Source organism: Gouania willdenowi, chromosome 16 (genome assembly GCF_900634775.1).
Source record: "Gouania willdenowi chromosome 16, fGouWil2.1, whole genome shotgun sequence".
NCBI classification, from domain to species: Eukaryota; Metazoa; Chordata; class Actinopteri; order Blenniiformes; family Gobiesocidae; genus Gouania; species Gouania willdenowi.
Window position 1 is genome coordinate 35,358,149 of NC_041059.1, and position 60,948 is coordinate 35,419,096.

The window sequence follows — 60,948 nt, forward strand, 5'->3', positions numbered from 1 at the left end:
CCTGATCTAATGTGATGGAGCTCATTTTTGTGGTGGCATGAAGCTTATAAAACCCGGAAAAATCCACAATTTAGCCGCATCATTGTTTAAGCCGCAGGGTTCAAAGTGTGAGAAAAAAGTAGCGGCTTATAGTCCGGAAATAACGTATTGCATTTATCCATTAATATTTTTTCTTTTCTAAACTCCGAAAAATCTGCGCACCAACCAGGATCTTCCAACAATGGGTAGGTCATTTTCCAAGAGAACTGATTAGTTACCATGGTGATTTAGCCCGGTAAGAAGTTAGCCAGCGTTGTATTAAGGAACACACTGAATAAATCCCCAAAGTTAGCGTGATAAGAGGAAAACCAGCTTCGTAGTACAGGCTCTAGCAACAGAAAATAACAGCAATAAAGAGAGCAACAACAGTCTGAGCAGGAATGAAACACACTGCATTGTGTAGTAACGTCCACTTAATGCAAAGCACATTATTAGCACTTAATGATTTACATTAACACATGGAGGAGAGGCCCAGTGCTCTGAAATCAGTTTTCATTCTGCCAGATTATTGATGCTGGGAATACTGGGATTATCTGATCTTTTATATACAATGCATGCCTCTACAGTGGAGTTTCTACTTTTCACAAATGTACCTTTAACCACTGTGTAAAAATACTCATGGTTTCATGGCAGATGATTGTGTTGTTGTAAAAGTGTATTTGAATGCTTTGTTTTGCTCGTTCTTTGCTCTCTGCTGTAGAGCTGGGCTCAGTTCACTTTTTTTTAAAGCCAACTCATTACAATAGATTCTGGATGTTTCAATGGTTGAAGTGACCCAGCTCTCCTTTTTTGTTTCTTCTCTCATGTTTTGTGTATCATGTTTTTTTGTGATTCCCATGTGAATCTCTGGCAAAAGATTGTTTCAATCTCCGATCTTTTTGCAGTTGCGTGTAAAAAGTAGAGGCCAGAGAGCTTTGAAAGTGACCCTTGTACGAGGCTATAACCTGGAGTCACTCTGGCTCTGTCTCTTACAGAACAAAGTGGAGGAGCTAAACCAGCGACTGAAACAAGCTATTGATGGTCAGTGTTACACCTGTGCTACATTATTAGCTCCTGTTACTAGTATGCTATCATGAACAGACAATGGTTTCTAAATGTTTGTGCTCACACTCTCAGACAGCAGGAACCTACCACATGGTCGACCTGCTGTCCTCTTTCGTACAAAATACTCCATCCTTCACCACAGTGACTACATCAGTGGCTACAGCGAGAGTCTGTCCATGCCCCTGTGGACGTCATACACTGTTAGCAGACAGGTACCCAATCTCATACTATTCACATCATAGGGCACTGATTAGCATCGCTGCCTTTAACACAAGCCACTCCCTAGCTAGAGTCTGCAGGAGCTTTGTGCTTATAGCGTCCTTTTCAGTGTGCATTATACGCAGGGTTGTGGTCAGTCATAATTGTTATCGCATAATTCAGTGGTTTTTAAACTTTTTTGGCCCGAGTACCCCCTTTCTCTTATTTCTGAATCCAAGTACCCCCTTTGTCTGACAACATTTTGCTCAGAAGACTATGAAAAAACAACTATAGAGCATAATGATGGAATAAATGAGTGATAACACACATTTTCAAGTATCCCATTGTAAATAAGTGGAATGAAACAGTATTTAGTGCCTCCTAAATTGATTTATTTCTATAGTCTTTATCGTTTCCTGCTCATCTCCTGCCTATTTTCAGTTCATGTTCTGATCAAAAGATCAGTTTCATCATCAAAATCATTTCTAGCTAAAAAAATAAATATTTTTAATGCTTTTGTTTGTTTATTTTCCAATTTCTCTCTCTCAAGTCCCCCCTGTAGTGCCATCACGTAGCCCTAGGGTCACATGTACCCCCATTAGAGAAACACTGGCTTAATTAACAATTAATTACAGACTTACTGAAAAAAATGCTGTTGTTATTGTCATCGGAATTCTATAAAAATGGTCAATTACAATTAAATTCAACACAAAACTGGGGAACCATGTTGCAGTTCTATGGCTTACACATATGTATTTAACTATTATTATAATCTGTTTTATATCAAGTTTTCCCGTTCCCTGCCAGTTCTCTTCAGGATTATTTTACCATTTTTGGTTCAGACGCCCACACCAAAAATATCAATACCTATATTTTCATTGATTGAAGGAAGCCCAGCAAGGTAATCAAGAGATGAGAATCAAATTAGATGATAGATAATATTTGTAGTGTATTTCACAGCTGATTTAAGAAAAAACTGACCCATTATCTTAAGAGATGCTAACAGAAAGCTAGCACAAGAGGAAAGATATGTTTTATGGGCTTGTTTATTTAAGGCTTGATAATTGTGAGTAATGGAATTTGACCTTGAGTAATTGAGAATAAAATTGTAATTGACTTTCAATGGAAAAATAATAATTGTACTGTTAATTGTAATTCGACAATATGCCGGTCACCGTAATCATAATTGAGTTGTAATTGAACATGGATAATTTAAGATGTAACTGTAGTTGAAAAATGTAATTGACCCCAACCCTGATTGTACGTGTCATGCAATTTTCAACATAGGTGTAAGGTCAATGTGCCGGATCAAGACAAAGAGCCACTACATATGAATCTGTGTAGATTCCTGCAGCCTCACACCTTGTTCTCCTTACTTTCAGGTAGAAGTGTCTGCTCTGCCTGAAGTTCTTTCAAACTGTGTGAGACCTGATTCCAGAGTCCCTCCTGCCTACAGCCAGTCCTGCACCAACTACAGAGCGGATAAACACATCACATACTCCTTCATGTACCCACCACGTGAGTGTAGCAATGACACTTTGTTCATTTAATATTCAAAGAGTGTGCAGTTCATTGTCTTTCAGTGCTTTGTTTAATGAACAGCAGAGAAGCAGCAGAAACTTATGAAGTCAGCACGTAAAAATATCCACATGTACCAAATAATAGTGCCACAGCTATTTTAGAAGCCATGATTGTGTTATGATTTGTTTTTTTTCCCCATTGTTCTTATTATATTTTTATGACGAAACACAAGAGCTGAAAATCAGCACAGTATACATAACAAACATGTGATACCATATCAGCCCATCCCTCCCTCTGGGTCAGACCATTGTTACTGGGTATGTACCTTTTCCATTAGGAAATGAAAGACAGACAAAAACTAATAAATAAAAAGACAAATTAATAGTATTGTAATACTGCATAGGGTAATTTAAATGAGACGAGGTTGTTAGATGCCATCCTTGTTTGTTTTCTTTCAAAGTTGCAGTTTACTAAAGCAGAAACAGGATGACTAACATCTATTACTGGTACATCTTTACGACTCCCTAACCGTCTTACAGTTCGATATCTAGGAGGAGTGCTACTTGTGACATCTGTCTTTAGGAATATCAGAAGTCCCCCTAAATCTCATGGAACTTTCCAGGTTTGCCCTTCAATTTATACATGATCTTTTCGTTTGGGAGACAGGCTACTAGTCTCTGCACCATCTGGCCATTCACGGTGGTTACTCATCCTGCCACTGCATAGCTACTGTATACATTTATTTGCTGTGATTAGTGCAATCCTAATAAATGTAATAGTTTTATTAAAACATTTTTACCTAGATGTGTTGCCCAGTAAGGTTAACTTAAGTACTGTGAATATTGAGGTCCAAAAACAGTTAAGACGTGAACAAGATCAAAACATGTGCATCAACGTCCCTTTTTCAGTGTTAAATTTTTGGACAGAATTGGGAGTACTGAGGCATGATTTTATACAGTTTATCAGGGGTGTAACACATTATGTGGTTTGGGTTGGCACCGAGAACCGGTTCCTAACGTCCGGTTCCAGAACCGTTACGAAGAAGTTTGCATTTTGATTCTTTTTTTTGATTCCTAGATGCCCGCACTAGTTTGTTTCCGCGGCTTGCTCTGTTTGTTTCCGCGGGGTTTGTATAAGGTGCATTCAGAATGCGACTGTAGCAACTGCAGTCTGTGTGCGTGTGTGTGCGCGTGTGCGTGTGTATCTGGCTACGGCTTCAGTTTGTACCGCAGAGTGGAAGGGAGATAGGAACTAATCACCGGTAAATAAAGCCCAGTAAAACTCTGGAAAACAATCACCAGGAATAAATATTTGCTCCCTGGTAAAGATAGTAGTTCTAACAACTGGTAAAATGATAAACTGGTGATATTACAGCCTGTAAATGCAGTACGGGGACGCATTTACTACGGGTCCTAGTGCCAGCCGTCCAGTGAAGCCCATTCTGTTTACCGAGGTCAATGTGTGTTTAATAAGTACGTGTGTGTCTGTGTGAAAGTCCATATGTTTATGCTTTCATCCATCCACTCTTTTCATTATATCCATGTCTTTTAAGGCTCTTATTAAATAGTCTCGACTGGCCGCCACCATCTTGGATTATGTCGTCACCAGCGCGTCATCGCCGGAAGTTGTGCAATCACAAAACAAGCTGAATTAACTGTAAATAGGTCTTATATTAGTCTATTTTCTTTTTATGCTGCAATTTTTGTGGCTTTAGACTCCAATTACATGTATGTATATATTATCTTCCCTACAATACAAACAGGTTCACAATACAACTATTTTTTCTGTTTCCACTGTATCCAGAATAATAATAATCTTTCTCCACAAGAACTATTGATTGATTTGTCACATGACTGTTCCAGGGTTTGAGTTTGTTTTATTTTGTTTCACATCTATCTGGGCTGCAACTTTTATTTTTCCACTCTCTTTCTCAAGTACCCCTGTACCCCTCACGTACCCATACGGTACTCCCCACTTCAAAAATTAAATTAAACTGATCACCTGCATAAAAAAGTGCAGTAGTCAAAAATACAGGAAATAATGAAACATTGTTTGCAATCTGTGACAAAAAGCTTAAAGGGGACATATTTACATATCATGCTGAATCCACTTTTTTAGCCCTTAAATGCATTTTGATGTATATTTAGATTGTTTAGAAGCACAGAAAAGTTCAAATTAATCTCTTCAGGTGCTCCATAGATATCTTTATATTCTGTTTTGCTCATATTTTTCAATCTCTTTCGATTTTTCGATTCTCTATTACGTTTTTTGAACAATAACGTCACAGTATTTGCAGCGGAACTGCCAAATTAGTACATCAACTCTAGGCCCAACACTTCGAGCAATCCGCCATTTTTATTTCTCGCTTTTATTTTGTAGTCCAAGCTCAAGGATGCAGAAGTTACGAGAGGATAAGTCAAAATGTTTGGTTGTTGGATGTAGTAACCCACACGCTCCATTACACCGTCTCCCAGCATCAGAACCTTTTCAAAGTGCCTGGTTGAGTTTTATTTTTCACGGAAATGTACCCACATCTGTGGGTAAGGTCATTTTTGTGTGCGCGAAGCGCTTCAAGGATGACTGCTTCAGCAACCTCCACCAGTATAAAGAAGGATTTGCTGAAAGACTTGTCTGATTGAGGGTTCAATTCCTTCTATCTTTGGAGACGACGAACAGAGCACTTCGGTAAGCTGTAAATAACGCTAAAAAGTGTGATAATAAGACGTCCCTGTCATTGTTTTGTTAGCATTAGCAGTTGCACCGTCTTCATATGTTAGCGCTGTGTGCTCGTTTTAGATCCTTGATGATATGGCCTACGTGATTTAATTTAAGTCTAAAGTTTTCATTAGTCATTTCATTTTGCCGTTTTTGTCTCCGAAAAGACTGTATTAAAATGCATTTCGTGACGTTAGCTTGGCGCTAGCGTTAGCTCGGTGCTTGTGTTAGCTCACTTGTTAGGGTTCTGCAGGTTAATCATCTTCATTTTCATCTCGCTCCGCCGGGTCCGACTCTGGCTCGAACATGTAAAGCTGGATGGACAAGTCTTCTGTTGTTGACATTGTGTAAATAACCTCTGAATAAAAAGTATCTCTTCTATCAAACTACAAAAATGGCCGAGCAGGGTGGAGTTGAACCTGGAGAGGGGGCGGGGTATGAAGTGTCTCATTTGCATTTAAAGAGACCGCACCAAAACTAGTTGCTCTTAGAAGCACCTCATAAAAGGGGTAGAAAAGGGGTCTGGGGAGCTATAATAATGAGGAATTCAGACCCAAGCAGTGCAGTTCTGCTTTATATAGACCACAACTGTATGATTTATATGTAAAAAGGAAGGATTTAAAACCATAATATGTCCCCTTTAAGAAAACAAAACGAGAAATTCACGTATTTCATACACGTATGAAATGAACAAACAAGGAACAGAAAACATCATGTTTCATAATGCAAGTAACATATTTCATGAATAAGTCAAAACTCGAAATTTAACTAAATACCTGCATAAAAAAACAAATGTAAGAGTGCAGTAGTCAATACAGGAAGTAAAGGAACATTGCAATCTGTGACAACAAGCTTCAGAAAACAAAAAAGGAAATACATTTTTTAAGTCAGCTATTGAAAGTTTATTTTTCGTTCCCCTCCATGTGAAGTACATGGTGACGTAAATCATTATTTTTCAGATTCAGAAAAAGTTGTTAGTGCAAGTAATAAACAGTAGGGTAATAATAATAATAATAATAATAATAATAATAATAATATAAAGAATTACTATGAATATGGACATATATACATGTAGTGCAGTGATATATTTGCACTTTCGTTCCACGTTACATTTTTTCTCCCGGTGGCATATCTATGCAGTCTAATAATTTAATGCTCTTTTGATTTCTATTACATTTTAGGCTTCCTATTATTTTTATTTTTTTTGTGTATAGGCAGTTTGTAGTGTTAATGATCTTTATTGTCAATGAAGAAAGGCATTTAAGAAGATTGGCATGAAACTGAAAATTTCCTCCTATTTGTCACGCCCCACCTGTCATACCTCCTTCCCACTAGGGGGCCAGACACTTTGGAAAGCACTGCCCTAAGGGTATACTTTTCCCCATTTGAGAAACACTGTTTTTTTTCAGGCTCTTTAGTAGCTTTAGTAAATCCTGAATCATTTTGTTAATTTCCAGAACTGCCTTCAAACATAGACAGAAAATATGACGCTGTCCTCATCACCAACACTGTGCCCATGTATCCTGCCTTCAAACGTGAGTCTTTACAATCATCTGCTGTGTTTGCCTTTACATTCTCACTTTCACAAGTCCTTCCCTCTTTCAGGAATATGGACTTATTTCCAGAGAGTGCTGGTGAAAAGATTTGCCACTGAGAGAAACGGAGTGAATGTTATGATTGGACCCATCTTTGATTACAACTACGATGGTGTCAGAGATTCAATGGAGCTCATCAGAGAGTAAGAGCATCCGTCATCCTTTGGTACATTGTGTGAAAAGTCATAGCATTGAGGTCCCTTATGTTGGTTGCAGGTCTTCAGGAGGGATGATTCCCATCCCAACACACTACTTTCTGGTTTTAACTAGCTGCTTAGACTTTATGCAGGCTGCAGACTCATGTAGCGGACCGCTGAGCAGCGCTGCATTCATTTTACCGCACAGGTCGAGCAACGACGAGACCTGCAATGTAAGAACCCATCTCTGCTTTAAAGGGTGCATGTTGTGAAAATGTACAACAAAAAATGTGTTAAATATATTACAAATAAATAAAATATATGCACCTTTTTTTTTAAAAAAAAACAAAAAAAAAAATTAAGAGGATGTTTAGAACAGTTTTATAGCATAGGGCATAAACTATGAGGAGCTGCCATTTTGGTCAGGAAGCTATGCACGTTTGTTGGTTCCTGTAACCTGTTGCAAGGAAAAAGTGTTCCATTGGTCTACAGTTTCTGAACAATGGTGGAGTGTAAAGCCAATGGTTGCGATAACAACAAGAGAAAAAAGTGTTCTCAAACGGTGTGCCGCTTGGGAACCACTGGGCTAAGCTAATGGACACAAGGCACAAGGAATACAAGAAGCAGGTCATTGCTGAGAATTGTTATATGTAATTCTAAATGAGAGGTTAAACACTGCTGCTTAGTGCCAAAAGCTAACAGAAAAACTACACTTCCCACAAAGTAAACAGACCTATTATGCCTCTCCCTCCCACAATGCACCATTTCTTTAAAAAGCGACAGGCCATGCCGATTAATGAACGTGCAACATATTCTTACCAAAATAACGGCTCTCCATAGTTTATGCCTCAATGTATAAAATTATTCTACAAAGTCGTTTTAATCATTTTTTTTAAAGAAAGGTGCACATATTTTGTGTATTGGAAATACAATAAACACATTTTTTGTTCTATACTTTGTCACTACAGGTACCCTGTAAGGATTTCTTTACTTGTTTAAATACTAAAAGCCTTGTCCTCTGTTCCCTCACACCACAGAGTTCAGAGGAGGATTCCCGCTGGGTGGAGGACCTGATGAAGATGCACACGGCCCGAGTGAGGGACGTGGAGATGCTAACAGGCCTAGACTTCTACCGCAGAACCACTCGCAGCTACGCTGAAATCCTCTCACTCAAGACTTACATGCACACCTATGAGAGTGAGATCTGACCCCACTGATAGCTGCTCCTTAGCCGTGGTGTACTTACAGTATGTGGTACCAGGATCACTGATCCCTGAAGTGGATCCTTAACATGTGACTCCAAGTCAACAATACTGACTGTGTTTATCTTTATCGGGACTTAAATACCACTGAGCTCCCAGTTGTGGTACTGGACTCTGAAAACTGACATTATTAATTATCAACAGTGGTCTTCATCATTATCTTCATCATTTCTGTTCAGGATTCCAGCTGAGTCTATCACTGTGTCACTATCAGACTGTAGCTGTGTTGGAAATGTCACACTAACGTACTCCACACTAAAAACTCAATGAGTATATACTGTCTACAATACACCTTTTCGCGTGACGTTAGCACTTGACTTAGCAACGCGCGCCGCCATGTTAAGCATGGTAATCATTTGCGTGACAACCGCTATTTACCGCTGATTTTGCAGTTTGGCTGATTTTTTTCGTATAATGCCCAAATCCTGCATAGTATTTGGCTGTCATAACCACGTCTGGCTGAAGGAAAATATATCCTTTTACAGAATACCGACAGAAAAAGGCCATGAACGGAAATTATAGATCCAAGCACTGAGGCGAACAAACGTAGATGGAACTACATGGAGCCCAAAATCAAAGTGGTCGTATGTTTGCAGTAGACATTTCGTTAATGGGAGGTTGTGTATTTTGGGGATATAATTTCTTCCTGACTGATTTAATGACATTGATTATGAATTAGCCTACATTTAAATTGTAATTTATTCAGTAATGACTGAAATGTTTATGACTAGTAAGTCTAACTTGAAGTCAAGCAACATGAAATTAACAGTAAATATGCAATGTGTTGACTTTTATATGAACTGTAAGTAAATAACCAAATGTGCTTCATATACCCATTTGTTTTAATTTAGGCCGTATTATTATTATTATTAGCGGTGCTAGCCTCGCATAGTCATGTAACGAGCCAATTATCATGATGACACTGGCCTATATAGACACAAAAACACGTACATAAGCCTACCTTAAAGAAAATATATGCATCCAAGCTTTTGTAAGTCCTCATCTTCTCCATTGTGTAGACGCCAGGGCTGTTAATGAGCGTACTCGCAAATATCGGACCATTGGAGATCTGGCCATGTTGTCGGGTCGTTTTTTCATGAACCTTGAGGTGCTTGGTATGGACACAATACCAAACCAACCAGATGTAACTTCCCTTCATATCGGTGCTTGGCCTTTGGCTCTAATCTGCTGAAATATCCATTTAACATTGAGTAAAACCTTTGTATTGTCTGCAATAAATAGTGTAAATAGCGGTTGTCAGGCAAATGTAAACCCCTCTTAAAATGGAAAAGGGCGTTGCTAAGGCAAATGGCCCGGATGATGATGTCACTGCGAAAAGGTGTATATACGATGAGTATGATTAGGATGATGAGCGTTCCCACTGAAGTATTCTTCCAAGTTTCCTAAGATGCATTTCGAACCAACGACAAAAACCTGAAGCACACTGAGGCTAAATATCTCCATTGATTGTCCACCTTTGAAAGTTCTGAAAACATTTTAAGCGAGAAAGTGACCAAGTAGAATGTCAACATGTGCTCATTTGATTCATAAAACTAGCGTATGCGCATTTAATTTGTGCAACTGACTAAACTTCTGGTTAACTTCAAAACAAGAGCCTTATTTAAAAAAAGGGTTTAAAGAAAAAACTAATGGAAGACAAGAAGAGATGGTTTTGTTTTGAAAGGGGATGTATGATGTTTAGCTTGACATTCCGCTCATGCATCATGGGGCGGTTGAGTATGAAAATTGTGCTCACCATGCATACTTAATAAATGTCCCCATATAGTATACATGCAAGTATTTCTCACCTACTCAATCTTTTTATACAGCCTGTGTAAAAGCATTGATTCAAAGAACAACATCTCAGCCGTGGTAGAAGCAGCCGCACACTGATCTAGTCTACAGATGCCGGTGCAAGTAATGAAGATCATTTGGTGTCCGTGTCCTCACATATGCCTGTGAGATTCTTATCTATCTTGTATGTTTTGATCTTTTTTTTAATCGGCCCTCACAATTTTTGTCTTCTGAATGATGAAATGCTGTACATTTCGTTCTACTTTAAAGGCTCAAACATACTCAAACGGACTGTCTAAACTCCTCAGAGCTTACATGCTTGAGCGCACCGCCACTTTGTAGTTTCTAATAAAATCCTACATTTCCCACAATCCTTAGCACTTCTCTGTAGTCCTGGGATGTGTTTGAAAGGTTTCGTTGCTTTTGTTGCTTGTCTGCCAGTCTCTCCTCTAAGCTCATCTTCATCTCTCCTGCTCTGTTTCACCAGGCAGTGAAATGCAGGATGGTGTTACATTTAATGCGGGTTGATACAATGCCGAGCAGTGCTTTGTGTGACACCAACTGTGCAGAGAAGTCCGTGAAATCTGAGATTTGCACTGAATTACACTTAATTGGCCTGGCAGACACTGACAGAGTTTGCTCGAATATGTTTGAATGACTTCATTATTCTTTAAAGAGTATCTAATTCCAGAGCTTTTGGCTGGAAATTCAAATACATTCTTTATTTATGGGCAGGGCCTCTGGAGCAGTTAAGACGTGCTCGTATAAAAAGAACAATCTATGCTATGCTAACAAGCTGGCTACTCATTAGGCAAGGCAAATTTATTTGTACAGCGCATTTCATAACACAAGGCAACTCAATGTGCTTTACATGAATTCAGCTGCTGAACAGTTTCCTCTATTGTTTTTGGGTTCAACTGTAATAAACTCTAACATTGTAGCTGACTCATCCCTCAGTGGTTGAAGCTGTTCAAGCTTTCTGTGATTTTGCTGGTTTGTTCTGATGTTTGACCTTATTGATTGTATTTTTTCATTGAAATATACAGCAAATGCATTGCATTTTCCAGCTGACAGTAATTCAGGGGCTATCTGATCTGGGGGGGTTGTGAGCTTTTCGATTACAGAAAACAAAGTGCGAGAGTTGTTGACATTTTTGGCAATAATTTCAGAAAAGTATTGCTGCCTTGCTTTGAACAAGCCATCATTGAATTTTCGCAGACTTATTTTGTATAGTTTTAGATGAATTTAGAGTTTTGTTGATCTCCATTTACTCTCAGCTCTTCTACAGTCAGATTTCAAATTCTGCATTATCTCAGTCCTCCTCCAAGGTGCTTTCTGTGTGTTTGGTTTTCTTTTAGTTTTGATTGGAGCCACCACATCTATGACATTACAGACTTTTGTATTAAACTCATCCAAAAGATCATCAACTGTCTCACAACTCAATGTTGGTGTCATTGCTATGGCTTCAGAAAACTGTGCACTTGTGTTTGTATTTACGTACCATTTCTTTAAACACACAGAAATAGGGGGAACAGATGTTACAGTCTCTAGGTCAAAAAAGACACAGAAATGATCAGATAGAGCTAAGTCTCTTACATCAACAGCAGAGATATCAACACCTTTAGAGATAACCAGATCCAAAGTGTGACCTTGAGTGTGTGTCGGACCAGTCACATGTTGTATAAGACCAAAAGTGTCCATTAAAGCATACAGTTCTTTGGCAGTATTGTCCATGTTATTGTCTACATAAATATTTAAGTCACCTGTTATTATTAAAAAGTTGTAGTCAGTGCATACAACTGACAGCAGTTCAGCAAACTCATCCATGAATTCTCCAGATTGGATAAAGTAGGATTTTATTAATTTGAGTGTGTTACCGCAATAACAAATAGAAATCACTAGACTGGTATGCTGCCTTGTTATGTAGCAAGTGATGCTAATGCTATTGCTACACCACTTTAGTGAAACAAAGTAAAAAGACTGTGTGACTTTAAGAACTTGTCAGCCTTTTTGTTTGATGTTAATTGTACTTAGAACCAGTTTGACAAATTTCTTACATACATTTAAAACAAATATTTGAAAATTACCTTGTCTTAAATGATCTTTTATTCCTTTTTTCCATTTAGGGCAATGATTTTAAGTAATATGATTTTTTTTCCCCCCCATATCACCCACTCCTACATTTGTGTGTCTGTGTTAGACATTAACTTAAATTAATTAAAACTAACTCTTATTCAGCTACTACCAGTGTTGTGAACACTGCTAGTAGCTGAATTGCACTTGTATGCACAATCAGGTTATATCAGCATAAATACATCGTAAATGAAACAAATGCCTTGTTTAATATAATGTTCATTTGAACTGTTCTTATTTGATTATTTTTGTATGTAATAGTGTATTTCTATGGACATTAAGTCTGCTGCTAAGACATTCATTCAATCAAAATCACTTGATGTTTTAATGTTTTTTACATTATTATCTTTTTAATGACCTCCTTTCTGTTGCAGACAAGGAGAGCTGAGGTAAAGGTAGCACTGCTTTGGGCCACAGTGTTTTAAGTGGCATCAAAATCTGTGACAAACATGAGACATGTCCCCAGCTAAATGATGGAGAGTTGGTTGAAATGAAATATTGACCAACGTATTGTGTCAAAATTCTTGTTAATTTTCATTTCTAATTTCTGGTTAATTAAAACTAGCATTAGGAGGCCACAGTGCAAGGAGAGCCACTGGCATGGAGGTGAGGACATCAGTCTTAAGGTAGAAATCAAAGCCATGTTAAAAAAGGCCACATTTTTTTTCACCGGAACGCATCATGTCACTAAAGTCTCACTCTTGTCATTTTCTGAAACCTGGTAGCTCTGCGTCACATATGTAAACAACATGGTTTCTGCACTGAGTATGCGCCTGCACGTCAGTCACGTGTCTCATGCTTGTCCACATTGAAATGGGTCTATTGAGAGGAGTAGTGAGTAATGAGTTGTTTTTAGTCATTTATAGACCCCCAAAATATTCTGGAGCAGTGGTCCCCAACCCCCGGGCCGCGGACCGGTACCGGTCCGTGGATCAATTGGTACCGGGCCGCACAAGAAATAATTAATAATTTCCGTTTTATTTATTATCAGAGTATGAACGATCTTTTATTTTGAAAAATCTTTTATTTTGAAAAATGACCGGATTCGCTCGTTTGCATCCCGGTCACTTGTGCGCCGAATTTTAACCCACAAGCTAGCAAAATGAGTAAGAAACAGACGTCTTTGGATATTTTTTTTGCGAAAGGGAAAAGGCCAAGTGAAGAGACAGAAGAAGAGCCTACGAGTTCAAAGAAAAAGAAAACTTTTACCAGACAATACCAGGAGACCTACTTAAAATATGGGTTGATCGCGGCAGGTGATTCCCATATTCCAAGCCCGCTCTGCATAATATGCGGCGACCGGCTTGCTAATGAGGCAATGAAGCCTTCAAAACTGCTTTGCCACTTGGAGACCAGGCACCATGGATTAAAAGACAAGCCCCTGGAGTATTTTGAAAGAAAAAAACAGGAACACGAAGGACAGAAGAAATTACTGAGGGCCACCACATCAGTAAATGCGAATGCACTTAGAGCGTCATACTTAGTGGCTAACCGTATTGCTAAGGCTAAAAAGCCATTCACTATTGGTGAAGAATTGATCTTGCCCTCCACTAAAGACATTTGCCGTGAACTTCTAGGGGAGGCCGCTGTTAAAAAGATAGCACAGGTGCCTCTGTCGGCTAGTACCGTGACACGGCGCATTGAGGAAATAGCCGAAGACATTCAATCAATCAATCAATCTTTATTTGTATAGCGCCAAATCATAACCAACGGTATCTCAAGGCACTTTACAGTAGAGCAGTCTTAAGGACGGACTCTTCATTTTATGGATACACACATATGCATATATATGTATATACACATACATATGTATCCCACACCCAACATGAATTCATCATGGCGGCAAGGAAAACCTTCTGTTAAGCAGCAGGAACCTTGTGTGGATCCCATTCCTATGATGAACAGCCATCCATGTTATGCTGTGTTGGGTGTGTGCAGAGGAGAGGGTGGAGACAGAGCCGCTGAGACTCTGTAACTCCACACTAAGGATCCCACGGACCTGCAAGACAAAAGCCAGAAGGAGTACAGGAGCAAACACACAAGGGAAGAAGCAGACATAGAGGGAGTGTTTGAGAGAGGAATGGGACTCTCTCCGGTCCCTCTCTAGCCTAAATGACCTCTCTCTTAATGCCCTCTCCAACCTCTCTCCAACCGAGCATGCCAGACCCCCCCCCCCCCCCCCCCGCGGCAGTCTATGCCTATTGCATCTTAATTATGAGCTATGAGCTGGTTCCTAACTAAAAGCTTTACCAAAGAAGAATGTTTTGAGCCTAACCTTAAAGGTAGAGAGGGTGTCTGCCCCCCGAACCGTGGTTGGTAGATGGTTCCAGAGAAGTGGGGCCCGATAACTGAAAGCTCTTCCTCCTATACTACTTTTAGAGACAAATGGAACAACGAGTAGTCCAGCATTTTGAGAGCGTAGTGTTCTGGGGGGATTGTATGGCACTACAAGCTCCTTGAGATAGACTGGTGCCTGTCCATTTAGGGCTTTATAAGTGAGAAGAAGAATCTTGAATTCTATTCTATATTTTATGGGAAGCCAATGCAGAGAGGCTAATACAGGAGTAATGTGATCTCTTCTCCTAGTTTTAGTCAGTACACGTGCTGCAGCATTTTGAACCAGCCGAAGTGTCTTAAGCGACTTGCTCGGGCAGCCTGCTAAAAGAGAATTACAATAATCCAGTCTAGAGGTAACAAAAGCATGGACTAGTTTTTCGGCGTCGCCCTGAGACAGGATAGATCTGATTTTAGCAATGTTACGGAGATGAAAGAAGGCAGTTCTTGAAGTTTGTTTTATGTGAGAGTTGAAGGATAAATCCTGATCAAATAGAACCCCAAGGTTTCTAACAGTTGTGCTTCGTGCCAGAGTAATGCCATCTAGGGCAGTTAGGCTAGCATAGGTTTCTCTAAGGTGTCGTGGGCCCAGTACAATGACCTCAGTCTTGTCTGAGTTGAGAAGAAGAAAATTTTGGTCCATCCAGGCCCTAATGTCCTTCAGACAGACCTCAAGTTTAGATAGCTGATTTGTCTCACCTGGCTTCATTGATACATACAGTTGGGTATCATCAGCATAGCAGTGAAAGTTAACAGAGTATTTTCTCATAACATTACCAAGGGGGAGCATATAGATACAGAAGAGGATTGGGCCTAGCACAGAGCCCTGAGGAACCCCGTAGCTTACGTTAGTGTACACAGAAGACCTATTATTCACGTGTACAAACTGGTACCTATCAGATAGGTAGGACTTAAACCAGTTTAGGGCAGTCCCTGTGATTCAAAGTAATTTCTCTAATCTCTCTAGTAGAATATAGTGATCCATAGTGTCAAAAGCTGCACTAAGATCTAATAAAACCAGCACTGAGAGTCGTCCTTCATCTGAAGCCCAGAGTAGATCATTGGTTACTTTAACTAAAGCAGTCTCTGTGCTGTGTTGAGCTCTAAAACCTGACTGGAAGTCCTCGAACAGGCTGTTGTTTTGAAGGAAGTCACAGAGCTGAGCCGCCACAACTTTCTCAAGAATCTTTGAAATAAAAGGAAGATTAGATATAGGCCTGTTGTTTGCTAAAGTGCTGGAATCAAGAGTAGGTTTTTTGAGAAGGGGTTTGATTACAGCTACTTTAAAGGACTGTGGCACGTAGCCTATTGATAGGGATATATTTATTGTCTCCAACAAAGATGGGCAGACCAGGGGAACAACTTCTTTAAACAGCTTAGTTGGGATCGGATCTGAAAGGCAGGTCGATGGTTTGGAGGATGAAATAATAGAGTTAAGTTCCTGAAGTCCTATATGTGTGAAACAGTTTAGGTTAGGCCTATTTACATTTAATGGTACAGCAGGCCCAGGTGAAGGCAGGGAGTGGCTAATTTTATCTCTAATCTTATGAATTTTATCGTTAAAAAATGTCATAAAGTCCTCACAGCTGAGGGCTAGAGGAATCATGGGCTCAATAGAGCTCTGACTTTGTGTTAGCCTGGCTACAGTGCTGAAAAGGTACCTCGGATTATTTTTATTTTCTTCAATTAGTGAGGAATAGTATGTAGATCGACTATGTCGTAAGGCTGTCATGTATTTACTATGGCTTTCTTGCCAGAGTATTCGTGACTCCTCTGTTTTATTGGAGCGCCACATTCTCTCTAATTCACGGGTTGTTTGTTATGAGATGTCATAACAGTGACTGTGCCATGTTTTCTGATAGTAGAGATGCTCCCTCCAAAGTAGGATGGATTCCATCTCTTCCTATCAGGTTCGGTTTTCCCCAGAAGGATCTCCAATTATCAATGAAGCCCACCTCGTTTTCTGGACACCACCTCGATAGCCAGCGGTTAAATGATGACATGCGGCTATACATGTCATCACTGGTCAGATTTGGTAAGGGACCAGAGAAAATTACGGAGTCCGACATTGTTTTAGCATAAGCACAAACTGATTCAATGTTCACTTTGGTTGCTTTCGACTGACGACGTCGGGAGTCATTAGTGCCGACATGGAGGACTATCCTATCAAACTTACGATTACTCTTTGCCAGCAACTTTAGATTTGATTCTATGTCGCCCGCTCTGGCCCCTGGGATGCACCTCACAATGCCCGCTGACTTCGCTAGCTTCACGTTTCTCACTATGGAGTCGCCAATTATCAGAGTTTGTTCCCCGGTGAGTGTGTTGTCCTCACGGAGGGGGGACAACCTGTTTGAGACGTGAACATGGTGGTGTCCCGAGCGGCTTTTTGACCTTCGACTATGCTTACCACGGACAGTAACCCACTCATTGCTGGCCGGGGGGGAGGCTAAGCTAGAGCTAGCACGGTCCGCACCGGCTAGGTCCTGCTTGCTAGCTTCGGTTTTGGTATCAGGGGTGCGAAACCGCTTCTCCAGATTGTTGATCCTCGCCTCCATATCTAACAGTACGCTACACTTTATGCAACTACCATTGTCCCTAAAGGAGGACGAGGAGTAACTAAACATCTGACACACTGGGCAGGAGAGCGGAGGGGAGGAGAGAGAAGCCATAGGTGCTAAATTTAAGCTAAGCTAAGCTAAGGACAAAAGGAAGTTTAAAGGAGATTACACTGCCTATAAGAGGCGAGATTGCTTTTTACTTAACCTTCGTACGTTTAACTCTACGGTAAAAAATTAAAACAAGTGTTTTCAAGGCTAAAATATCAATGACAACAAGTTTGATTAGAGTTAGCAGAACACAGTAGTAGAGCGCTGCAAGCAGCGGTAGAGTGTAAACAGGAAATGATCGATACGTCACCATGTCACCATGGAGACATGGAGACATGGACGGTTGAGACACAATTGTTGGAGAGGATTAATACATCACCGTGGTACGCCCTCCAGGTTGATGAATCTACAGATGTTGACAACAAGGCAATACTACTTGTTTATGTGCGATATCTTTATCAGGAGGATGTGCATGAGGACATGTTATGTGCACTATCGTTGCCAACCAACACCACAGCCGCAGAACTGTTCAAGTCGCTGGATGGTTATATATCAGGAAAAATGAAATGGTCCTTTTGTATCGGCATATGCACAGACGGAGCTGCTGCCATGACCAGATGGCTGTCTGGTTTAACTGCTCGGATTAAGGAGGTTGCACCTGAGTGTGAATCTACGCATTGTATCATTCACAGGGAAATGCTGGCAAGCCGAAAAATGCCACCGGAATTGAACAGCGTATTGACTGACGTCGTTAAAGTTATTAACCATGTCAAAGCACATGCCCTTAACTCGCGCCTGTTTGAGCAGCTTTGTGAGGAGATGGACGCAGAGCACAGACGCCTTCTCTTATACACAGAAATAAGATGGTTATCCAGAGGGAAATCGCTGGCCAGAGTTTTTGAATTACGAGAGCCGCTGCAAAGATTTCTCTCAGAAAAGAAAACACCGCTAGCAGCACATTTCAGTGACGAGGAATGGGTTGCAAAACTGGCTTACCTGTGCGATATATTCAACCTACTCAATGAACTCAATCTGTCACTTCAAGGAAAAATGACAACTGTCTTCAAGTTGGCAGATAAAGTAGCTGCATTTAAAGCCAAATTGGATTTGTGGGGACGGCGAGTGAACAGAGGCGTATTGGACATGTTTCAAACATTATCTGGGATTTTGGGTGAGACTGAGCCTGAGCCTTCATTCTCCCAGCTGGTGCACGATCACCTGTCTTTGCTTTTAAAGGAGTTCGAGCGCTACTTCCCAACCACAAAGGACCCACGAAGTGGCAAGGAATGGATCCGCAACCCATTTGTCAACAAACCAGGTGAATCTAGCATATCTGTGCAAGAAGATGATCAACTGCTGGAGATCGCAAATGACGGCGGCTTTAAAATTATGTTCGAGACAACAACTCTGCCGGTGTTCTGGATTAAAGTCATGGCAGAATACCCTGATATCGCCACCACCGCACTGAAAACCCTGTTGCCATTTCCGACATCCTATCTGTGTGAAGCGAGGTTTTCTGCAGTGACAGCAACCAAAACAAAACAACGGAGTAGACTGGATATAAGCAACACACTTCGGGTGTCATTGTCTCCCATCACTCCCAGATGGGACCGTCTCTGTGTAGAAAAACAAGTGCAGGGCTCCCATTGATTTGGCATTATGGTGAGTAAAAATTTCCATGCACTTTATATTAGTTTTTGTGGTGTATCTGTATCTGTGCAGGCATGTAAAACGTACGCACGTAACTCCCCCCCCCCCCCCCCCCCACCCGGGCCGCGGTAAAATTTGCCAAGCGTTGACCGGTCTGCGGTGATAAAAAGGTTGGGGACCACTGCTTTACAAGATAAAACGTTACTTGGTTACATTAGGCCTGGGTGATACGGACCAATATTCATATCTCCATATTTTTCCTCAAAATGGTATTAGGCAATATAAACCATTTTTTATTTATCAATAGTTTTACAAGAAAAACAATAATGGCTCAAAGACAATGGAGAAAAATACCACAAAGACCCTTTTATTAATTATTAGCAGCACAATAACAACATTTTGTGTCAATTTTGACTTTTTCCTTCATTAAGGCTGAAATGTGATTACATTATGTAGTGTTGCTTTTTTCAGGGCAGCTCTGAGTTGTTAAAAGTAGTTTTTAAAGTAAATCACATTCAGGACACTGTCTCTTTAAAAGTGTGGAAACAGCCGCATTAGCTTTTGCAGCAGCAGCTAATGGGGCTGTTTCCATATGCTGAGGAGCGACAAAGAGTTAGTTAGAGAAGAGAAACACATGCAGTGTTTCCTCAAACATCTCTGAGTGTTTCAACAGTCAGAACTGATAGAGTTTTACAGAAAGACATCTGCACTGAGCCTCTGACAGACAGTCGATAACAGTGGCGTGCGCAGACATTTTGGGGGGCAGGTGTTCATTGAAAAATAATGGCACTTTATGCGGCATGTAGAACTGACTGCCTTATTATAGCAGTGTGAGATTTAAAAAAATAAATAAACATTACAGGCACATGTTGAATGTAACTGCATATTTATTTATGTCAATATCTTAATAAAATTACTTGACCTTTGAACTGTTACAGTCACACACTATAGCACTCTCTTTCACATGAAGCTGCTACATCATGCCTTTCTTGTTCTTTCTCATTCTGGTCATCAGACAGCACTTCTGATTCTGTAACTGTGCATTGACTTGGTGCTGCTATGGACTCTGCTTTATCTGTAGATGAATCTGGAGTTTTAGTAATAGCCTATTTTTTAAGGTTGAATATTGCCTATCTACCTATAAAAGCAAGGATGGTCTGTGTGTGTGTGTGTGTGTGTGTGTGTGCGTGTGGAGCAAATATCTCCCCGACGCAGTGCGAGTTTGACCTGAAACTCGGTCAACGGGTTCCAAATACCCCGAGTGTGTGTATCTGTTATTTTGGAGTAATTTGGTTGTCATGGCAAATTTGCGGTTGACCTCATTTGGAGACATTATTTTTGCCCTGGTTAAATGATGGAGTCCAGTCATAGCATGATGATTTTATAAAAAAAAAAAGATTTATTATAAAACTAAATGAAAAGGAGTACAAAAAAGGAGAGTGTATATGAAGGGCTAAATGAAAAAGAGTACAGGATGGTCAAAAAAGGTTCTTCCCCGGCTCCGGATATGCAGGACTGACTTGGAAAGTTTCACAGCTTAAGCTTTATACAGATAGGGAAAAAAGTGGCACCCTGGGAGAAAGAAAAGGAGGGAGTCAGATGCTCCCAACAGTTGAGACGTTGGAGCAATGATATCTGTCTTGATAATATGCGTGCGTCAGTTAGTGTGTGTGTGTGTATGTGTGTGTGTGTAATGTGAATGTGAGTGAGTCAGCCTTGAAGATTTCAGGTTGGTGTCTTATCTGTGTGTGCACGGAAAGAATGAGTTTTTGTATGAGGCTTCAGCAGAGACTGTCTGTACTCTTAATCTAACATTACTCAGCTGTTCAAAAGTGTAAAGATTAATGCAGTCATTGTGTATTAAAACATGACAAATTGTACACATGAACACACATTTGACGATATGATGTTGAATATAATAATTGCCATAACATTCTCCACTTTTGGTCACCTACAACGACCAAATCAAGAAACGAAATTATTATATTCCAGTAGAATAACCTTGGATCCACCTTTGCTGTCTGTCAGGGTTAACCATTAGCATCTTTTGTGAGACACAGACATATCTGAGAGATCAAGAAAAATGTGGAAATAAGCCTTAAAAACTTCATCATTATTATCAATGGCATGAATCATCAAAAATCAACCTCTATTACCATCAAGATAAGCAAAAATCATCATTTACATCAAGGACATCACTCATGTTCATTGACTGAGTTCAGTGGTAACTGGGGTCACCAATAGCCAGAAAAATAGTAGAACCATGGTTAGAATCACCGCACTTGATTGGCGGCATCATGAGTGAAGAACCTTGAGTGTTTTTCGCAATCACAGCAGAAGTGCTTGTGACTGTATCATCTTGCAGCTCGGTGTGAGGTTGTCCACCCTCCACCTAGCTATAAGCCTTTCATGGGTGTGGCTTATAAACAAAGTAAAGGAAGAACAAAATCCCACGTCGGTGGGGTCCTCAGGGCTTGATCTAGGCTCTTGTTCTCGAGCGTTTTTTCAACAGTGTGTGTCTCGTGAAAAAGAAAGTCAGCTCCTGTGATCCCACAAGGCAAAGGAACGCTTCTTTGTGCACCACACCTGAGAAGCCAGCTTAGACGGTGTAGTTGTTATTATGCCGCCTCACTCAGTGGCCTTGTCGGTTCCTCCTTCGTTGTTTGGTCCACCTTCGTCTCAGCATCAGCTGGTGTCGGCAATCAGCTGCTTGAATCCATGTCGCCGGCTCCGCGACCTTCACTGCCGTGTGGGTCGTCAGCTGAACGCGGAAAGGGTCGGTCCATCTCCGGTAGGCGTTGTAGATGATCACGAAGTCATCGGGCCGAATATTGTGTAGATGATCGGTTGTTGTCAGAGGAAGGGTAGTCTCCACATACCTGGCAACCTCTCTTGGGATCGGTTGGTACCTGAACAGAAGAAAAGAGGGGAAATCAAAACCTAAAATAAAACATAATAAAACTAGTTTAAAGAGTAGGGGTGTTAGGGTTAGTTAACTAACTAAATGAATAGTTAGTATGGCTTTGGCACTCAGTTATAGTTTCCAGGAAGGCAGAGACAGGTCAGAGGTCAGGATCTGAGAGCCTTTCAGATCCTAAAAGGTGCTGCTGCACAACCACACAATGGTTAGGAGTGGGTTAGTGAGCTTTTAGCCATGCCTAGCTCAAAGTCATCTGAAGCCCATTCACATGTGAGTGGGAAAATATGAGGCTGAAAGAAAAGCAGGAAGTATTAATTCGATTCTCCTTTCCTGGAGCAAGGAGAAGCGTAGCTGGAGTTGCAATGATTCTCAAACTGTGGTACATCTACTACTAGTGGTACACTGATACCTGGTGAGAAGCAACAATTTGAGAATCACTGTTTACAAGGCCATGCAAGTTGGACGGAGAAGGACATGCAAGTCAGACAGAAAAGTGTGGAGTGTGACTACATGACTTCTCAAGATGAATACATACAATTGGGAGACATGGAGATGTGAGAAAGCCAAACAAGTTTTTCTCTTTGCTATTTCTTATTTCTGAAGGAGAAATCTTATTCTATCCTTTTTTATTCTGACTAATGTTAAAACTCCACACCTAATAACATAACCTAATTATTTTTATAGAGCTGAATTTGTCAGTTAATTTATTTCTAAATTGGTGGCAAAAGTGTCTCCTATCCTGTGTCTGAACCAGAGTTAAGCAAGATTATTGGCCCTTTTAAGGTTAGACAGAATTAAAGTTAAGTTGAGTCGAACAATCATATTGTCTTTTGCTCTCTGCATTTATCCAATTCGTAGGAGTGACGAGCCCTAGCACGGTTTGGAGAGCTTCCTTAAATGCTCGGAAGTTACTTAACTTTAAACTATCTCATTTATATCTATCAATTATCAAGAACTTCAGGAGGACCCTCTTTAAATCGCAGGCGACCCAGATTGGGCCACCAACCCAATGTTGAGAACACTTAATTTTACCCTTAAAAATGTCTAAACCCAGTGAAAGCGTTTTATGGTCTTGCACGCTAAGTGCTGGTGGGGGAAGAAAATGGTTGGAGGGTTTTGAGGTATATTATTTTCCTATGATAAAATATAAATCAAAAATCAGAGGGACGTTGGCCCTCTCCCTTCCCTTTTTACATAAGAATACATTTGGATTCTTAAAACCATATAATAAATATCATTGGAAAATCACTTATCTGATCATTTTGGATGTGTCTCCGTTTTCCTCTCTCTTGTGTCCGCCTGCTTTTGTGCCCTCCAGCCTCCTCGACCTCCTCCTCCACAGCGATAAAGGTCAAAGCCAGGGTCCCACCTGTAGCCTCCCTTTGGAAATTTGAAGATTTGTCCCACTTTCGCAGTGGGTTAGAAGTCTCTGTAGTCTCTGGAATAGATATTATGGTTAGAACATCCACAATATGTCACTTACTGTAACATGTCTATTTCAATCTATTTCCCCTTGCTTCCCAGTTATAGCTATGGACAATACTTCCCTTTATTCTCATCCTTCATCATAAGAAGCAGTGACCAGGCAATGACGGCTGAAGGAGGCAGGATCGGAGTCGAAAAGGCGGTGGCATTTTCTTGTTCGGAAACACTCAGAAACAAAAAAGAGAGGAAACATTAAGACTTAAATGAATAATTTTAAATATCTCTTTTCTTTTGTTGGATTTGATTTGTCTCCTTCGAATATACAGCAGCGACCTGTATATTGGAAAAAAAAAAACACAATAACAACAACGAAGACGAAGACATAGACAAGTGCACACAATAACGAGATACACATACAACAACCAAAAACATGGACACTGAACATGAACAGTAAGGTCAGTCAAGGTCAAAGCCAGTCATTCCACTGAAAGTGGTATTGTTTTTAAACACCCAGAAAATTAACCTTTAAAACCTGGTAAACTTTTTAGAAGGCCCAAGGCCTAAAACCATAATTCCATTAACAAGCAGCAGTGAAATCTGAGCACTTCACTACATAATTGGCAAAAACAGGGAGAAGATCTAGTGCATCAAAACCCAGGAGGAAAGGAAGGTGAAACAGAGGAACATGTGTAGTCAAACAGCCATTCATCGGTCAATCACTCAATGACACGTCCACGGCACATTCGCACTCACAACGTGGTTCTCTCAGGCATACGTAACGTGTCATCATTCAGTCATTCATGCACCGCACACATTCATGCCTCAATTTTCACGTCCATGCATTCACAAGGTTTCGCTGTGCAGTGTCTAAGTAGAATACAGGCTTCATCTAAACAGCAGCGATAGCCAGTCCACCCCCTCTCTCAGGGTCAATGAGCTCTTATTGGCCCCCCATGCTTGGCAACCTTTTAGCGTTAATTAATTGCTTTTTACTGGCATTTAACCCAAATAGGTAACTTTTCACAACATTCTTCATCTGATTAATAAGAGGTACGCTCCTTTTCACTTTCCCTTTGGGGGCTGATTAACTTTAATTGTTACCCATAATTCTCCTCACGGTCCTTTCTGTGCTGATCAGGCACTCTTACACTGGCCAGTGCTTCGGATACTCGTCCGTAATAACACACACAGCTCGACTAAAGTTGTAATACAACAAAGGAGCCCCTCAACGGCTTATATTTCCAGACTTAAAAAAAAATCCAAACAACAGGAGACAGCTCAACGTTCACCTTTTTAAAACAAAAGATTGGGAGCAAAACAAACAGACCCTAATAACAGACCGTCAGGACTCTGGGCACCGTAACAGGATTGGAGCCAGCCTCTAACAACCCTCATTCTAAGGGAACGTACAATATTCATATCGTAGACTGAGAAATTTGTTCAGAACGATATTCGGTTTCCAAGCATGCATCAAATCAGGTGGACCGCAAGACAGTATGATGCATGTTCAGCGAGTCAAGGATGGTGTCCGGGAGAGAGAAGCATTCCCCAGGAATTGTTCCGCGTGACAGAAAGGAAAGACCCCCAAAGAGCGGTTCCCCTCGCAAGGTTTATCCTTTTTTCTGCACATTAAAAACCAGGACTTTTTGTTTGAAAAGTAATTGCCTATGTACTCATAGCAACTAATAGGACAGTTTTCTCAGTAAAAAATCGGGCCGACAAGACAGTCTGACGCGGAGGAGGATGAAAACAATGAATGTTGAACAAGGCTGTCTGTCGCAAGCAGCTTCAAAAGGGTAAGGATACAGATTGTTTACGAGGGTATCGGTCAAAAAAATGTCAAAATGTAAACTTGGTTGAGGCTGCAGTCCTCAATCTCATCTCAATTTTCCTGAAATTGAGTAAAAACAAAAGGGTAAAAGAAGAATTGTTCAGAAATAACAAAGAAGAAAAACGTGCGAGCTCAAAAAAATCATGGCCAATAAAAAAATAAAAAATAAAAACTTCAGCTACAAAAGCTGAGGCAGCACAACAGAGGGCTCTTTCTTCAACGGATGTAACCGTATCTTGCTTTGTGGGGGGTCTCCCCTCAACAAGAAAATAAAAGGAAAGAAAAGCAAACCAAAACAAAACCATTAGTAACACTATTTTCCTCCCTTTTGTTTGTCTTTCTCATAAAGGCAAAAGCAGTGTACATAAATGAGCAACATAATGAATAAAAGCAAAGATAAATGATGGGCACACATGGTCTCATGTGGCAAACAGAAGGGTTCTGTGTGAAGTTACGGTGGTCTTGTGTTTCAGCTCATAGTGATGAACGTGAGTGTGTGACTGTATGTCTGGTCTGTCTGCTTAGAGCACACCTTCTTTTAAGTGTTTCTCAAAGCGTGTCAGAGAATGAATGAAAACAAAATAATCTAGCGTATAGTCAGAAAACAGAGGGGTTAGTATTGTCCTATCGAAGGAGAAGCTTGTTGGCTATTTACTAGTTGTCCCCCCCCATTGCCAGAGTTCAACTACCACCAAAGGCTGTGGTGGACTTCATGTGAACTTGGTATCCTCGTGGCTTTGTGAAACAGGGTCTTTTTTGGTGAAGGTGTTCCAGCAGAGGTGTGATCAGAGTCTGCAGTTGCTGCCGCATCGTTCAGGCAGTAATCGTGGCGTCCAAACCGCAACTCATTGGTGGGGGAATGTCCAACCAACTCCGACACCCACAGGTTCTCAGTCTTTGATGATGTGTTAATCCCAGCATTGGCCCATTCCATAGACAATGAAGAGTTGACTTGGGACTGAGTGAGTTATTTTGTTACAGCATTGCTTTGCTGAATGGGAGAGTTGAGTCCTTTGATAGTCGATTTCTTACTGAAGCCTTTGAATAATGTTGACATTTTATTAGCATAGGGGTTGAAGGTGATTCTGTTTATTAAGGGCGTTCATTGAAGATGTCGTATCTTTCAGGGACAACCGCAAAGCCAACAGAAACTAACAATAAAATAATAAAAAAATTATAATGATGATAACAGTAATATTAAAATAAAATAAAATTCTGTGATCATCTGTGTGTGTGTTTGGCTCTCTGTCTCTCTCTCTGTGTGTGTGTGTGGCTCTCTGTCTCTGTATGTGTGTGTGTGTGTGTGTGTGTGTGTGCGTGTGTGCGTGCGTGCGTGCGTGCATGCGTGCGTGTGTTTAGGTTGCTGCAGAATGAGCTGACAGATGATGCGGCGCCATCACTGGTTGAGCTTATTCGAGCAGACACAGGTTTGACCCACCTCTGGTAAGCTCCCATTCAATAAACCCTCTCATTCACTCCAGATGAATGAATGAATGAAGTCCCGGACTTGGTCCGAATGGGCTGACGACAGGTGATAATTCTATCACCTTGGTTTGGCTAGGTTTGCGTTCTGGTCCACACCAAACAGCCTCTTATGCAGTTACATGAACTAACCACTTGAGGGGCCATTACTGAAGTACTGAATTCTCTAGGCAAAAAGGCTTTAGTCTCTCAATTGTTTGCCGACTAGAGTTGTGGCAGATGTAGAAGCAAATTTAACAATTAATATCAAATGTTTTCTTTCTACTATTAAGCAGTATTAGCTCACTGCTTATCGTTACCATGGGTTTGTCTGCAGGCTTATCAATAACCAATTCTCTGTGGACGGAATCAGGAACTTTGCTGAGGCTCTTGTTCACAACACCAAACTCAAAGAAATATGGTGAGGCTGGTTTTGAGCAGTAAAGATCCCTTAGAATCTAGTGTTTGAAAAGTGTTCAGTGCATGTGTTCTTATCCCTGCAGTGTAAAAGGAAACCAGCTGTCAGAAGAAGAAGAGAACGAGTTTGTGTCAGAGAAACGACTACGCTTCCACTGAGTGAATCCTCACAGCTGTAATCAGGGGCCGATGCTCTTCATTAAAACCAAGATGGCGCCGCGGATGGTTGCCTCGGTACTGCGCTCTCTCGTAGTTGTTGTGTTTTTCTTTATTTTTGTAGTTTATTGCTCCCCTTCTCTGGTCTCTTTCACCAGAGAAGAACTATTACAAGTTGGACAGTCCTCTGCTGATCTTTTTTCACCGGTTCTCATTGAACCAGAAAGTTACGCGGAGATTCTCACCGGAGGAGCAGCAGCTCTCTATGGAATTTGCAGGAGACGCCGCAGACGCAGACGGGGTAAACGAGCAGGCGCGCTCGTAAAACTGAGGCAGCGGGGATTACGCACTGCGCTCCCATCCATTCACCTGGCAAATGTCCGCTCTCTGGCAAATAAAATGGATGAACTGCTGCTCCTAAACACTAGAAACTCGGACTTTTGCAGATCCGCCGCCCTGTGTTTTACTGAAACCTGGCTCAGTGAACTCATCCCGGACAGCTCTCTACATCTACCGGACTTTCAGCTCCTCAGAGCGGACCGCGTAAAAGAGCTCTGTGGGAAGACGAGGAGCGGCGGAATATGCTTTTACATTAACCAAGGTTGGTGTACAGATGTCACAGTGTTGAAACAGACGTGTAGCCCTAATCTGGAGAGTTTTTTTATAAACTGTAAACCGTTTTATTCTCCGCGGGAGTTCTCCTCGTTTGTTATGGTCGGTGTTTACATCCCACCTCAGGCTTGTGTAACAGAGGCGTTACAGCACCTGGCCGACCAGATAGCAGACGTGGAGAAACAACATCCAGACTCTTTGCTAATCATTCTCGGGGATTTTAACAGAGCAAATCTAACCCACGAACTCCCTAAATACAGACAGCATATTAAGTGCCCCACCAGGGGTGCTAACACACTGGACCACTGCTACACTGCAATAAAGGATTCATATCACTCTGTTCCCCGTGCAGCTTTGGGGCTCTCTGATCACTGTCTGATTCATCTCATCCCCACCTACAGGCATAAGTTTAAATCTGCTAAACCTGTAGTAAGGACTGTAAAGAAATGGACAGAGGAGTCAAAGCAGGAGTTACAGGACTGCTTTGACTGCACTGATTGGAGTGTTTTTGAAGCTGCATCAGACAACCTAGATGAACTGACTGACACTGTGACATCTTACAACAGCTTCTGTGAGGACATGTGTGTGCAGACCAAGACTTTCTGCACATACAACAACAACAAACCCTGGTTCACACCTCAACTCAGGATGCTGCGTCAGGCTAAGGAGGAAGCCTTCAGGAGTGGGGACTGGGTCCTGTTTAAGCAGGCCAAGTACACTCTATCCAGGGAGATCAAAGTAGCCAAGAGGTGCTACACTGAGAAGCTAAAACAAAGCTTCTCAAACAAAGTCCCTTCAGAAGTGTGGAAAGGCCTGCGTGAAGTCACCAACTACAGGAAACCCTCCCCCCACCCTACTGGTAACAAAAGACTGGCTGAAGACCTGAATAGCTTTTACTGCAGGTTTTCTCACCCACCCCCCAGCTCATTAGCATCAGCCCATCACCTGGACTCTGCCCTTCCTGCTCCCCCCACTTCCCCCCCTACCTCACCCTCTGACCCCCCACCTACCCTGAAGATCAATGAAAGAGATGTGTGCCAGCTATTCAAGAGACAAAAGATCAAAAAGGCTCCAGGACCAGACGGAGTATCTCCCTCCTGCCTGAAAGCCTGTGCTGAGCAGCTGGCCCCCATCGTCACACGGATCTTCAATACATCACTGGAGCTGTGTGAAGTACCATCCTGCTTCAAAAGCTCCAGCATCATCCCAGTCCAAAGAAACCTGCCATCACAGGACTTAATGACTATCGACCCATTGCCCTGACGTCCGTAGTCATGAAGTCCTTTGAGAGGCTGGTACTGAGCCACCTGAAGTACATCACAGGACCCCTGCTGGACCCCCTGCAGTTTGCCTATCGGGCAAACAGGTCTGTCGAGGATGCAGTCAACATGGGACTGAACTACATCCTGCATCACCTCGACTCCCCAGGGACCTACGCTAGGATCCTGTTTGTGGATTTCAGCTCTGCGTTCAACACCATCATCCCGGACATCCTTCACCAGAAACTCACCCAGCTCACAGTGCCGGCCTCCACCTGTCAGTGGATCACCAACTTCCTGACTGACAGGAAGCAGCAAGTAAGGCTGGGAAGCATCACATCCAGCACCCGGTCACTCAGCACTGGCGCCCCCCAGGGGTGTGTTCTCTCCCCACTGCTATTCTCCCTCTAGGAAAAAGGCACAGCAGAGGATGTACTTTCTGCGACAGCTGAGGAAGTTCAACCTGCCCCAGGAGCTGCTGATAATGTTCTACACCTCCATCATTCAGTCTGTTCTGTGCACCTCCATCACTGTCTGGTTTGGATCTACAACCAAACTAGACAGACACAGACTACAAAGGATAGTCAGGACTGCAGAAAAGATCATTGGTGTTGATCTGCCCTCCATCCAAGACTTATACCTGTCCAGGGTCAGGAAACGGGCAGGTAGCATCACTGCAGACCCCTCACACCCTGCACACAATCTGTTTAAACTCCTCCCCTCAGGCAGACGCTACAGATCACTGTACGCCAAAACTTCCCGCCATAAAAACAGTTTCTTCCCTCAGGCTGTCACTCTGATCAACGCTAAACAGTCATAGAGTGTCAGACCTGTTTCTGTTACTGTGAAATAACCTGGAACTAAACATATCAACCCTGGAACAACCTGTCACTGTGAATGTTCATGGACATAACTTTTTCATTTAAACCTGCACTACTCATCAATGCACTACTGCACTATTATCTTATTATTATTATTATTGTATTCTTATTTTATTTCATTATTATTATTATTATATTATTATTATATTATTATTATTATTATTATTACTATTATTATTATCTTGTTATTTTTTATTTAGTTTGCACATATTAGTCTAACTACTCTTATATTTATGTTTATACTTCTTTTTTCTTTTTATTTTTCTCTATTTTATTTATTTTTCTTTATTCTAGTTGATTGTTATTATTTAATGTTTATACCTGAGAGAGCACAGGTCACCAAAAGAAATTCCTCGTGTGTATTCATTCACCCCTGGCCAATAAAGTTGATTCTGATTCTGATTCTGATTATGAACATTTACAAACTGCAGCGTGGGAAGCGGGCTCGGGGGGTCTGGGCTGGGCTCGGCCCTAATCTACCTCATAGTGTGATATCCGATTGTATCACTGGGTGAAATATTAGATTGAAAGTGTTCATCCCTGACGTAGTCTTTGACATTATTTCAGCTGCTTGGTGATATCAAAAGGAGGGATGAAAGTACATTCAGGAGAAGCTCCTAAACCAGTAATTCCCAAACAGGGGTAAACGTACCCCTAAGGGTACAGGAGCACATTTCAGGGGGTACTTAGAAAGATTTAACAATTGAGTTAAAATACTCAGGAAATGTTCCTAGTTCCTTTTTAGGATATTTTTTGGACACATTCATCACAAGCTAACAGTGCTATTGCTCAATAAAATACTATATTTTCTTGTAATTTATTGAAACATGTTTATTTATGTTGTAGAGGCCATTTTTATCACACTTCTGACAATAAGATACAATAATTAGCCACATTTTACAAAGTAGACCATGTAAACTTACTATTGAAGTACTCACATAAAAGTTGCAGTGGTATTTAAAAATAAATAAAACTCCACTCATTTTGAATTTGTACTTATGATATGAAGGGGTGCACATGATTAGACAAAAATGCAAAGGTACATTGGATGAAAAAAGTTTGGGAACCACTAACTTAAACAAGAGTGTGTAGTGAAGCTGCCGTCAGTGGATCTGATTTTACAATCTTGTTTTTAAAAATAAGTTGGACTTTTTTACTTTTAAAAAGTTGGTCACTAAACTCCACAGTATTTGTATGAAATGCTGTTGTTGAGGTTAGCAGTAGTGTGAAATATGGTGTTGATTGTTCTACAGTGGCTTCCTGTTGGTTTGGGTGAACAGACTTACCTTTTCTTTCCAGGATTGAGATCTTATATCAGATCAGAATAAGAAGTCAGAGATGTTCAAACAATAGGAACAGAGCAGTACCTTCTTTAGGGTCACCATAATGTGGACACGTGATGCTGCTGACGCTTTGTTGTGTTACAGCCCCATCTTGTGGAACTCCCTTGCATTGCAGACTTTTATGTTCTCGTGTCTGGTGATGGATTATCTGCAATGTACAGAAAAAAAAGACTGTGACCAACCTACCTGCTCTATACAGAACAATAATATCCTGGTGGTTCCAAACCATTGAGAGAAGAACAATTACTCATTCAGTGTCGTCCTTTTATAGGAGGTGGATGTCCTCCTAGCGGACAGACGCGCTTCTCCGGCCAATCAGGATTGGCAGATTGAAATAAATGCTTCTGAGGAATGCAGATAGAGGTTGCATGCCATAGTGAGACATGTCACGAAATATTATGAAATAGAACTAATAGGTATGGGCGATATAGACACAAAAAAATGTATAGTATAATATATAATATAATTTCTGGTATTTATCACAGCAACAAATTACTATAAATAAAAACAATTCCCAACTAAAAGTGTAAACAAGTTCCTTACAAACACAAACGAAAATGAATACATCAATACAATCAGCTTCAGTAATAGCATTTACACATTAAAAAAAAGACTCCATTAGATGCTGACTCAAAGAGCTTTGTACATGTGGGTGTTACTGTATTAGTGTTTCATTCATTTCCTCATTTAAAATGAAATTATTTTCTGAAAGAAAAAAAGCACATGAAAAGTAAAAATAGTGTTTTTACTGTTTAACCACTGCAGCTGAATCTTGTTTAATTTTATATCTCCTAAAGCCTTGCAGTAATCAATTGAGCTAAACATATTCTTGATCATAATGCCCTGCACACATTGTACTGCTCTTTAATTCAGCCATACCTAACCTACTGTGGAGAAGTATGGGGCAATAATTACAAAAATGTAATACAGTCACTATTTCTATTTCTTGCTTGAAATAAAAACTGAAATGGAAATAATGAATTACATAAAGTTATGGTTGCTGAACATCACTCGGATTTCTTATCATTGAAACAAATCAGTTTTGATGACTTATTCATTAATCTATTGAGAGCAGTACTAACAGGATTTTTTGGTGTGATAATCACAATAATTACATTAAAAAAAATCTCCCCTGTTTTGTACATCATTGTCCAACTTACACATGCATATTCAGTGACTTCTTCCTTGTCCGGCTGACAACATTTTGACTAAAACTAGGTAGAAATTTAGTCAAAAGACTAAATCTAAATACAAATTTGCTGTTAAAATGATCAGAGGATGCCGCTCAATATATATCTTGTGACGTTTTTAAATTCGGTCATATCTTGTCAAATGATATATCGTCCAATTCTCAGTTATTAACAGGGGACAAGCAACGAAGTACAAATACTTTGTTACTGTTTTTAAGTAGTTTATTTTGGTATCTACACTTTACATGAGTATTTATTTTTTTGGCGACTTTTCACTTTTACTCCTTACTTATTTAAACAAAATATCTGTACTTTCTACTCCTTACATTTTGAAAATGAGCTTGTTAATTTTAAGAACATCAAAGCTGACACCACGACATAAAAGACGCAAAATATTGGTAGTTTGAGCTTTTTTTTCTGTTAGGCAGGTCCCTTAGTTTTATGGTTAACATTTTCAAGTTTTTAAAAATGTTAAACTCAAACCTACTCTGGGTTCAAAGGTAACAGATTTAATTTATTTCCATGTATGAGTATTCTACAAGTTCTTAAAAAATAAATAAATAAATGGAATATGCTGGTTTAAAATTGTCTTATTATCAAAGGGACATTTGTTTTATTAGTTTAGTTTTTTTTTACTGAAGTACATTTAGTAGCATGTGCTTCTTTTTTTTTTTTTTTTTTTACTTTAACTCAAGTAAGAAAGCAACTTCAATACTTTTACTTCTAACAGAGTAATTTTTTATTCAAGTATCTCTACTTTTACTTGAATACTGAATACTAGTACTTTTACCACTACTGATATTCACTGACTTCTTCCTTGTCCGAATGACTAAATTTTGACTAAACCTATGTTGAACTATAGTCAAAAGACTATAACTAAATCAAAATATGCGTCAATATATCTTGTGATGTTTTCAAATATCGTCATATATTGTCACATGATATATCGTCCAACCCTCAGTTATTAAGCTGATTGAGAATTATTCAGTGGCAAATGGTTTATTTCCATGGGACAGTGAACGCAGCATGTTGATTGAGGCAGGTTTTCTTACTTCCTCCAAGTCACTCGCGCGCGGCACGTTTGTCACTCATCTATCCGGGGACGACTGAGTCCTACTGAGTCCGACTGGACATCCTGAAGTGACGGCCTGGACGAAGCTCCGTGACGGCCTTTCCCGGTAGGTGGGGGTGTTTTTCCTTTGCTAATGTTCAGTGGAGTGAGCGGCTTGGTTAGCGTCGTCCTGCTGTCCTCAGGTGGACGATAAGACATGATGGACTGAGGACACGAGCACTGACTGACAGGTGAACGATCTGCTGACCTAGCATTAGCTTAGCTTAGTTTAGCTCACATCTGTCACTAAAAACAGTCCAACGCAATAACACAAGGACATGAGTCGAGAACAAGGAAGTTAATAAAGTCCTGTAAAGGGAAACAAACGTGTTTGCTTTTGCTTTCACAGAATCAATGTGCAGCCTATCTTTAGCTATATATAAAATCTAAAGTGATAAATGTATTTTGTTCTGATTAATGCTTCACTGGGACAGCTGGTAAATGTATTGATTGTGATCTTTATGGGTGTGGTAATTAGTTACTTTCACTTTCTATCGTGTGGGCACTGCTGTGGGTGTGTTTCTGTGTGGATTGATGTTGTACTCTATGGGGAGAGATTTGTCTAAAAGAATATTATTGATATTAATTAATATTCACAAATATATCCACAATTTTCATGTGGTTTTTAGATGTTCACATGTTTTTTTTTTTAGGGCTGTAGTCAGCAAAGGAAATGATTGGTCGACCAAGACTATGGCTCACATAGCGATTAGTTGACCAAATGGTAAATGGACTTGATTTTATATAGCGCTTTATCCCCACACTGAAGCAGTCTCAAAGCGCTTTACATATCAGCTCATTCACCCAATCACTCTCACATTCACACACCAGTGCAGGGGTCTGCAACCTGCGGCTCTGGAGCCTCATGTGGCTCTTTGAGTCCTTTGCCATAGCTCCATATAGCTTTAAAAAAATACTGAAATAAAGAGTTATTTTCTTACAGAGGCTATGATTAATGGCAAATAAAATCATGATATAACAAATAAATCACGTTATGCACCTTCCTACTTCATCTCCTGCAACATCTACAGACTATCAACTTTCCTGCACCTGTGGTTAACCTTAAGTTTTCCATCCCTGGTAAGATAACTAAACCAACAGAAACACTATTCTGGAAGTAAACAGTGATTTTAATTGTGTGGGAACAGATTCATTTAACTACCAATGTGCCGGTTATATATGCATGCTTTATGTGTGGCAAGAAATTAGCAATTAGCATGTGTTGACCACATGATCATGCATTAATATATTAAATACATTAACATAAAAAATAATATTTATATAAATTGTGTTCATGTAAACTGAAATGCGTAAGAATTTTAAGATGCAAGACACGGTTTTGTTGTTATTTTTTATGTCAATTTATTTTAAACTGTTTTTAAGTTGCCATTTACTTGATCAATATAAATCAAATCAATTTTCCAGCTCCAGGAGGACTTTATTCGGGGTGAGATGAGGTTAAATGGCTCCTTTGAGAGTAAAGGTTGCAGACCCCTGCACCAGTGGGACAGGACTGCCATGCAAGGCGCTAGTCGACCACTGGGAGCAACTTAGGGTTTAGTGTCTTGCCCAAGGACACTTTGACACATAGTCAGGTACTGGGATCGAACCCCCAACCTCTCGATCAGAAGACGACCCACTACCACCTGAGCCATGGTCGCCCGGACTAAAGAAACCAAAGAAAAGAAAAGAAGAAAAAAAAAAACAGAGAATGAATGAGCAGGTGCAGAGGAGGCCGAGGAGAAAGAGAGACATATTTTGTTTTGGCTTTTTGTGGTGCAGATTTGCTTTTAAACACAGACAATTTATGATCTGAACCTTATTCAAGCTTTGACCAGAACTAGCCAAAGCAAAAGTGAAACATACAGGTCCGACAGACATTAGGTATGTATATCAGAGCCCGACCTGAAACTGACAATTAAAACCTATTTTTACTCATACAAATGACATATTTACGGTTGTTTTAGTGATAATCCTGCTTTTATTAATATACTGATAATGTCAACATCGGATCAGCGCACGGCGAAACAAACGCAGGTCAGCAGTGGATTTATTTACATAATCCATGTATCAAATATAAGGATAATCCATGTTCTTGTGCAAAAAAGGGTTGATTTAACAGTGGATGCTTGTGTTTCAAGCCTGTCTTTATTTGTTCCCTCTCTACTCTGAGGACAGCACACTGACAGCTGAAGAGCAACCCCCCCCCCATTTATTTTTTATTTTTTCTTCAGCACACACTCACACAGAGCTGTTGCTGGACATAGAATCATACATACATTATATTGGTATGTAATCCTTATCGCGTGTATTAGTGAAATGCATTTTTTATTTGTATTTTTCACAGTATTGAAACTGATACCATTGCTGGTCGACCAATGAAAATCTTGGTGACCATGACGGCATTGACTAAACGACCAAAGTTGGCAACCCTAGTTTTTTTATATTACAACACACTTTTCTTTTTTTTTTTTTTATACATGTTTTTAGATTTTCCCTTTTTTTTTGTTGTTACATTTAGATATTTTTTATCGTGTTTTTCAGATTTTCACGTGTTTTTTTAGATTTCACATTGGTTTTTTTTAGATTTTCACAGTTTCTCATGTTTTTTCAATTTTAAAGTTTTTTTCAGATTTCAGTGTTTGTTATGTTTTTTGTTTTATGTGACAGACGTATGATGGCTCATTGATCACATCAGATCTGTCAGTGTGTTTACAAACATTAACACCATCCAATATCAGGTTGACAAAAACAAATTTCATCTTTTAAAAAATTGCGTAAAATTTTATGCTTTATATTTTTAATCGACTTAATTTTGTAGCAGATTTATTTGACTGAAACCCTGATGTCATTTAGTTGACTAAAATGTACAACTGAAATAGTCCTGATGACTTAATTTTAACTAAAAGTAAATTGCATTTTGGTTTCCAATATATTGGGTTTTATATATTTGAGCAGAAGCACACAAATGCACATCAAATCCGAACAATCAGTCAAAAACTAAAATTGTCAAATAAACATACACAAAAAGGAGAACAGCAAATACATAAAATCAACACATACACTACCGGTCAGTCAAAAGTTTTAGGACACCACACTTTTTCCAGTTTTTACTGAAAATTATTCAGTTTATAGTAAATAAAAGCATAGAACAAATAAGCAATTTGAGTTGAACAACTCAAAATGGAATAACTTTGTAGACCAAAATGTATTCTAAACATTTGACCCAAGTACAGTGTTCCAAAACTGCTTTAATGCAGACAGAGGGAGTTGTAAGTAACCAAAAAAAGTTGGAACACCTGTAGGAATTAGTAGCACCAGCTTTCAAGGATGATTCAACTTTCATTGCTGCAGAACAGCTTTAAATTGTTAACCCACTTTGTGTTCCCTGAAAAAGGCCTATTTGTATAATTTGGAAATTTTAATTTTCACTCATTCAGCAGTGATAGCTCAATAACCATCATTCCCAATCTTTACCATTCTCAAAATCATAGTTCTTGAAAATCAGCAAATGGCCCCCATACATTTTCAGATGTTTCCTGTTTCCTATTCATCATGCAGCTAATTTGAACATCATTCAGATTTGCCTTATCCAGTATGTAATATTTGTACTGTTATTTTTTTCCCTTAAACATTACATTTTGGCATGTAGTAGACACATTTCAATCAGTTTCCGTTCATTTTTAGTAAACTTGTGTTTTTTGGGTATAACCCTTAAATGCAAAATTCAGGAGTCATTGGAATATAAAAATAAATTAAAAAAAACAACTAATTTGATACTTTCCCAAAATTGTCTGGCTCTCCAACATTGCCACATGCAGTGTATTAAAGTTCCTTTCCAAACTAATTTTCATTTTAGTTAGGGATGCACCGAATATTCGGTGGCAGAATACATTCGGCTGAATATTGCAAAAAAAAAGCCTCATTTGGCCTTCGGTTTAGTGAGTTAAAAGCAAGGCCGAATAGTAGCGTGTGACGCAATGACCTAATCAAACAACGTGCAGTGATTTTGAGTTGGAAAAGTGTGTGAGCGTTGCTGCAGGAGCGCAGCAGCTGCTCCTCCTTTACGCACACAAACACAACCAGACTCTCTCCTATCCACTTACCGCTCTTCGTCATCCGTTACCGAGCCCGTTGTTGGGTCTCACTGCATAGGCTGGTGTAGCATTAGCATGGAGTGCTAACAGCTGATGTGTGTAAACAATGTGTCCGTGGCTCCAAGCAATGACTCCCCACATGATAGGCAGCAGAAAAAGTAGTGCAGTTTGGGCATCCAGTAGTTCAGTTTGCATTTACATATATGGCAATATAAAATAATTTATATTCTATATTACACCACAGTGTTTGTCTAAAATATAAGATAGTTGGAGATTGATGAGCTCACATTCTAGGAGGCGTGTTAGGTGACATCACCTGCCAAAGTGGGCAAAATCCAACTCGCCCATTTGGAGCTGACTTTTTACTAAATGTGGAATAACAAGGGAGGGAGGAAACAAAACAGTTTCAACTTTGGCCCTCTGAATAAGGCTCGGGAGATAAACAAACGTCGAAAAACCTTGTATCCTATTTTTAAGGAAAACTGACAGAAAGGCAGACATTCAAAAATGGTCGTAGACAAGCTTTACATATCGACGGGCAACTGTTTAGGGATTCTAACATCACCCCGTTTTTACTAAAAAAAAACAAACAAACAGAAAAAAGACAAAACAGGTGATGTATGAGTTAATTCACTCACTGCCATTGGCGTACATATACGTAATTTTAAAACCGAATGTTCACTGCCATTGACGGATGTACGTCAATTGTTTTTTTTGGGTTGCTAGTAATCACTGTGGCGGAGGTCCCTCATCAATATCTAAGCTGCAGTGTGATGTAGTGACCAACTATTGTCCTAAAGGTGGCAGCAGAGCACCTTTGGATGATAGATTAGTAGGGATGTAACGATTCACTCAACTCCCGATACGATTCGATTCACGATACTGGGTTCACGATACGATTCTCTCACGATTTATTTTACAAAATGGGACTGTATAAAATGACTGAAAAATATTTCTTTATTTTTTTTGGGAAAATACTATACTGTTTTTCATTGTCAAAAGAATCCCTTGATAAACTATTCAAAACAATGCAATTTAACTAAAAATAAATCTTGAATGAAATAAATAAAGGAATAATACAAATGAAGAAGCAGCTTATTATTTAAATTCTGGTTCTATAGTAAACAATACAAAACTGCATAATAGTTCTTTTTCTTTTTAAAAGTGTAACTGAAAATGTATTTTGTGCCTTAATAATTGGATTTAAACAGTCATTTTACTGTATTTAGGTCAGATATTTGTTTGAACCAGCAGAGGGCGCTGGTTCAATTTTCACAGCATTGATGTGAATCGCCATGGCTGATGGTGTAGGAAGTAAGTCTGACAGAGATTTTGATTATTTTACACGTTTGAGCATTGATTCCTTGAAAGAATTTTTGCGTAAAATTAGTATCGGTCTCCAAGGCAGAAAGACCGAGTTAGCTGCCAAAGCTAACTTCCTGACTTTTCAAAGTGTTTCAGCTGATGGCGTTACTCGAGTTCGCTTATCAACCTGTCCATCTTGTGCACTTCTTTCAGATTTGTAAATTGAATTAAAATAATAGCCTAATAAAAATAATCATGGACCTGGTTAGAGAATGGTGTACCTCGTAAATGTACCTTTTCAAAGTCAGAACTCGTACTGTCCTTTTCACACTCGGAAATCTCGATTGTCCCATCAATAATAATTAGTGATGCACTGAATATTCGATAACCAAATATATTCGGCCAAATATTGCAAAAAAAAGCCGCATTCGGCCTTTGGTGGAGTGAGTTTAAAGCAAGGCCGAATAGTAGCGTGTGACGCAAGGATGCAATCAAACAATGTGCAGTGACTGAGTGAGCGCGCGTTGCTTCAGAACCAGAGCAACAGCAGCTCCTCCTTTCCACACACAAACACAGCCAGACTCTCTTCTTTCCGCTCTCAGTCGTCTGTCACCGCATAAAAGTTTGAAGCTGTCCAATTCCACAACCGAGCCCGTTGTTAGCGCTGTGAGCCACAAATTCGTAAACATTGCCATTGTTTCCTCCTCAGTTCACAAGCGATGTTGGGTCTCGCTGCATAGGCTGGTGTAGCATTAGCATGGTGTGCTAACAGCTGATGTGTGTGAATAATGGCAGTGGCTCCAAGCAGTGATTCCGAACACGATCGGCAGCAGAAAAAGTAGTAGATAGTAGGAGAGGGGGGAGCTCACATTCTAGGAGGCGTGTTTGGTGACGTCACCTGCCAACTTGGGCTAAATCCAACTCGCCTGTTTGGAGCTGACATTTTACAAAATCTGGAGTAACTAGGGAGAGAGGAAACAGAACTTTTTAAACTTTGGCCCTTTGAATGAGGCTAAAGGAATGTATATCACTGTAGCAAAACCATTATAAAGATATTTTTTTTCATCATACCTCCCCTTTAATGTACTTTAGTTTTTTTTGGAATGCATGTTTTGTTTTATTTGAAGGGCTAATATAAATGAAAAACTTAATTGTGCTTTTTTTGAAAAGCAAAGGCTACTGGAAATTTTAAAAAAAAATAGGAGTATTCAATAAACATTCTCTTTTAAAAAAAAAAAAAAAAAAAAAAAATGTCTAAAATATATATTCTGGGCTATTTATACACTATTAAAAAAAATAGCGAAAAACTTAACAACCGCATTCGGCCAAACGTTCGGCCGGGCCGGTCTTGGGGGGGGTCTTCTGAGGCGGGTGGTGCGGGCCATGCCCTACCATGCCTGTGGGTGTGGCACCGGGTGGCCCCCGGCTTGGGCGGCGCCCTGCGAGCCGGGCTCTGCGGTGTGGCTGGGCCCTTTGGTGGGGGGGACTGGGGGGGCTTTCTTGGATGTGGTGTGGGGAGCGGTGGCTTCTCTCAGCCTGGGATCTTGGGGGCGTCTGGGGGGTTGCTCGGCCGTCGGGGGGGTGGCCTGGGGCTCCCTGGCCCCCACTCTTTCTGCTGGCCTGGCTGCATCTGCCGGCCTGGGGCAGTTCCTGGGTTTGCGTAGCGGTTTTTTGCACATATACTGGTCTACGATGCACTGGCACGCCTTGGGATGTGGGATAAAACTCATACTGGGCTTAACTTTAGACACATTAATCCAAAATACCTGTTTTAGGTACTACCACTAACTCATTCCCCCTGTTCACAGCCACCACCATTACAGCGAAGCTTCACACTTGTCACTATACTGGCTTGATTACACAACATAATAAGCACAATATATTCTACAACTTCACATCTCACCCTCACTGTAAAACGATCTATTCTTCCCCACCCTTTCTATTTCCTACCTTGAGTCTCTCCTCCCTGCTCCCTTTCCCCTCCCCCTCCCTCTCCACTTAGGTGTAACACTGCTCTCCCTTTTTATATCCTCCCTCTAATGAAAGATTTCTTACCCTTCCTTAGGGAGGGCTGGTGATGGTCACAATTAAGCAATAAAATAAATCAATTTATTTTATTGCAATAACAAAACATGCATTGCTGTCTCATAATGATTGCACTTCTTGTAGTGTTGACCTTTGACAGCATGTGCAGACAAGAGGAAAAAAAAAAAAAAAGTGAAGTATCCAGCAACTCACAGCACCACATACTAACACAGAACATGTGTGTACCTGAGAGGATTATTGATGTTGCGATCATGAGATAAAACCATCAACTAACTGTGCCAAACAGGTCATCTTTGCGTGTTGGGAGGAAAAGGAAGTTATGTCCGTGTGATTGACGGTGGGAAGTGCGGATACAGTAAGCAAGTGTGTGTGTGAGAGACAGGGGAGAGAGAGAGCGCTGATCACTTTTTTTCTGGCCTTATCATAGACAGTGCCGCTTTTAAGGTTTAAATGATCAACTTTGAGAGTTAATAAAGGATGAGTTCACCCAGAATGTAGGCTTATTCCAGAAATTAACAGCTTTGATTTTGCCCCGCTAAATGAGGACGTGTAGGACAGTCATCTGCTGCTGCCCTCTCTCTGTAGCGACGTGTAGGACAGTCATCTGCTGCTGCCCTCTCTCTGTAGCGGGGGAGGGGCTGCTGCCTCAGAATTACAGACAGTGACGGCCAGTTGCTGCTTTTTTTAAAATTTTTATTATTGATACATGCACTCCATACAACTATTATAATATATACAATTCACACATTTACCCGTTTATATAAAACATATAAATTATTTAGTCAAATTTACATATAGAAAAAAATACTTGTACTTAAATCAAAAGATTTAAGGATTCAAAAATGTCCAAAGTTTCCACTGCTCTTTTGTCTTATACTAAAGAGGTCTTATATTGGTCTGTTTTTTTTTTTTAAAAGTGGTGCAATTTTTGTGGCTTTAGGCTCCAATTATATTTATGTGTATAATATATTTCCTACAATATAAACACGTTCAAAATATGACTTTTTTATAGTTTCTATTTCCACTGTATCCAGAATAATAATATTTTTTCTCAACAAGAACTGTTGATTGATTTGTCACATGACTGCTCCAGGGTTTGAGGTTGTTTTATTTAGTTTCACATCTACCTGGGCTGCAGCTTGTTTGTAGTGTTATTTCAGCAAGTTTCAGTTTTACAGTTACAGTTCAGCAACCAAATTAAACTGAATCAACTAAGTGAATTAATAAAAATGGCCCATGAAAAGGCATTTTTCAAGTGAAAAAAATTAATCAAGTGAAATCTGTGACTTGTTGACCTGCACAACTCAAAGAATCGGAATCGAGAATTGTTTAGAACACGACTTGAAATTGAGAATCGGAATCAGATCAGAATCTTTAAAATCCAAATGATGCCCAACCCTAATGGAGATTGAACAACCCATCTAAAAAAATAATACACCTTCTCCCCTGTGCATAAATATTTCTCCTGAATTGACTTCTTTCTTTCAAACAATTTCATCGCACATAAGATTTCCTCTCAAATATATCCTATAATTAATAGCGATCGTGCCCCAAAATCCCTCACCCTGCAGTGTGACTTTAGTCAAATATTATCCTCACTATGGCGCTTTAACACTTCATTACTTTATGATATTGAATTTTAAAAATAATAAGGAAAGAATGGGAGGATTTCTGTTAACAAACGACTCCCCGGAAGAAGCACAGTCCTTACTGTGGGAAACTGACAAGGCTGTCATCAGAGGGAAGATTATATCATACTCTTTTTTTATAAGAACACACACCCAACACAGCATAACGTGGATGGCTGTTCATCATAGGAATGGGATCCACACAAGGTTCCTGCTGCTTAACAGAAGGTTTTCCTTGCCTCCATGATGAATTCATGTTGGGTGTGGGATACATATGTGTGTGTATTTACGTATATATGCATATGTGTGTATCCATAAAATGAAGAGTCCGTCCTTAAGACTGCTCTACTGTAAAGTGTCTTGAGATACCACTGGTTATGATTTGGCGCTATACAACATAAAAGATTGATTTGATTGATGATTGATAGATTGACGAAAAAAACAGAGAAACAGATTGAAGAAATATGAAGAAAATATAAGAAATTACAGAAGAATACACAGCAAACCCGTACTGAACTTCTTTTTAAAAAAACAAAAAAAAAAACTTAATCGGGATTACATCCTATCTAAAAAAAAAAAAAAAAAAAATTTCATTTTGCAACAATTACGATACAAAAACTTTTTACGCTCCAAAGAAAATTCCTTTATAGCAGCAATTTTAATAACTCTGGTCAAACTTTAACACACCTCAGGTCATTAATAAGGTTTTTCATGATTATCATCAAAACCTATACTTATCAACTTAAACCCTGACCTGAAGATAGTAAAAACTTCCTCAATAAACTTAAATCTACACAGTCACATAAAACAGAAAACCACCTTAGACTCATTCATTAAACCATGCATGAACACAAAATGCATTGGTATCTGTCGACAGGCAAAGACCTGGTCCAGATGGGTTTCCCTGCTGATTCTTCTAAAAACACTTCTGGATAATGTGGCTCCGCTTTCTTCACAGTAGTAACAGAGATTAAAAACTAAAGGTTACGTAGAAGGTCACATGAAGACAACGAACAGTTAAATTATTACTTAACCCAGCAAGATCCCCATGTTCCCCCAAGATACCGTTCATTTAACTTAATAACACACAGGAACATAAAATGATTTCAAAGCACTCACTTCCAGGTTAGAGAATGTAGTATTAGAGGTATATATATATACCAAGACCCAAACAGGATTTGTTAAAAATAGGACACTCCACAGACAATGTGGGAAGAACTTGATCACTTGATCAACATGGCACAAAAAATCTAAAAAGAAAACATAAATATTGACTCAACCCAGAAAAAAGCATTCAATAGAGTCAATTGGTCATCTTCCTCCTTGCTGTCTCAGGCAAATGTGGCTTTGGAGAATCATTCATACAATGGATATTCACCCTATACTCTAAACCTAAGGCCTCAGTAACCACAAACAAAATAACATCCCAAAGCTTCACACTGCAGAGGGGAACCAGACAAGACTGTCCACTCTCACCTTTGCTTTTTGCAATATTTGTTGAACCTCTCGCAGCAGCTTGACGTCAGAACTCTGTTATTAAAGGTTTCCACTCATCCATCTCAGAACACAAAATGAATCCTTATGCGGATTATATTTTACTGCATTTGCAAGACTCTAATCCTCATTAGAAGAAGTATTTTATCCAAAAACAGCATCTCTAAACTATCAGACTATTCCATTAACTGTTCAAAATCATCAATCCTCCTCTTAACAAAAAAATAATGGAATCCTGCAAACCAAAACCCACAATACCCTTCCCCCACAAATACAATTAAATATCTAGGCTTAAGTATATCATCAAATTTAAATTAACTAATTAAACTAAACATGGATCCGCTGTTGGATAAAGTCACAGAAGATCTGCGGAGATGGAACAATCTCCCCATCTCACTCCTTGGCAGAATAGCTTCAGTTAAAATGAAAATCTTACCTAAAATAAACTATCTGTTCTCTATGATCCCACTGAAACCACCAACGCAAGATTAGATTGTGCAATTACAAAATTTTATGTGAGGAAAAAAAACCCACAATACCCTTTCAACCCTTCAGAAAAAAAAGCGAGGGTGGTTTAGAAGTCCCTAACTTCATGCATTATTACCTAGCAAACCAAATATTATCGTTAACAGACTGGCTAGAACCAAAATAATACTACAACAACTGGCTAGAAAAAGAACAGTTAGACTGTAAACATATTAAACTCTCCGATCTCCATTTTATTTCTGCGACCCTCAAATGTCACAACTGCTTTAAAATCCCACTGATTGCCTCCACCCTTATTGTGTGATGGAAAGCCCTGGATGCAAATGTCCAACCTAGCATGCTGTCTCCAATTTGGCACAACCCCGACTTTGTAAATAGAAAAACACCGCTCTACCTGAAAACATGGGAAGAGCGCTCCAAGACCTCTTTGAAAATGACAGGCTCAGGACAAATAAAAATCTAACCCAAACATTCAATATAAATACAAATAATTTTCTACAGTACTTCTCCCCAACAGACATCTGCTCTCAGTGCACCCAGAGAACAGCTGATTCTTATTTACATGCCTTATGGTTTTATTCCCCAGTACAGCAGTTTTGGTTTGTAATTACTGAAAAACTGTCCTTCATTTTGGACTGCAGGATTCCTCTATCTCCTATGTCTGATAGGAGACCTGACGTTGCTTAATCTTCCAGCAAACCAATCGCAATCTATGCTTTTTTTTACCTCTATATATGTGGATAAATGTTGTGTTAAATGTAGGAAAATGTGCTAAATATGAGAAAAGTGAGATAAATAATGAAAATGTGTTAGCTAAACTTTTATACTAAATTTTCACACTAGGCACTAGTGAAGCTGTTTGGTGGTGCTTTCAGTTCTACTTTATTAATATCGCACAAATTACAACAAAGTCATCTCAAAGCGCTTAACAAAGTCTATAGTAAGAAAGAAAGAACCCAACAAGATTCACATGAACAAGCATTTAGCGACAGTGGGAAGAAAAAACTCCCTCCTTTTTATAGGAAGAAATCCCCAGCGGAACCAGTTTCAGAGGTAGCAGCCATCTGCGTCGACTGGTTGGGGTTAGTGGACAGAAGGGCAAACAGAATAGGATAGAAGGATAGTCCATCAGAGTGTCCCAGGCAAGTTGAGCCATATACCAATGATCAGTCCAGCTGAGAGTCTCAGACTAGTTGAGCCGTGAACCATTGCTCAGTCCATCTGAGTGTTCCAGACTAGTTAAGGCACGAGCCATCGATCAGTAACTGCCAGCTCCAGCATCAAGACACCTAAAACAGAAAAAAGAGTCTTTGGAGGGCGAGGAGAAGGCACAGAATGCAGAAAAAACATGATCAACTATGACACTCGTTCCTAGTGGTTAGGTTAATATTAAATGTCTAGTGGCATCCTCCATGCTCTCAAATGCTACCACTGCAGATGAGGTTTGTCTTGTACTGGTTGCATGTAATAATATATGGGGTGGACATCAGTGTGAAGCAGTGTGAGCAGTATGATGGGCTATGCAACGAGGAACAGAAGTGGGGGGTTGTCTGTCATAGGACATTGATAGCTGCTCTCTGTTGAGATATAATATGAATCAAAGGTAAGAGCAATGATGGCGCTCAATCTTTAAATCTAGTTACAGTTTAGTTTCATACAGTGATCTACTATAGTGTACTCATCTCTCAGAGTTTAAGCAGGCTAATATTCTAAATTTAAAGGATAACGAGAAGTGCTCTGAAAGATCCTCTTTTTATTTCCCCCCCCCCCCCCCCAATTTGCTGTTGCGTCTGCTCTCCCGGTGGGTTGGGTGATTAAAAAAAAAGAAAAAAAAAAATGGCATTAAAAAGTCTTAAAACATATTGAATTTAATTTCACTGTAGCTGTCAGAACCCTGACATTACATGTAGTGTAGTTCACTTACAGGTGCAGTGTAAATAATGTCAGAGCCATTGACTGACTTGTGATGTACTTATTTTCTGGAGCTATGACTCGTATATTGTTTCTAAAAGTGTAGAATTCATCTTTTGTTTTTGGCTGTGGAAAAGGAAATAAAATCGCAATGATCGTTCTTATTAAAACACAGTACATCAGAATCTCAATATATATTCAATTGGTACCAAATTACTGTGATAAATTTGAATCAGGAGGACAAAAGCATATTATCTCAGCTCTAATATGCAATCTAAATATGTGAGTAGTTCTCTCTTTTTCACATTGCAACGTACAAGACACCGTCAGGAGACCCGAAACAACATATACAATTATTTACAAATGTTATACATTACAGCGTTGTGTGTGTTAGGAAAATAAAATAGATAAATGAATACATTATAAAATAAATTAAAGCTGCAAGCAGCGATGACCGCAGAAATTTTAAAGTGTTGAGACATAGTTCACCATTTTCTAGGATTATATTGCAAACTGTCCTGCAATGTTCTGTGCAAATATATTGTCTATGATTTCCGTTTAACAATAGGTGGTACTATGACTATGAATGACGGTTAGGTATACCATTACTCATACAAATAAAAGCTGCTACTGTATAATTAATTAACATCGACTTAGTCTACAAACTCTTAATAACTTCCATAAGCGTAGCACATCATCCAAGTGAACAGGTTGCAAAGGGGAATATTTAGATTCAACTTTATTGTCAAGATTGTTTTATAACAAACAAATAAATGTGTGTGTTTAAAATACAAATATGAATGAATGCAAGACGTATTTCTATAAAAATTTGTAAAAGCAAGGTGTGTGTGTGTGTTCAATATCTCATGATGAGACATCACATCACTCTTTACAGTGATGTGATGATGTCATAAATAACTTTTACTTCAGTGATGATGCCAGAATTTTGCAGAAGTTGATGATATCACATATCCAATTCCCGCAAAATCAAATTTTTCACCAGTCCTAATATTCATTCAAATTTTCAAGTTTAAACATGTATAGGTCCTCAAAAATGCAATGACTTTTTTGTAAGAAAAATATTAAAAATGAGGTACATTACAATAGTTGTGCTTGGGCCCTAATAAATAGACATAATGGGCCTGTACTACGAAGCTGGATTTCCTCTTATTGCGCTAACTTCCAGGATTTAATCCGTGTGCTGTTAACTATTTACTATCACTATCACCATGGTAACTTAGGCTGAACAGCTAACCTGGTCAAGAGTAGGTTTTGTTCTGGCTCGGATATGAGCAAGTGTGCAAGTCCTACCTCCTGACCAATCAGTTCTCTTGGAGAAGGACCTGCCCGGAATAGGTGGGTCATTGCTATGTGGATCTGATGGGACAGCTGACAGACAAGAGAGAATATTTAGGCATCAATGCAATTCTTTAATTTACTCAATGACATCCTATAGGAAACATAGTTTTATCTGATGGACTGACCTACATTAGTCAGCTAGTAAAGCCTGCGTGCGTTGGATGCTCTGTGACCAATAAATTATTGCATTCATTCGTGTATTCTGTAGTGACGCTGAGCGCCTCAGTCTTTTAAGATAATACAGGCTGTATAAAATACAAATATTGTCCACCTTATGATGTAGGCTGAGCTGAATGAATGCAGCATCAGAGCCACAGAATGCTTCCAAAATGAGGCAGATACATGAATCTGTGCTGTAATAAAGTGAAACTGATCAGTGCCCGTTTATTCTCTTGTGAATTTTTTACTGTATAATTTCACTAATCAATTATCTACCTGCATTCTTTCCTTCCTGCTTTTTCTGCAGCGACAGTGTTGTTTTTGGTCTGAAATATGGATTTAAAGTGTTATTTTTAAAGAATTGTTCCTCAATTGGGACGTAAGTCTGCACTGCTTCTCTGTGTTTGTGATTGCTCTGACGGTGCAAGCTCCGCCCCTTTCATGTGAGCTTGCATGTAGCCAGGCTGAAATCACCTGGGTTAAGTGAACATGTTGATAACCTGTTTATAGTACAGCTGCTCTGTGAGGGAGAGATATCAGGATATTTATTTAGCTTTGTAGTATAAGCCCAAAGAAATGCATACATACATAAATAAATATAAAAACATTGTGCAAAAAGAAGTAGGTAGCCCTGGCAATGTTTGCAATGTATTCAGAGTAACATTGTGGTGTGGGTCAGACTTCCACAGATGTGACCGTGGTCCAGCTTTTTGGTTCAGATGGAAGAAGGCAGAATGTCATGCCTCCACCTCCTCACCTTCCACCGAGAGCTGCTGGTGTCCAGGCTGAGGAGCATCCAGTGCATCCTGGACAACCTGCTGGCCTCTGGCTACTTCTGCGAGGAAGACATTGAGATTGTTCAGCAAGCAAACACCAAAGCAGATCAGGTGAACACCCCTCCCCCCTCCTCCTGAGCCATCTCCCAATCAAAGATGACTGCTTCACAAAAATGAAGTCAACTCATCAAAACAAGAATCGAGAAAAGTTTAAATGTTTTTCAGGTACGCAAAATCTTGGATCTTCTTCGGTTTAAAGGCGAGGAGGCCTGTGAATACTTCCTTTTCGTCATATATAAAGTATATGATGCGTACATAGACCTTCAGCCGTGGCTAAAGGAGATCAACTACAGCCCGAGCACAGAAGTAACAAGAATAGAAGTGGTGAACACAGATCCCAGTAAGTATTGATTCATAGTTGCAAGCAATCTATAGTAATCCATATGCAAAGGTTAAAATAAATGGTGCATTGTAAAGAAGATTTAATATACTAAGAGGAAATAGACAGGGAGACCCTCTTTCCCCTCTATTATTTACTATATTTACAGAGGTGTTAGAGGCAATAAGAAAGAATATGAATATAAAAACATAACAGGTAGGAAATGAAATGCATAGTCTGGCACTTTATGCAGATGACATAATTGTCTCTCTTACTTCACCAGAAGAATCTGTAAATTAATTAATGGAAACAATTGATGAATATAGTGCAGTCTCAGGGTATACATTGAGCAAAAATAAGTGTGAATCATTTGTAATAGCAAAACAAATTAGTCAAGCTCTTAAAGTGAAATATAAGCTTAGGTGGGACGCACAGTAAATAAAATATTTGGGTATTAAGATTAGTAAGAACTTAGAAGAGCTGTATAACAGTAATTATGATGTGTTAGAAAACAAATTACAATGGGACTTAAATAGATGGAAGCTAATACCAGATGGAATACTGAGCGGAGTGGAAACACTAAAAATGATGGTACAGTACTACTGTCAAATTTTATATGGAATAATAGAAGGCAGAGAATAAAATTTAAAACTTTACTACAGTAGAAAGAAGGAGGAGGATTAGGTATTCCTAATTTGCAAAACTACTTTTATGCTACACAGTCTTAAAATCAAGCAATGGACGAAAGGGGAAACCGAAGTCAAATGGATTCAATTAGAACAAGAAGTAGCCAAGTTATCAATAGGGACATTACCGTTTATAAGTAAAAAAAAAAAAAAAAAACATTGGAAAGACGAGGTGGACAGAATGTATGTATTTTAAACACTATTAAAAACTGGAAGCAGGAGTGTAAAATACTAAAGATAAATAGTGAATGTGTACTCTTCAGGGAAATGGCACACAATCCTGACTTCATACCAAATAAGTCTGACAAAATATTAGATTTGAGGGCCAGAAAAGGGCTAAAACATACAATTAATTACAAACAATTAGGGATGTAACAATTAATCGTAAGGCAGTTAAAAATTGATTCATAGGTGTCACGATTGACATCGATACTTTGAAAATTGAATCGCAGTACTTTTTTAAACAGCAGTGGGCGCTATGTATTTATCCCTTCTCTTGTCCAGCAGTGTACGCGGCGGGCGGAATGTGCTACTACTTTCTTTCTGGCCGCCTTCTTAAACATGTTTATAAATGATTCCTTACCCCTTTAGCACCGAAAGAATATCTGTAATATTAGGTTACCAGTGCCCTCTGCTGGTCCAAACAAATACCTGACGTAAATCGGTGCAACGATGTTTTTTTTTTTTAAGTCCAATTGTTAAGGCACAAAATACATTTTCAGTTGCACTTTTAAAAAGAAAAATAACTATTATGTTGTTTTGCATTATTTAATATAGAACCAGAATTTAAATTATTAGGCTTCTTCTTCATTTGTATTATTCCTTTATTTAATTCATTCCAGATTTATTTTTAGTTAAATTGCATTGTTTTGAATAGTTTATCAAGGGATTCTTATGACAATGAAAAATATAAGTAAAATAGTAAAGTGTATTCTGTTTTTTCCCCCCAAAAAATAAAAGAATACTTTTCAGTCATCATTTGACTACAGTCCCATTTTGTAAAATAAATCGTGAGAGAATTGTATCGTGAACCCAGTATCGTGAATCGAATCGTATTGGGAGTTGAGTGAATCGTTACATCCCTACAAACAATACATTAGTTTCTTTTGAAACAATATCTGCAACTTATGAACTAGACCAAAACATTTTTTTAAGTTTTTACAGCTAAGTTACCTTATGCAACACGCAGAGATGAATGAAACGTCAAATGAAGTATTTGGTCCAAAGTACCAAGAAAGCTAAAGGAAATTTCTCCAATATTTATGAAATATTACAAAAACATTGTTTAATTGGAAATAAGTTAAGAGAAAATGGGAAAAAGATTTAAACATTAGCATTGAGGTTGAGGAATGGAAAAAAATCTTGTATGGAAACCGAAAGATGACTTTTTCCAAATATTGGAGAGAATTTGCATGGAAGGTAAGCAAGAGTCATTTTATCACACCCTATCAATGTGAAAAATACTCTGCTTATGGCACTAAATGTTGGAGAGGGTGTGGAGAGGAAAAGGCAAATTATATACACTAGTACAGTGCCCGTCAGAAGTATGCATTCATAAAGTGGTGTATTTTTCTGTAATGTATGTTTTTGGAGTCATTATGTGTATTTTTGTATATTTCTGTTGTGTTTTTGTGCATTTTTTTTGTATAATTGTAGTTTTTTGTTGCCATTGTAGTGTGATTCTGCAGTCATTTTGTGTATTTTTGTATTTTTTTTTGGTGTAGTTTTGTGCATTTCTGTTGTCATTTTGTGTATTTTGTATAAATATTTAGTTTTCTGTTGAGTCATTTTCATATTTTTTTGTTGTTTGGTGTATTTTTCTGTAATGTATGGTTTTTGGAGTCATTTTGTGTGTTTTTGGAGCCTTTTTGTGTATTTCTGTTGTCGTTTTGTGTACTTTTTCTATAAATATTGTTTAGTTTTTATTGTTTTATTTTACGCATTTAGTATATTTTTATCATAAATAATGTGTGTGTGTGTCTACCTCCATCTCCTCCGTGCGTTATCTCACATACGCGTGTGCGTCATGCACATAATTCGTTGCAGGTTGTTGAGAGGTCAAAAAAAAAAAACCTACGCAACTCTCTCTCTCACCAGCTCTGTCTGCGTTCAGCATGTACATCCTGGTGCAGTGCACGCACGCGCATCAGCTATTTGTGTACATTGTAGCTGCTAGCATCTTTCTTAACACATAGACTAATATAAGAAGAAACACTCACCCTTACGCAGAACAAACAATGTGTTGCGGACCCATCCACTCACAAAAAAAGCAGATAGTTTGTGATATGGTCGGCTAATGGCCATCAGCACAGCCACCGCCCATAGTCAATAGTGCCTTTTGAAAACATAATATAGGGTCTTTCTTACCAGTGACACCAGTATAGTGCAATTTTCCAGTAAACAATATATTGGTTCCTTCAACAAACAGTGACAAAATTTCTGTGAAGACGTACCTGCACATTTTAGTGAAAAAGCAGAAAAGGTTTTGAAAAAAAATTGATACTTAGCGGGAGCATATCGATAATCGATCGTGTGGAAAAATATTGCGATATATTGCCGTATCGAGATAACGTCGCACTCCTACCTTCAACGTGGAGGGGGAATACCCCTTGTTCAGAAGTGAATGTAGGATTGCAGGAACCAAGTAGTGCAAGGGTCCACATTATTACTCGATCACCAGGCCGAGAATGGCTGGACTAATGTGCTCTGACCTAAGTTATAGTATTAGAGCAAAGATACGTTTGTGTTTCCATTAAAGTTTGAGAAAAAAGGGCAATTGTGTGGAAATATTATAAGGAGAGCAGACTAAAGCTTAGGCTCCTTGACTGTGGGGCTATAATTCCAATGAATTGCATTTAAACCATTACGTCCACATTTGTTTTTTTTTATTTTGACTTTAATTACTTTAATTAGTTTTTAGGTGAACAAATGCTTTTGGCCACAAAGTAACTAACAGGAACTAATCGCTGACCAACCCTTTTCCAGTCAGCAGGTACTCTGAGAAGATGAGACATGAAATGAGCCGAGACTCCAACTTCATAATGTCATACGGCGAGTGTGAGGAGACTCGACTGGAGGAGCTTTACATCGACACTCAGATGGAGATGTTAAATGAACGCAATGAGAGTCTAGGCTTTCTGCACAGCCTGGACCAGCTTTTGGGAGACCAAAGGGAGGCTATGTTTAATCCCCAAGGTGAAATTATTTATGTGATGGGTGATGCTGGTATGGGAAAGTCCATTCTCTTGCAGAAGCTCCAGAATCTGTGGTCCAAGAAGGAGCTGCAGACAGATGCCATCTTCTTCTTTAACTTTCGCTGTAGGATGTTCAGCATGTTAAAGAGCTCAGATCCAATCTCACTCAGAGAGTTGTTATTTAGACACAACTGCTTCCCAGACTATGATCCAGATAATGAGGTGTTTGAATACATACTACGCTGCCCGGAGAAGGTGATTTTCACATTTGATGGCTTTGATGAGATCCAGGCAGATGTCGGTGTGATGAATGTGTTGGAGGTGGCATCACCAGAGCACAGGGCCAATCCTTTGCAGCTGCTCATCAGCCTGCTCACTGGGAAACTTCTCCAGGGCTCCCAGAAAGTGCTGACAGCACGCACCGGCATCGAGGTTCAGAGCAGAGTGATCAGGAAGAAGGTGGTGCTTCGGGGGTTTTCCCCAAATCATCTGAGAACGTACCTCCACCTGCACTTCAAAGAGCAGGAGCACAGAGAACTGGTGTGGAACCAACTGGAAGCCAGTCCCCACCTCTGTGGCCTGTGCTCTACACCCCTCTTCTGTTGGATCATTTTCAAGAGCTTTTGGCACCTGCACATGTTCCATGACAGCTTCTGTCTGCCAGAAACCTTAGTTGCACTCACTGACATCTTCCTCCTGCTGACTGAGGTCTTCCTCAGTCATCAAGCCTTGCCTGCTCCTTCCCTGCTAAAGAAAAGCATGCGATGCACCTTTGAGACGTTCAAGGCCGGACTCAAGCCACTCAGGGCCTTTGCTAGGTTGGCTCTTCTGGCTATGGAGAAAGGAAGCTTGATATGTGACAAAGCAGAGATGACAGCATGTGGTCTGAACCAGGAGGATATCACTTTGGGCTTTGTGAGACCTTGTTATGATCCCAGTGGCAGCTCAACTACCTTTGAATTCCTCCATGTTACCTTGCAGTCGTTTTTGGCAGCGTTTGCTCTGGTGTTAGATGAACAGTCGGCTCCCAGCTCAATCCTGAAATTCTTCACAAAGGTCAACAAGAGAAGAGCTTTCTGTATGCCTTTAGATTTCTGCTGCAGCAACTCCAAGAAGCCCAGCGACAATGACCGCTTCAACGCTATAGAGCATCTGCAGTTCATCAACCTGTTTCTGTGTGGCCTGCTGTCCAAGCTTCACACTGGCCTGCTAGAGCAGCTGTTGCCGCCTGTTATGGTAAAGAAAAAGCAAGCCTTGCTAATGTCCTACCTGTCCACACTTGTCAAGTCCCACTTAAAAGGTTTACCTGGTTACCCTTCAGAAGAAGGCAAGAAAGTACACGTCATGCCCAACTTCCTGTGGATTTTGAGATGTGTCTTTGAAACAAGAAGCAAAGACATTGCCCAGATGACTGCGAAAGGCATCTCAGCCAACCTAATCAAACTAGGATACTGTAACGTTTACTCAGGCGACTGCACAGCCATCAACTTTGTTCTGCAGCACCGAAAAAAATTGCTGGGACTCGACATGGACAACAACAAAATCAGTGACTATGGGGTAAAGCAGCTGAGGCCTTCCTTTTGTAAGATGACAGTCGTGAGGTAACATTTTTCTTCTTCCTTCAAACCTGAGCTGTACTCTGGCTCTGTAGCTGATAGTGTTTCACTCCCCCCTCTCAGATTGTGCGTCAATCAGATTTCAGACAACAGCGTTGAGATTCTTGCAGAGGAACTTTGTAAATACAAAGTTGTCGAGGTGTTGGGGTGAGTCCAAAAATCATTCTGTTCTTGTCTGTTCCAATTCTAATTCATATAGGTTTAGCGTATATATATATTTTTTAAGGCACTCCAGTCCCTTCATTATTCACTTTATCTCTGACGCTACAAATATAACCGGATCTCTTTGCTTTCCACTGATGACATGTTCTTAAGATGGAGCCTTAATATTTGCTCTTTGCCTGTTTAAAAACCATTTAGTTCTGTAGCAGTAAAGACATTACCTTATAACTTTAAAACTTTAACTTCAGAACTTTAAAATTTTAACTTAAGAATTTTAAATTTAGAACTTTAACTTAAGAACTTTAAAACTTTAAAGCAGAACTAAGTAACTTGCGCTTAGCACTCCCCCTTTTGGTTATGTCAGTGTTGTAAAAACTCAGCACTCCACGCTACCTGCCCCACCCCACAGCTACATGAGACTAAGGAGTGTATTCACACTATTGCTCTCCCAAGACAGTAGCAACCGATCACTTACAGTCAGTGTGTATGATTGCTGTGTGTCGCTGCTGAGCTGTCACTGCATGGAGTTGCTCCGTTTTTCAGACAAAATTCTTCTCTGACTTTTTTTGCTGGCTCTGCCGTGATATAAGTTTAAGAAAAGTTAATTTGTAGACAACTGTGTGCAGCCACGAGGCTGGTCATAATATAGCATTAGTTTGTTTTGGGCTGTTGTAAAGCAGTACGTGTTGCCACTGGGACGGAGGCAGGGAAAGTTGGAAGGGCTGCCAGAGACAGCAGGGAGAGATGAAAGACCCCCCTATCACCCCATAAACACTTGTATTACCCTCACAGGGACTACGAGAAGGATTTATTATGGTGAAAAAAGTTACTTAGTTCTGCTTTAACTTTAGAACTTTAAAACTTTAAGTGCATGATGTGAAGTGGTTTTATCAGAAGAGTATTTAAACTGTGTTGGTATTACAGTTGAACCAGTATTAAATGCCCAGTAATTTCTTTTTAATCAGATAAAGAAATAGTGTAGGCCTCACGGATCATTTAAGTTCATTTGCTTGTTAAAAAAAGAAATAAAAAATTGTATAAGGTTAAAATTGACATTTCAAAGTTTGTTTTTATCTCCACTTTAAACACTCTTGTTGACAAGTCGGAAAACATTTATACATTGCACTGTGGGATGTGAAGTCCTGTATACTGATGCATAGAACTGTGTTTACTTCATTCTTTTTGTGATTTCTTGTGTTTCTTCTCCAAACAAGGAGGACAGGGATTGGCTTGACTCAATTTTAGTTCTGGTTTGTTCCCAGTATCCCTAGTGATATCACCTCACTCCACCACACATTAAATTTTTGCTGGATTCAGATCTTTCTGTGTTAACCTCAAAATAAACATCAAACATTTGTTTGAGGCCACTTTCAGTGAAAACTGCAGAAATGTGTTGGGAAGTCACTTTGGCAGAGTTTTTGGAGGCAAACACAAGAAATCATGATGAAGAACAAAATCAACTTTTGAGCGGCAATTTAACGCTTGTTTTACTTTTCCTTCAAGCAAATGATCTTGGATTTATTGATCTATGAGGCCTCACCTTGTCTTTATCTGGTTAAAAAAATATAATCTTTATCTGCTTTAGTTCTTTTAGTTCTTTCAGCACTAAGGGACGCTGGGCCTGCTGAACACTCTTTTTTACCCACATATTTGGGTTGAGATACCATAACTATAAAGTCTTTGGAACAGAGATTATGCAAGTTTTTATCTTCTAAATTGTTTAATTTTTTATATTATGCATCTTGGCGGTTTTTGTGACTCACTATCATTTGTACAATCCTGACTCTGACTCTTTTCAATAAGCATGTTTTTACGGCTAAATGTTTGGTGTGTGCTTTACTCCTTAGTCTGTACTTCAATCACATCACAGATGTTGGAGCCAAGAGAGTGGCCCAGATTATTGAAGAATGCCCCAAACTCCGTGTTCTCAAGTATTCCAACTTTCAAACAAACCAGCCATATGCCACATGCTCATGATTGTAACTTTTTTGACTACTTCTCTGTAGGATTGGTAAAAACCAAATCACTGGCATTGGTGGGCGGTATCTGGCTAACGCCATCCAGAAGAGCTCTTCAATATTTGAAGTGGGGTAAGTGTGTGTGTTTAGTGTTAGTGCTGCTTTATCTCTGCAAACAAGGGGAAAAATAAAGGACATCTAAAGCCTTTCTCTGGATTTGGGCTCTTGTGTCAAAGATTTATCACTGGGGCAATAAAAGTCATATCAGAGCATGTTCATGCTGTCTGAAGCAGCTCATCTGGATGTTTCCTCCCAGGATGTGGGGAAACAGCATCAAGGATGAAGGCGCAGAGGCCTTTGCACAAGCTTTGAGGAACCACCCCAGTCTCACCAACCTCAGGTGAAATGATACGACATGAATGAAAACTAAAGAGGATCATCCACGCTTAGTAACTGATTTTTTCTTTTTTGTCCAAGTTTGTCGGCTAATGGTATCACTTCCAAAGGTGGACGGATGCTGGCAGAAGCTTTGAAAGACAACAGTGTTCTCCGCATATTATGGTATGAGCTAAAGCTGCATCGATGGAATGAACAGTGAAACCTTTCCTTGGAAATGTTTTTACTGCTGTAAACCACTAGAGAGCAACAGTAACTTTGTTTTGAAATTGTTGCCGGCCAAGTTTCTCTTTTTTTTTTTTTTTTTTTTTTTTTTGAAAAAGCACATTAGTGTTATGCTGGATTTCACTGGCTGCTAGTTGTCACAACCTGTTTTCTGTAATAAGATATCATCATTCAGCAATCGGCTTCTTAGTTTGTCTGTCCCCGTTTCCAATGCTGATGGTGATGAATTTAATGCTGTCTGATGAGCTTTGGTCACATGGACCAAGTTTACTTCTTTAAACTTTAGCTGCAAAGGAAGAAGCAGTGATTAATACAAAATCCTGAATTACATTTAGATTATTGTAGAAAAACAAAAATAATAATACAGACTTTCTTTCAGCAACAACACAAATCGCAATCTGTAATTTGGACCCCTCATTCTTGACTGCTTTGAGTCTGTTTTGTTTTGGGGAAAAAAAATCAAAATTTTCTCACAATTTCACGACCACCAACTATGATTTTAACAAGTTCTTTATCTGGTCAACAAGGCCCTGATTTCCATCTGAAACTTCTGCACTTACCTTATTATCTGATGTAGCTATTTAGATCTTGAGAAGAGACCCCAACTGTTGTGGCAGTTTGTATGAATAAGACAGAGTCCAGCTTTAGGGTTGCTAGTAAGATGTGGACACAGGGTTTATTTGGTCATAGGGTGTTGGGGAACAGACCAGTCTGGGATCTCAGAGGTAAACAAGCTTTAAGTGTGTGCCTCAGTGAATCTGCTGCTGTTCAGTGCTCTCAGGGTTATGTATTTGCTGATAGCGGTAGTTATAAAATGGCGGAGCCTCTTCAGGCAGAGACCTCGGTAAATGCTATCAGTGTATGATGGTATCTAGCCTGCGTAAGGCAGTCTGACCAGAACTGACCAGGAGAGAGTTCTGTAATTACATAGCATGCAGTGTGTGGCGCTCTTGCCGCTCCCTGTGCGTGTAACCAGTAGCTTGTGTGTGTGTGTGTAGGTTGGTGGAGAATGAGCTGACACATGATGCGGTACCATCACTGGTTGAGCTTATTCGAGCAGACACAGGTTTGATCCACCTCTGGTAAGCTGCTATACAATCAACCCTTATTACAACCAACACACTCATTCACTCCAGATGACTGAATGAATACACTCACAATTGTTATCTGACTAGAATTGTAGCAGATGTAGAAGCATATTTAACAATTACCAAATATGCACTTCATACTGTTTAGCAGTATTAGCTCACTGCTAATCATTACCATGGGTTTGTCTGCAGGCTTATCAATAACCAATTCTCTGTGGAAGGGATCAGGAACTTTGCTGAGGCTCTTGTTCACAACACCAAACTCAAAGAAATATGGTGAGGCTGGTTTATAGCAGTAAAGATCCCTTAGAATCTAGTGTTTGAAAAGTGTTCAGTGCATGTGTTCTTATCCCTGCAGTGTAAAAGGAAACCAGCTGTCAGAAGAAGAAGAGAACGAGTTTGTGTCGGAGAAACGACTACGCTTCTACTGAGTGAATCCTCACAGCTGTAATCAGGGGCCGATGCTCTTCATTATGAACATTTACAAACTGCAGCGTGGGAAGCGGGCTCGGGGGGTCTGGGATGGTTCGAAAGCTACCTCATAGTGTGATGCCCTATTGCATCACTGGGTGAAATATTACACTTAAAGTTTACATCCCTGACTTAGGCTGTGTTGTAAATGTCATACTAACGTACTAACATACTAAATCTTATGTCAAAATGAGTATGAAGTGCGTTCAGTTTAGATAGTATGAAAAGATTGAGTATGCGAGAAATACCCAGATGTATACTCCATGGCAGTGGTTGCCAATTCAGGGGTTGCGAGCCGCCGAGTGGGGGACGTGAGAACACTTCAAGAATACTCCTCAGGAGGCGATATTGACAGATTTACGGCACTCGCATTTGCACGTCACTTTACTGCACCACAGACACGTGCGGGTGTGTATCTTTGGTCGGTTAATACCGACCAAAGATAACACGGAACGGCCAGAGGAAAGCGGATGAATACCGCTGCAAATACACACGCTGGTTTTTTTTCTGCTGCTGTTAAGCCTGGGTTTTTTTTTTTGAGGTAATAAATGCAGAAGTCCTATGTGCACATATTATTATGTTTTCAATCACAGCCTGGGATAGTGGGGGTCAGCAGTGTCATATCATTATTTTGGGGGTCGCGGGTTGAAAAGTTTGGGAACCCCTGCTATATGGGACTGGCTTCAAGCTAAAGGTCAAACATCCCCTTTTCAAAACAAGTGTCTCTTATCTTCCATTAGTTTTTTTTTAAAGCTTTTGTAAATAGGGCTCTTGTTTTGAAGTTAACCTAAAGTTAGTAGCACAATGGCGGGTCTCAGAAAATCTCTGAAATGTCGGCATAAAATGTGTTCAGTTGTACAGGCTTATATTTGAATGGAAGCATGGTGCTGATTGTTCTATGGTGACTTTAAAAGTCATCTGTTTTTTTTTTTACTGTGAAGATGTTCCAATGAATCTGAAAAGCTTCTTGTTGGTTTGGGTGCACAGACATGCCTTTTCTTTCTAGGACTGACTTCTGATATCAGATCAGAATAAGAAGTCAGATGTTCAAATCAATAGGAACAGAGCAGTATCTTCTTTAGGGTCACCATAATGCTGCGTTCACACGGGATGCATCACGAAATGTACGTACGTCCAGATTACATACAAAGTCAATGGATAGATGTGTCCCAGATGCAGTGCGGCGGTGCAGTGCGATCCACACGTCAAGTGCGATTGCAGTGCGAGCGTGCTCCCGATTTTACGCATATCTGCACATCCGCAAGTTGAAAATATTGAACTCCTGCGGCTGTTTCGCATGACAAAAGCCAATCAGAGACTTTGTTGATGATGACGTCAGGTCGTCAACACAGACACCGGTCTGTTTACCCATTCAACCATGGAGTAGAAGCTGTGTGACCACCTGGAGCTGTATGACACGGCCTTTATAACCGGGACCGGACTAGGAAGGATTTGGTATGGAGGAGGTGGTAGTAGCAGGTAAAAGTTCTCTGTAGTTTTCATCTTTGAAAGTCAACACAGAGCTAGCATAGCATTAGCCGCTAATCACACAGGCTTTTTCCACTGGTGGTTTATGTTTATGAGAGGAGAAAAAGGAGCACAGCTCTTCACTTCAGCAGGCAGTGAAAGTCACCGAGTTCGATGTGTCTCTCATGGGCGGGGCTTCACTTCAGACGTGCGTATGACGCAAATGGGGACATTTTTTGATCATGTGGACCCTGCGGTACGTTTTGTACGGCAGATGAGTCCGGTGCAGCAGAAGACACATTCGGTGTTAACGCAGCATAATGTGGACACGTGATGCTGCTGACACTGTGTTGTGTTACAGCCCCATCTTGTGGAACTCCCTTGCACTGCAGACTTTGATGTTCCTGT

The 60,948-nt window shown here is 39.8% G+C and overlaps 2 protein-coding genes across 6 annotated transcripts in view; both read left to right on the plus strand.

Annotated features, from left to right (window-relative positions):
- Window positions 1-8,630, plus strand: part of enpp2 (ectonucleotide pyrophosphatase/phosphodiesterase 2) — a 55,507-nt gene extending 46,877 nt beyond the window's left edge. Inside the window, exons 20-26 of the mRNA XM_028470724.1 lie at window positions 1,014-1,059; window positions 1,156-1,295; window positions 2,664-2,799; window positions 6,975-7,052; window positions 7,123-7,255; window positions 7,329-7,482; window positions 8,287-8,630. Of these exons, the coding sequence (XP_028326525.1) occupies window positions 1,014-1,059; window positions 1,156-1,295; window positions 2,664-2,799; window positions 6,975-7,052; window positions 7,123-7,255; window positions 7,329-7,482; window positions 8,287-8,457 (858 nt within the window). The 3' untranslated portion in view covers window positions 8,458-8,630. The remainder of the gene's footprint in view (window positions 1-1,013; window positions 1,060-1,155; window positions 1,296-2,663; window positions 2,800-6,974; window positions 7,053-7,122; window positions 7,256-7,328; window positions 7,483-8,286) is intronic.
- Window positions 8,631-33,602: 24,972 nt separating this feature from the next.
- Window positions 33,603-60,382, plus strand: nod1 (nucleotide-binding oligomerization domain containing 1). 5 transcript variants are annotated; one of them, XM_028470568.1, is made up of 12 exons: window positions 33,603-33,704; window positions 48,802-49,009; window positions 49,124-49,298; window positions 52,949-54,758; window positions 54,837-54,920; window positions 56,783-56,866; window positions 56,942-57,025; window positions 57,210-57,293; window positions 57,371-57,454; window positions 58,513-58,596; window positions 58,795-58,878; window positions 58,961-60,382. In XM_028470568.1, the coding sequence occupies exons 2-12, from the start codon at window positions 48,842-48,844 to the stop codon at window positions 59,031-59,033; spliced, it is 2,814 nt and encodes a 937-aa protein (XP_028326369.1). In that variant the 5' UTR covers window positions 33,603-33,704; window positions 48,802-48,841; the 3' UTR covers window positions 59,034-60,382. The 5 variants fall into 5 exon arrangements, 4 of the variants coding, with proteins under 4 accessions (XP_028326369.1, XP_028326373.1, XP_028326370.1 ...); XM_028470569.1 differs by having other exon boundaries at window positions 33,622-33,828; XM_028470570.1 differs by lacking the exon at window positions 33,603-33,704 and adding an exon at window positions 35,499-35,521.
- Window positions 60,383-60,948: the final 566 nt, after the last annotated feature.

Coding starts and splice junctions, on each gene's coding strand:
- nod1 (XM_028470568.1), top strand. CDS start 48,842: ATGGAAGAAGGCAGAATGTCATGCCTCCACCTCCTCACCTTCCACCGA. Junction 54,921..56,782: donor AAAGTTGTCGAGGTGTTGGG/GTGAGTCCAAAA, acceptor TTTACTCCTTAG/TCTGTACTTCAATCACATCA. Junction 56,867..56,941: donor CCCAAACTCCGTGTTCTCAA/GTATTCCAACTT, acceptor ACTTCTCTGTAG/GATTGGTAAAAACCAAATCA.